Source organism: Sciurus carolinensis, chromosome 12 (genome assembly GCF_902686445.1).
Source record: "Sciurus carolinensis chromosome 12, mSciCar1.2, whole genome shotgun sequence".
Taxonomy (NCBI): Eukaryota; Metazoa; Chordata; class Mammalia; order Rodentia; family Sciuridae; genus Sciurus; species Sciurus carolinensis.
This window is the reverse complement of record NC_062224.1, coordinates 82,581,281-82,651,608: the sequence shown is the minus strand read 5'-3', so window position 1 is coordinate 82,651,608 and position 70,328 is coordinate 82,581,281. Positions and strand designations below refer to the sequence as shown.

Sequence of the window (70,328 nt, the reverse complement as noted above, 5' to 3'; positions counted from 1 at the left end):
CTTATTTAGAGACAGGGTCTCACTGAAGCTGCTTTTGAACTCATGATCCTCCTGCCTCAACCTCCTGAGCTGCTGGGATTACAGGCGTGTGTGCCACCACACCTGGCTCCAGTATTAATTTTTCCTTTAGAAGAAAATTCAAATAAGGCATAGTCATTATTTAAAATAAATAAATAAAAATAAATAAAGCAAACACTATAGGGACATTGAGAGTAAAAATGTTCAACACACCTTTCCAGAGGAAAGCAGGTCAGCAGCTTGGCACATATTTGTCCTGAATCTGAGCCTTGGGCACCCATCCCATGGGCCCTGAGGGGCCCCTTTAACCACAGAACTCCCATTTGCTGACATTTACCCACACCTGTTGCTCAAGACTTCCGGTCCCTCCCCTTGCACTCACCCAAAACTGTCAGCACAGCTGAGAATCCTGGGGTGGGTCCCTGGCCTCAGAGTGGCCCTCCCAGCACTTCCCCTTTGGATGGTCATTAGGGTTCCAGAAGCCCCTCTCCCTGGTCACCCAGCCCCACTCCCTGCTCCACGCAGCACCCCTTCAAGACCCAGGGAAAGGCGCTGTGGCCTTTTCCTCTCACCCACCTCTTCATTTCTCACAGCTATGTCTAGACAGTGGCCTCAGCAGAGTTGTCAAGAGCCGACCCAGGAACCACTAGCCAGTTACATCCTGGCTCCGAGCTCACTAGTCATCATGGGCTCCTACACAGTGCACTTAACCTCTCCAGGCCTCGGTTTTCTCATTTGAAAAATGGACCTAATGCCAACTACCTCAAGGTGTTGCTGTGAGATTTTCCGGGGAGGTGACACTTCACCTCCCTCCTCTTAGAGTCTTTGGCTGGGCCTGAGAATTAAATTGACACAGACAGAACAGCACGAGAAAAGCACACAGATTTTATTGTTGGTGTACATGGAAATATCCCCAAGAAAACAAGAACCCAAAGAATGGCAAGAGTGGAAAAGGCAGGCCGGGGTTGCGACTCCTGTAGAGCGCTGGCCTAGAGGCGGGGGTTCGATCCTCAGCACCACCTAAAATAAAATAAAGGTATTGTGTCCCCTGCAACTAAAACAAAATATTTAAAAACAAAAAGAGTGAGAAAGGAACTAAAATGCATAGAGGCTAAGGAAAGCCTACTTTAACAAGGTCTGTTTGCACAGATATTCCTCAGGCTCAACTCCCCATCTGTTATAAAACAATGTTTCTTTTTCTCCTGACACAGAGAAAACGCAGGGCAGAGTGTCCCTTTTATATTTGCTGGTTTTCAAATGCCTTTCTTCAAAACAATCCCATGCCATAGCGACCCGTTTGGAGGGTGTTATAGTCTGCCATCCTTCAGAGTTCAATGAGATAATGTGTGTAAAACAACCAGCACTGTGAGATGGTTATCATTTTTCATTTTTCAGATGTTAAAAAAACCAAAAAAAAAAAAAAACAGGCTCAGAGAGACCTTGGCACTTCTCAAGGTCCTGCTGGCAGGACAGGGAGAAACCAGGGCTCTACCCCAGGTCCTCCCGGCTCCAAGGCCCACGCTGCTGCCTTCAAGAGGCAAGTGCTTTTTAAGGTCAGCCCACAAGCTCCAAGCTCCTTCCTTCAGTCCAAAGAGAAACCAAGAGGCAAGGGAGGCAGCAGCAGGAAAACTGCTCGGTGGTGCCAACCCTGACTGTCCCCAACTTGTAGACCGGCCAGGGCCTGCGAGGACACTTCTCCCCTAACACGGAGTCCTTCCTCCCCACCTGCCCATTTCTGACCTCTGTGGACTCAGTTTCCCTACATGGAATGTCAATGTCAGTCTGTGCTTCTGTGATCTCCCATTCACCCCTGGACACATCAGGGACACGTCTCAGGCTTGACAGGGGGCAGGGTGAAGGATCCACCACTCCGACCAGGCCCTGGTAGAAGCTGGGTGGCACCCGCGCCCCAACCTGGATTTACCCCCCTCTCTCTCCAGGCTCCCCGGGGCCCCGACGGAGGGTGCGGTGTCAACAGTCCTGTTGGGCCAGAGCAGGTTTGGAAGGAGGGTTAGGAGGGGTGGGGCGTGGCGGGAGGGTGCGCCTCTCGGGCTTAGGTGTGATGACTGGGAAGGGGGCACCTTCTGCCAGCTTCCTCGCAGTGCCAGACGGGGCAGGGCAACTTCCCCCACAGGCCAGGCCTCGGGGCTGAGGTGACCACCACAAGGCGCGAGCAAGGCGTGAGCTCAGTGTTGACAGGCACCCTCCCCTCAGCATCCAGCCAGTGCCAGCTCCCCAGCCCCGCCCTGCTGGGCGGTAGACAAGCAGGGCAAGGGAGGCAAGCCCCAATTGTCCCCAGAGCTGTGAGCACAAGGGTGGGGAACCTGCCCTCACAGGCCCAGCTGGCCAAAGGCTTTGTGTCCCCCAGCCACCCTCCCCCAGAGAGAGCAGAGGCAGACAATGGCCATGGTGACTCATCAATGAGCCATCTTCCCATCCCCACCCTGCTGGCCTGGGCCGGCCCAGCAGAGCCCGGCCTGTCCTCCACAGGAGCTGAGGGCCTGTGTTCCCCTCTCCTCACCCACCCCTGCTGTGGCCTGCTTCTGTATGCCACATCAGGGGCCATGGAGCACTGCGGAGCAAGGAGAGAGGAGTCTGACTGCAACAGAACTTCATGCAGCAGGGACTCAAAGCCTGCCCTTTCTCTGCTGTCCCACAATGCCTTACCCACCCTCCCCAGGTCCAGGGAAGTGCTGCAACCATTGGTTTTTTTTTTTTTTTTTGGTACCACTCAGTCACGTCCCCGGTCCTTGTTTGTATTTTATTTAGAGACAGGGTCTTGCTGAGTTGCTTAGGGCCTTGCTAAGTTGCTGAGGCTGGCTTTGAACTTGTGATTCTCCCTGCCTGAGCCTCCTGAGCCGCTGGGATTACAGGCGTGCGCCACTGCGCCCAGCTTTTGTGGCCATTTCTTCATCCGCTTCTTGGATAGAGTTTGGTTCTTGCCTGCAATTATTCTCTCCTGCAACACTAATTATGTGGGCAGTGAGGAGTCCCTTTCCATTCCACCTAGGACAGGGCTCAGGGTTAGAAAGTTACTGTCCCAGCTGGGTGTAGTGGTGCACACCTGTAATCCCAGAGGCTTAGGAGGCTGAGGCAGCCTCAGCAACAGTGAGGCACTAAGCAACTCACCAAGACCCTGTCTCTAAATAAAATAGAAAATAGGGCTGGGGATGTGGCTCAGTGGTTGAGTACCCCTCAGTTCAATCTCTGGTACTGTTCCCCCTACCCGCCCCAAAAAAGAAAGTTACTGTCCCCCTGTAGAATCCACTAGGCAGCACTTCAAGAACTGAATATCCACTCCTGCTGGTGTGGTGGAGTAATCCCAGCAACTTGGGAGGCTGAGACAGGAGGATGGCAAGTTCAAGGCCAACCTCAGCAATTTAGTGAGGCCCTAAGCAACTTAATGAGACCCTGTCTCTAAATAACAAATATTTTAAAAGGGCTGGGGCTATATAGCTCAGTAAGTCCCTTTGGGTCTAATTTCCAGTACCAAAAAAAAAAAAAAAGAATTTAATGTTCACTCCCAATGCCCACATACCCTATATTCTTTGCTCCAAATCAAATCCCTTGAATTCTTTCAGTCATTCCTCCCAAGACACAGTTTCAAGACCTTTGACAGCTGGGATGTAGCTCAGCCATAGAGCACTTGCTTGCGTGGGCAGGCCCTGGGTTTCATCCCCAGCACACACACACACACACACACATGATCTTTCAATAGCTTGGCCTGTGTCCTCTGGACACTTTCACTTCTTGGGTCTTCTTACAACACAGTGACAAGCGTGGAGCCTAGTGCTCCGGTGGAGTCCAGGCCAGCAGAGAGGATGGCTTTGAAACCTCTCCTTCCGGCCCTGCCATTTGCACATCATGAGCTCTGTTATTCTGTGACCTCCACTGAACCCAGGTGGTGGAAACCTGTCCACATTGAATGGGTCTACTTAGGTCACCTGACCAACCTGAACAACTGTGGCCTAGAGGATTCGAGGCCCCTCTGCCTGCCTAGGAGGGGTTCCTGGCAGATGACCTCATGGAGGAAGCCCCAGGGCTCAGCAGCGGCTCAAAACAGGTGTTCAGACTTAGACTCCCTTGGGGCTCTGATGGAAACTCTACATTCATTATCTTCTCAGAAAAAAAGGCGTCCGCTCAAACATTGTGTGTGAAATTAGGGTCCCTGCAGAACATCGGTGGGCCACAGGAAAGGAATTTCTATCTGGAAGCAGCACTCTGAGTCTGCCTGCCTGTGTAAACCAGGTCTCAGGGCAAGTTCAAAGTAATCACCTCCTGTGCCAGGGCAGGGCTGTAATGAGACAAGGAAATAATAGGAACTGCTAGAGTTGTGTGTTATGTAGTAATAATAAGCTGCATTTGGTATTTGCCTGGACTTGTAAAATTAAAATTATAAAGGCGCCTGGTGACAAACTTGCTGTGTGGCAGGATGACACTCCTGAGCAATGTCGATATGAACCTTTATCTATGATTCGAGTGGGGGCTCCTAGTCTAATTGTGTTCTGGTCTTTATCAGTGAAGACCCGAGCATGACTGGGCTGAAAATCACTACTTAAACCCCTGGACTTTTGGAGTAAACGGTCAGCAACACCGTGACCAGAGGACTCCATGTCGCTCTGTCTCTTGACTGACCCGGGTTCCTGTCCACTCCATCACTGATTGCCAATCGACCGTTGTCACCGAGGTCAGACGACTGACCACCTCTCCCGCGGCAATGACTGCCACCCAACCTCAGGCTTATCAGACACCTGAGGACATCCAAGGACATCCGAGGAGCTGAGAGAGGCTACGGCTGAGAAGAATCCCCTCGGTCTTGCTGACTGACATCTTGGCTAAGAAATGTTGCATTGAGTAAGTCCATGGGGATTGGACTCTAGGGGAACAAAGGAGTGAATCTTCAATGTATTGGTGACTTGCTATTATTAGGGATGTTAAGTTGAGTGTGCATGGCATGAATAAAATCCACTTGTTGGAACCAAACTCGATTCCTCTCTTGCTCCCTGCTCGCGACAAGGGCTCAACATCTAGTTCATGTTCACAGGCATTACCACAGACAGACCTAGCTACAGAGTATAAGTGAATGAACAGGAGCCGAGGCCCAGAGAAATCCAGCAACCTGCCCAAAGTCATTCAGCCAGTCTGGGCGGCCACACAGGCTCTCCTCTCCCTGAGTGTCCTCCGAGTCTGTCCACCACAAGGGACAGAGTGAAGAATAGGCTGGCCTTGGCTGCAGGGGAGGTTGGTCCCATCTGCCCTGCAGGCTCCTGCAGCTGTCTGGTTTCAGCAGGGGCTGTGGTTTTAACAGTCTCCCCCGAGATCCCCTCAAGGGCCTAGAAGGGGCCAGGTGGCCAGCTGTGGCCTGTGAGGGAAGAGGGACAAGGGGAGGGGTGGCCTGGAGTTTGAACCCCAGGAATTCAAGGAACAGAGAAAGAGCCCTGTGGCCCTGACTTGTCCCAAGAGTGCAGACACAGAATTTGGTAGGAGCCTAAACCCAGGATGATCTGTGGCCTAGGGGAAAGGGGAGCCAGGGACAGAGCACGTCTGTGTGCGTGAAGTTTATAATGCAGGCGCCAAGCTTGACTCCTTGAGGTCAGCTTTTAAGTCTCTAAGGAATTCCTTCTCCCTAAACATCTCTCAACTTGACCCAGAGAACTCTTTAGCCTGCAGGGCCTGACTTCCTCCCTCCATGAAGGTTTTCGCCAGCCTGCAGCTGAGGACCTGCTCCCTCCTTCCAACCCTGTCCTCAGGCCCTTCTCAAGGCTGTCTTGTTCTCACTGGACTCTGAGGACTATGCCCCTGGCAGCCTGGAGCCCTGAACCCAGCTCTGTGTCACTTGACCCCTGGCGAGAGGGATCCAGGTGAGGTTTGTTCGATAAGCTCCACACTTCAGAAAACATGAGCTGTTGTTCGCCTCCACTTGGTCTGAGACTTCGTGCCAAGTCCAAAACCTCTGTGGCCAAAGGAAGGCCAACCCTCCCCTCTCCACCACCACGGCCACCGCTGCTCCCTGTTAGATGGAAGTCAATGCTGTCTCTTAGAAACCACTCAAGAAGTATCTAACCGCATTTCCCAGGCTGCAGTGGGCAAGGAGAAGGTTCAGGAATGAAAAGTGTTATTTTTATGTCTTTCCCCAAACCAGATCATTTCCCTTGACTCTAAACAGTTGGCAAGATGTCCAGGCGGGTGATTCCCCACCCTCCCCAGAGTGCATCCTGGGCACTCAGTGATTACCTCTGACCATGGTGAATTCATGAATTTTCATATTGGTTTTATGCATGTCTTTTCCAGTGAATTTCCAGTCTCAGGAGGGCAGGAAGCACAGTGTATTCAATTCTGAATCCCCAGGCCCTGGGTCCATACCCAGTGTGCAGTAAATGCTCAATAAATGTGTAAGAAAAAAGACGTGCACGAGAACAGTCCAGCAGCCTGATTTCTAGGGTGGCCGCCTGATTTCTAGAGAACTGGCTCTTACTGGAGAGAGGCACTCAGACTGACTATGCCCACCCGGAAGGGATCAGCATCAGCCCATCCTCCCCTCTGGACTGCTCCTGAGGCCACCTATTTGCCTCTCTGTTTACTTTCAGGCCCAAATATGCCTCCTAGGCCTTCCTGCCACCTGGTCTGCGGCCCCCACCACCTCAGCTGTAGCTGCACAGCCCCGCCCAGGCCTCTCAGGGTCACACCCCTGCTGTAACCACAGCTATTTTTAGCAGTGTGTGAGGGGAGCCGGATGACCTCATTGCCTCATAGTTTGACATCCTCCAGGGACCTCAGGCCTCCCAGACTGCCTCTACGGCCCTGCACCCACCCAGTGTCACTTCCTCTCTTTAATAACAATACTGATATATATATATATATATCTCCTTTTTTTTTTGTAACCACCTCCTGTGGTGTTTTTTTTGCTTATCTTCCAACTCCCTGAGTTTCTTGGAGTGTGGTGGGTAAGTCTTGAGTCCAGCTAGGGGAAGATCATTACTTTGGCTGCAAACTCTAGTCCTAAGGATTTAGAGGCCTCCATCCTTCCCTGGGTCAGAAACCCAATGTCTGACCCAAGTTCTTCCTATTGTCTAACCTAAACCTTTCCTGCTATTAGGGTCGCCAGACATAGCAAATAAAAATAGAGGATACTATTTAATTTTGAATTTCAAATAAATAATGAATGATTTTTTAGTTATGCATGTCCTATGCAATATTATCATACGAAGTTATTCATTGCTTTTCTGAAACTCAGATTTAACTGAGAATATTCCATTTTGTATGGCAACCCTACCTGACATACTTCTTCTCACAAGAGCAATATTTTCAGATATTTTCATCTTAAGATTCCTGTGCACTTTGAATAACTGAGGACACCCATGCTGGGTGCAATAGCACATCCCTGTAACCCCAGCAATGTGGAGTCTAAGGTAGGAGGATTGCACGTTTGAGGCCAGGCTAGGCAACCTAGGGAGGCCCCATCTCAAAAAAAAAAACAAAAACAAAAACAAAAAAAACAAAACCAGAAAGGGCTGGGGATTTGGTTCCGTGGTAAACCACCCCTGGTTCAATCTCCAAAACAGCAAACAAACCAACCTGTCTTAATATAAGATAAAATATAGGTCATGGTAAAGTGCTCACCTAGCACGCTCTAGGCCCTGGGTTTGATCCCCAAAGCACAAGAGAGAAAGAAAGAAGCTAAAACAAATTTTTAAAAATGTTCATTAATTTAAAAAAAAATAACAGTGATAATTCGGAGCATGTTTATATAAATAAAATATTTTAAAGAAAAATTTCAAAAAAGTTAGTGAAAAGAGTGGCATCGTCCTATCCGTGTGTGTGTGTGTGTGTGTGTGTGTGTGTGTTACTAGGGATGAAACCAGGGCCTCGTGCTAGTTGAGCACTCTACCACTGAGCTTCCTTCCAGCCCTTTTTACTTTTTATTTGGAGACAGGATCTTGCAAAATTGCATAAACTGACCTCGAACCCCTGATCCTCCTGCCTTGGCTTCCGAGTCTCTGGGATTACAGATGTGAGCCAACATGCCTGATTTCATTTTATCTTTTTTGCAATTTTTCTTTCTTTTTCCTTTTTTTTGGTTCAGGGACAAACTCAGGGCTTATACGTGCTAGGTATGCACTCTACCACTGAGTCTGCAAACTTTTTTAGATTTTAAACTTTTTAATTGTGATAAAAATACATTTACTATTATTGGCCTTTTAACATTTTTAAGTTAAGAGAGTTCAGTAGTGTAAAGTATATTCATGTTGTTGTGCAGAGTTGGATATTTATACCTCCTGCCTTCAACCTGTGGTAGTACCCACACACTGAAACTTCTAGAAAATTGCACAGTACATTAAGAAGAGAATGAGAGTGGAAAAGACAAATAGTATTTTCATACTATTAGTAAAACAGTTTTGAGCATGCGTATCTTCTAAATGGGTTTGTGGAAAACCCCCCAGAGGTTCCTGAAAGACATTTCAAGAATCAGTACTGAAAGGCAATGCTAGAGATTTCCACTGTCATCAGTACCCTTAGTCTCTCTCTCTCTCTCTCTCTCTCTCTCTCTCTCCACACACACACACACACACACACACACACACACACACACATTATATGTACATATAGACATGTGTATACATGTATCTATATACACATATGTGTGTCTATACATGTATAATATATTGGGGAGGTACTGGTGATTGAGCCCAGGGGTGCTCTACCACTGAGCTACACCCCAGTCCTTTTTATTTTGAGATAGGTTCTCCCTAAGTTGCTTAGGGCCTCACTAAATTGCTAAAGCTGGCCTCAAACTTTCGATCCTCCTGCCTCAGCCTCCTGAGTTGCTGGAATTACAGACATGTGCCTCTGTGTCCAGTCAAAATAATTTAATACAAATTCCAAGCTGGTTCCTATTTATGAGATAAGCAGTAGGGTCAGGGCTGAATCTTGTTTGGAGCCATTAGTGGAGATGGAGAAATGGATCTAGGAAGACTGTCCCAAAGGGACACGGGTTGTGAGGTGAACCAAGCTGACTCAGCCAAGCAAGAGACAGCAGCAGTTCTGTTTCTCCTGGAAGATTTAAGACACATAAAGAAAGCCAATTTCAGTGGGCGTGGTGGCACACGCCTTTATTCCCAGCTATTGCCAAGGCTGAAGCCGGCAGATTGTAAATTCCAGAGCGATTTAGTGAGATCCTGTCTCAAAATAAAAAATGTAAAGGGCTGTGGATGGAGCTCAGTGGTAGAGGGCCCCTGAGTTCAATCCCCAGTACCACAAAGAAAGCAAGCAGGCCAAGGCCTTCAGGCAGCAAGAGCAGAATGGAACACGAGAGCAGGAGGGGTGCCAATCCTTGGGATCCAGGGTCTTCCCACCCATGTGGCAAGTGAGGGAGTCCATCTGACCCTAACCCTAATGGCGTAGGCCTCCCTCTACTCATGCTGACCCTCGGAGGCGCATCCTGCAATGGCTGGGGGACAGCCAGGCTAATGAAGGATGCTGGAGTCCTCTCTAGTCTCACCTGAAGGTTCTGAAGTAAGATGCAGCCGCCGGCCTAGACACCCTGAGCCCCACAGTTAGGATAGCCCATTCCTTGACTGACCCATTCAGCAAGCAGCCAGTGGTCTAGCTCGCATCCACACAGTGACCCCATCCCTCCCATCCGGGTGGGCCTGAGCATCTCCCTGCAGACTCCGCCCAGACCCGCACCCTCAGCGCATTCTCTTCTGTGCTGTTAACCACCATTCCGTAGGTGTTAGTTTATAGCTCCCACTTTATTATACATAAATTCCTTGAGGGAGGGGACCCTGCCTTAATTGCTTTTGTATTTTCTATGGCACTTAGAACAATAGTAAGGTCTCAGTGAATGTGATACATTTATTAGGGGATGGGCTTTCACTGGCTTGGCTCTCAGATCCCCCTTTATAAGGGTCTGGGGCGAGGGAAGCAGGTGGAGGTTCTTTATTGAACGTTTATTGAGTCCCTGTTCTCACCCCCTAGGTGTTCTCCCTCCCTCCCGTATGTTTTGCTTACAGAGCATGTTCGTGGGTTGTCTCGTTCAATTCCTGCAGCCATAGGATGGGTGTGAGTGGACTGTGAAAGTGACGCTCTAAGTGCTCACCCAGGGAGGCTGTCACTGTGGCCGTCCAGGTGTGTGGGCCAGGAGTGGTGGCACACTCCTGTGATCCCAGGGACTTGGGGAAGCTGAGATAGGAGGATCACAAGTTCCAGGTCAGCCTCTGCAACTTAGTAAGAGCCTGCAACAAAATAAAAAAGGGCTGAGGATATGGCTTGGTCGTAGACTACCCCTGGGTTCCATCCTCAGTATTGGAGGAAAAATAAAAAGTGCCTGGGTGTTTTCAGAGCTGGACTGGGGAAAGGTGTTCTTCATGTGACCAGAGGCTGTACCACCCTGAAAGTCACTGGGGGTCTCTCCTCACCCAGCTTCCATGCTGTCCAGGTGACCTTCCCCCTGAACTGGGGCTCCCCTTTGTGAAATTGTTACTGGCGCTGAATGTGTCCATCAGCAATCCTGAGTTGCCGGGTACATCAGCAACCCTAAGTATCTGCTTGGTTTGGCAGCAGTTAGGTTTTTCATTATAAATCAGTGAACTGACATCTTGATAGAATCTATTCATCTCCTGGAGATTTGTAGTCTTCGAGTACTGCTTGTGAGCAAGGTTTCAGATCAGCAGTGTGAGGCTTACATTCTTTTGCTTTTTTCTTTTAGTTACCGGGGATTGAACCCAGTGATGCTTAACCACTGAGCCACATCCCCAACCCTTTTTTATATTTTATATAGAGGATCTCACAAAGTTGCGTAGGGCCTTGCTAAGTTGCTGAGGCTGGCTTTGAACTTGCGATCCTCCTGCTTCAGCCTCCAGAGCCTCTGCTATTACAGGCATGGGCCACCATAGCCAGCAAGGTTTACACTCTTCATGGAGAACAGGTATTGAGGTGAGCCCTGTAGAGGGTCAGCCAGCTCTCCCCAGCTGCCATCTTGCCTCTCCAATGGCTGTTCCATACATGTAGGACTGGGCCTGAGGCTGGGAGGAGAAGCAAGCCAGAAGTCCCTTAACCAAGAGGGGCTCCCTCGCCATGACTGGCCTGTTGCCCAGTATAATGCGGCTACCAAGCAGATACCTGGCTGATGGATACCACAAAGGTGGTGGTGATGGGTACTGCCAGGGATGCCAGACTGCCACTCTGCAGGCCAGGCCCAGAGGGAGCTTCAGGATCCAGCCAGGGAGCTTTGAGAGGTCGCTGCACCCTTTCCCTGGCTTTAGGGAGGTCACGCGGGCAGTTTTGTGCAATAGCGGAGCACCTGGCAGTCCAGAGCCAGGTCCGTGTGGCCCGGAGCTCTCGAATTCTGATCCTGGGGAAAGGGAGAGGAGGAAAAAGAGTGTGTTGGGGGGTGCTGGCTGGGTCCTGAACTCCAAGGCCTAGCGCAACACTTCCACCAGGAAGCGGGGGCTTAGCCTCTGGGGCTGGGAAAATCCTGGCCAGCAGAGTCTGTTTATCAGGGAAGCTGAGTCAGACAACGGGCCTCCTAAAAAGCTCAGCTATTTCTAGAATCCCATCCGGTCAAAGCCAATCCCAGACTCCTTCCTCTTCTCAGGGGAATTCCTTTGGGGGAGAAGGGCAAAGGGCAGAGATTGGCCCTTTCCTAAAGACCAAAACCGAACTCCGAGTTTTTGCCCATTTATGGACTTGAAGCCCCCTCCCCCAGCTAGGGTGACACATGCCCCCAGCTTCCTCTGAAAAATATCCCTGGAAAGGGGAAACGGAGAAACTGAAAAGGTGGGATTAGCTCCGTAAGGTGGCTAAAAGCTGGTGACAGAAAGGAAGAGACCATTGGAAAGGTTAGGGCATTATTTTGCCAGGAGATTGGTGAGGGGAGGGTTTCAGAGTGGAAAGGAGACAGACGGAGGACAGAAAGGTCTGTGTTCCAGAGAAAGGGTGCACACCCTTTGGTGGGTGTCCAATTCCTCCGGGAGGTAGCAGCTTCTTAAGGACCTTCACCTTCAGTGATTTCTCCACCTTTAGTGTGATCAGAAACACCTGCCACGCTTGTGAAAATGCAGATTCCCTGCCAGGCACTCGGAGCGCAGGCTCCCCAGGGATCTGAAGCAGGGATTCTGAAACACGAAGATGGCTGGGAATGCCTCCCCCAGCCTCGGGCCTCTGCCTTATAAGGCAACTCAAGACCCCTCTGCAGGGGGCCAATATCAGCGACAGAGCCCTGGATCAAGGGTGACATTTTTAACGTTCTTATGAAATCTGCAAATGCCTTTGAAGATACGCAACCATAGCATTTCAGAGCTGGAGGGTCACTGAGAAGTCTTAGTATAACCCCTCCTGGACAGATAGGGACATTGAGTGTCAGGAAAGTTAGACTGTATGAGGGATCATTTCCCCTCGACTTTCTCTTCCCATCCCTGAAAGAAAGCCCCTTGAACTTTAGCAGGAGGAGGAAGCAGGTCCCAACCCTGTGAAACATGCCTCCCCGGCTCGGGACTGCCCACCTCCTATCACACAAGCTTTCCTGAGCTTTGGAAAGAAATGCTTTCCTATTCAAAGCTATCCCGGGATTTTTTACGGCAGGAAGAGATATCAGCGATCAGCTAGTCTAATTTTCTGCCCAAACCAGAAACTCCTTCCAGCAATGACTCCCAGATCTCTATCTCTATCTCAAATGTTTTCTCAGACTCCAGACTCCTTATACCACTTATCTGTGCTGGGAGGTCTCCTTGTCCCCATGGACCAAAAGTTTACCCCACACCTCTACCTGCAAGCCTCCTCCTCCCCAGCAAATGCAAGCTCCATCCTCCAAATTCTTCAGACCAAAGGCCACGGGGCTGTTCTTACTTCCTCTCTTTCTTTCACAACCCACATCCAAGCCTGTTGGATGCCCATTTCAAGATTGGTTCCCCAATGTGACTACTAATTTCTTTACTGCTAGGACTCCGGTCCCAGCCCCACCACTTAGTCCAGAATTGACCTCCTACTAGGTCCCCTTGCTTCTAACTGTGAGCCTCCCACTCTATTCCCAATAAGTAGCTAGGGCAGATTGAAAAAAACATAAAAGCTAAGTTAGATCACATGCTTTGATCAAAATTTGCCAGTGGCTCCCTATTTCACTCAGAATAAAAGTCATGGTTCTATAAAGGCTCACAAAAACCCACACAATCTATTTTTCCCAACCCATTTACCTCTCCTGACTCCATCTTCTGCCACTCTCTCATTACTCTGCTCCGGCCTCACTGGTTGTTCTAGAACTTGCCTAACCTGCTCCTGCCTTTGCATCAGCTGTTCCTCTGCCTAGGACACTGTTCCCCCAGATAGCCACCTGGCTAGAAATTTTATTCCCTGTCCCCTTCATCTTTGTCCCCCACCCTATTCTTTAGTATTCTCCTAACATTTAGGCCTTTTAGTATACTATACAGTTTACTTCTTTTTTTTTAATTACAGTACTAGGGATTGAGCTCCGGGTCTCATGAATAATAGGAAAGCACTCTACCAGTAGGCTTTTTATTCTCATTTTTTATTTTGAGAAAGGGTCTCACCTAGGTTGCCCAGGCTGGACCCGAACTTGCCATCCTCCTGCCTCAGCCTCCTGGGTAGCTGGGATTACAGGCATGTGCTACGGCTTCATTTCTTTAGTATGTTTATTGTTTTGCTTATTTCCTTCCACTGGAATAGAAGCCCAGTGAAGGTAGAGATGTTTGTCAGTTTTGTTCAGAAACATCTCTGGACACTATGCTGTAAGCCCTCAGCAAATAAATAGTTAGGCAATGAACAAATGAATGAACACTTCATGTAGGTGATAGCTTATCAAGCGGAATCCTGAGGCCCAGTGGCCTCTGCATTGGGTTTGCTCCAAGCCAGGGTCTACATTTATTCTCTTTTCCAGAAAACCACCCCTGTCAGCTATTTTGTGCCTCCCAACTTCCACTCACTTCTGCTTTCAAAACACAACTGGTTGGATGGGCGGAGGAAAAGTCAAGGGGCCATCCTGAAAGTGAGGACATGCTAGCATGTCAACAGAGTCCACTCCTTCCACACTGAGAAGCCTAGACACTACCAAGTGAGGGGGTTTCCGCTCAAGGACAACCTGGTCTTGCCCCTGGAAAGGGCCAAGAACTGGAGAGCTTAGAGGGCCTTTCCTATCTCCCCAGGTTACCTCCCCCATGGTTGTCTGGGTTTTCACATTCCCAAAGCGCTGATGTGGCACTAAATATTCCCGCAGTCCGGGCCTTCTCCCCCAGGGCCCAGCGTCATTGTGAGCTGAGCCTGTTTTCTGGAATGTTTTTGGTATGAGGGATCCTGGCAGGTGAGGGAAAGAGTTGTGCAGTTGGGACTCAGGCCCCCAAGTCTAGGCCCCTTTGGAGTGGAGATCTGAGAGATACTCTTTTCCCACTCAGATTCTCCTTTTCCAGAAGGTTTCTCCCACATCCCCCACCCCCAATCCCACCTACCCTGCAGCCCTCACCCTGGCTTCCAGGAGGTTAAGCAAACAGATCAAGTTCTTGGGAGCAAACACTTGCCTTGCCTCTTCATCCCTGGTCGCCCATGTCCCCGAGGGCCTGCTGAGACAGCGCTGATGGAAAGGGCTTCAGGGCTGTGTCCTCTCCATCCCTCTCATCCCACCTCTTGGTTCCCCACCAAATATAGGCCCTCCCTGCTCTGTGACCTCCCCTTTTATTCCTCTCCCCCTCTTTAGTTCCTCCCTGCTTCCCCTCACTCTTTTCCTCCCTCCTTCTCTGGGCTTGTGGAGATCAGGGGAGGGCGTTTCTAGTAGAGGGAATGGCTACATTCTTCCTGGCAAAGAGCTTGGCATGTAATAGATGCTCAATAAATATTTGCAGTTCCATTCACTTCTATTCTTTTATTCGGCTCTCCAAATCCAATCCAGTTCAGGTGAGTCTCCCTACCCACCAAGACTTGGCATCCCACAGACCTGGGCGTGAGATCTGGTTTTCCCTTTTGCTAGTTAGGCAAGTTATTTGATGCTTTTAAGTCTCCATTTCTTCTGTAAAATGAGAATGATAAAAATTGTACCACACTGAAAAGCCTCTAACCACGCTTCGTGAATACGAAATGAGGTAACACAGATGATGTGCATTTAAAAAACGGTAGTCCCTATTATCTCCCAAGATGCAATTCTTCTTTTCCTCAACCAAACTCCACTTCAGCATAATCTGAGCAATTTCTCATTGAATTTAATTTATTTGTGCTGCCTTACCCTCCAGTCTTCAACCTCCTCTAGGGTGAGGTCTTATTTGTCACACCAGTGAGGCAGGAATTACCTGTCTTCCACAGAGCTTAGCGCACAGCGCAGCTTGAGACATGCGTGGAATAAATAAATTCACCCTGCTAACTCCACAGCGGAACGCTGCACTTCTTCAGGGTGAAGATCCATCCCTGTATTTTTCCAGTGTTTATCCAGAACCTCACCCAGCACTCCAGCACTCCGTAGGATGGACCTCTAGAGATTTCCCACCTAAATAGCCCAGCTGTCACCTAAGCATTTCTTGTTTGTGTCCTGACCTCACAGCTGCCTAGCCTGCCCTATCTCCTCCCCAGGCTCAGCGACTTTTCCAGCCCTCCAGGCATCGAGAACGGAGCTCTGAGATTCTCCACCAGACAGCAACTGCTGGCAGAGACAGGTGAGAGTGGCCAGGAGCTGGAGCCGGCCAGAACTGGGGATATTTGGGGGCTGTGAATACCCAAGCAGGTCAGGGCTGGGAAGGGGGCCTGCTTAAGCCAGAGCCAGCCAGCAGCCAGCCTGCCCTTTGTCCTCATCCTCCCTTTCATCCCCAGTTCTTGGAGCCTGGGAGTTTCTCAATGGAGCAGGCGCGCAGGGAATGCTCTGCAGGGGGTAGGGGGGCTGGCCTGTGGGGGGTGGACATTCCAGGCATTCTTTACTTCCTCCAGGAGTCTGGAGTGGGGGCGGAGGGAGGAGAAGCTGCCCAGCACTGGAGGAAAGGGGATTTCTTTGGAGGGAGAGAAAATAAAGAGTGGTGGTGTCTTCAAGCAGCAGGGGGGCAGGGTGTCAAGCAGATGGCAGAGGGCGGGGACGGGGGAGCGGAGGGTGGGGGTGGGGCTGGGTAATCTGCAGACCAGTTCTTCCTTTAGAAACACAGGTGGGAGGAGCAATCTGGGAGTTCCAGCCCTGGGCTTTCCCACTCCGTGTTAACAGGGTTGGTGCAGATGTAACGGAGATTCGGGAAGCTTAGAGCTTGGGGAGTTATTTTGTTTTTAATATTATTGCTTTGTGGTGTTTAGTGTGCATGCTAGGCAAGTTCCGGGTCACTGAGTCAAACTCCCAGCCCTTTGGTTCAGTTTGGATCAAGCAGTTTCTCTATGTTCTACCCCTAGCTGCCCCAGGAGAATTTGTATTAAGAAGGCTCGGAGACCTGTGCTCCACCCCCACGTCCCCAAAGAGAACAACAGGGGCTGTTTTCCAATCACCATCCTGGTTTTAATGGAGTGGTTTTTTCTGGCCACAGAGGAGGCGAGACAGCATGGGATATGGAGTGAAGGGACTCATATCCAGATAGCGCAACGCAACAGAACATGTGGCAACAGAACATATGGGTGTACAAAAAGTCCCCCTCCCCTGATCTGTGGGGTATCACTGCAAACACACCTCTCTGTACTGGAAATATAGATGGCATGGTGGGTTTCCCCAGAACATGGCATTCACATTATTGAAAACAGCAAAAGTCACTTTTTTCAAAACACAGAATTTAGAACAGAAAAATAAATAAGGACATTCTAGGGTCCCGAAAGTCCAGAGAAACAGACATATCCATAATCTGGACTTCTGGAGCAGCTCGGAGGCAGAAGTTCCAGTCTTTGAGGTCCCAGGTGGGGTCCAGAGGAGTCTGGGCCCTTGAGATGAAGTCAAGCAGCAGCCTGAGCCTATTCAAGTCTTTGAGATTCATAGCAGCGACTCTGGGGAGGCTCAGGCCAGGTTTGGAGGATGGAAAGGGGAAGAGAACCTTTGAGGAAACAGAGGCTGTGTTCTCTTACTCCTAGATAAATAAGGGAGGGTTCCTCCAGATCACTCCCAGGATGCCCAGGTACTTTAGGGGTGCCACACACTAGCCCCCAGTGGTCAGTGGGGGATACAAACTCGTGTGAGGATGGTCCATCCCCACCTTGGCAGATGAAAGTTGCCACACCTCAGACTTCTTCATGGCAACAAAGGGACAGACACTGTTGAAGGACTCTTTCCAGGTGTCTGCAGCCCCATTGTGGGTACAAGACACAGGCAACCTGAACTCCGACACGGGCCTCCCTAGGGCCCCCTACTTCTCTACTCTTCCCTCTCTATTATCTTCCAGGGTCAATGGGGCAGAAGACATTGAACTGATGTATTTCCTGTGCCCACTTCTCCCATCCAGCCCTCCCCAGGGCTGTCTGGCAAACCATTTCAGTCTTCTGAGCCGGTGTGCTGGCCCTGGGAGGCAGGGGAGAAGGCGCTCCCTACTCAAGGTGTAGCCAGCTGTATCTTAGAGCCTGCCCGGGGTTTGGGGCAATGCGCACTGACCCTCAGCTGAGCTTTGAGCAGACCCCCAGAGACTGTCGGTAGGTCTGTGTCACCTCCTGGCAATCTGACAGGGAAAAGCAACTATCACCCAGGGGGTCCTGCCGCCAGCGCCTCAGGCAGCTGCCAGGGCCCTCTGAGGGGGGCTCCTCCAGTCCCATGAGGTTGTCCACAGACACACAGCCCCGTAGTGGGGGCTCAGGGAGTCGCTCAGGCAGGTCCAGCTGGTCAAAAGACTCAGAGGACAGGATGCTGTCTTCACTCACAGCTCCCAAAGGGCGGCTGGCCCGGACTGGGGGTGGAGGGGAGGCCAGTTCATCCAGGGAGCCAAAGGCAGTGGGGGCCGTAAGCTCCAAGGCTGTGCGCGAGAACTTTCCATTGAGTTTGAGGATGCCCTTGCGACGGAGGAGCAGCCCTGAGGCTTCAGGGGACTTCTGCTCCACGGGGTCCCCACTCACAAACACATCACCCGCATCCAAGAGCTCTCCAGACTCACTGGGTTCTGGAGAGGAGTAGTAGCCAGACTCTCGCTGCCGAGGCTTCTTGAGGATGCCCCTCCTGGGGAGCAGAGGCGCCACGTGCCCTGGGCTGTCCACAACTGGGCTGAACTCCTGAGGGTCCTCCTTCGCCCCCTCTGAGGCTGACGCCTTCTTCTTGAGAATGCCCTTTGGAAGCTTGAGGTTGCTCTTGCCAGGGCGAGGGGAAGTGTCACCAGCAGGGTCACTCTGGAGAGACTGGGCCATGTCGTTCTCCTTGCGGGACTTCTTGAGTGAATGCTGGCGCTCCAGGCCCGGTGTGGCACTGCCACCAGGCGCGTGCTGCTTGAAGAAACTGCACACTTTAGCCCCATTCTCCAGGAAGGGGCGGGAGGATCGTCGGAGCCAGTCGGCCATGGAGGCCCGGGCAGAGTCACTGCTGGGGTGCCCACCCTCGCGCAGAGCCTCCTGCTCCCCGACACGGGTGGCATAGCCCCAGTTGACCCACCAGTGACTGGCCACATCCTCCAGGGTGGCCCGGCGGAGAGGGTTCACCATTAACAGCCACCGGATCAGGCCACAAGCATCTGGGGACAAAACACAGAAGACTTCATTTTGGCAGCTGTGATATAGACACCCCACAGCCCCCCTCTGCTTGCCTCCATTTGAGGTCAGACATGGCTCACTCCTGAGTCAGATATGCACATTCCCACCGAGGGCCCCACACACGCCATGGGCCATGATGGCTCCCTAGGCCAGCTTCCTGGATGGGCTCTGCCAGTTGCCTGTCCCCATGACCCCTAAATAGCCCTTGTTTGTATTAGTGTGCATTTTTCTTCTGCTCAAGGGTAAACTAGGGCTCTCAGACACTTATTGCCTTCTACACCCTATGCAAAGGGACAGATTTCTGAAGATGAGGACAAAGCAACAGGATAATGAGACAACTGTAGCAAAGAGGATCTAAGTTGGACCTTAGGAAGTACTTCCCAAGTATAATCAAGCAAGGAAGGAAAAACTATCCCTCCCTCAGAGGCCTCAGATACTGCAGAGAGACAGTACAGGTTACCTGAATCTGCCATGGGTCATGATGGATGCTGACCCTCTTTATATTAATGCTGCTGTTTAATCCCGGCAACAGGACGCACACCTGGGCCTGGATGAGAACACCTACAGCTCTCACTCACCGGAGGGCTGGGGCGGCTCCCGGTAGGCCCCGTTGCTGATCTGCTTCACCAGCGTCTTGTGATCCTGCCCATCGAAAGGCATGGTGCCATGTACCAGGATGTAGAGGAGGACACCCAGGGACCAGCTGTCCACCTGAGAGGGGAGAACCAGCAAGGATGCAGACATGCCACTGGCCAGAGGACCATGGGCCTCACTTCCAATACCAGAGAGGAAAAGGGCATATGGTAGAGAACGCGGAGGCCAGTGCATCCGAGGATGACCCCTCTGGGACCCAGGGGAATAGGGAGGACACTGCAGAGGTGCTGAGGTTCCTAGGGAGAGTGCTGTTAATCACCACTCCTGGCAGGGACAGACATAAGCTTAGGAGCAGTGGCCAGACTGTCCCTTCTGGGTCAGGGTGGAGCAGCCTTGATGGATACCAGGTCACTCCAGGGAGGATGGATTGGGTGCTGGAAGGTAACAAGGTAATGGGGAAGTAAAGAAGGTGAGGGGCCAGAGAGACTGGGAATTGGGAGACCTCTGTTTTAGTGGCAGTTCTGTCAGGTCTGGCTAGAGGCCTGTCAAGTCCTGCTTTTGGGGCCCTCAGTTTTGTGCTCTGAAAAAGGAAATAACTAGAACACCAGTCCATCTATCCCACGGGATCTAAAGGCAGTGTAAATGACAGGCAGGTGGGTGGAGGAGGAGTCGCTTACCTCTGGGCCCATGTAGGGCTTCCCGTTGACGATCTCAGGTGAGGCATAGAGGGGGCTCCCACAGAATGTCTGCAGGAACTTGCCTTGGTGGTAGAGGTTGGACAGGCCAAAGTCAGCGATCTGCAGGATTAGGTCAAACATTGGACATGGGTCACACCAAGGCCTAGGCTGCTCTTCAGCTTTCAGCTGTGCCTCTCCAGGCCCTGAGGAGACCCAGGCCCCAGGAAGGGAAAGAGTCCTTTGACTCTTACCTTACACTGGGCACAGCCAACGTAGCTCAGGCCTGAGGACCTGTGTCCATAAAGAGCACCTAGGCAGAGGTCTATGGGGGCTTCAGGACACTCAGTGCTCCTCAGGTGGCTTTCCTTATGCTGTATTCCATGCCAGGGACACCTTCTCCTGCCTGGGCATCCTCCTGATTGTGCAAGCACACCCCCCCTGGGAAGCCTTCCATGGCCTCAGGATCTTCTCCTATGAAGCCCTACAGCTTCTAATGGCTCCTTGCAACCCGTTCATCAGTTCTCCCACCAAGCCAGATGGAGGACCCCGCTTGCTGACTTCCTTGTCTCTACCCGCAGCTCCTAGCAAAAGTGAGACCCTCGTGATGCTCCATGAGTGCTTACTGACTATGAGGAGGGCCAGCCAGATGCAGAGGGAGGCCCGGCTTCTCGCACCGTTGCCCAGCCCTCCGAGGCAAGCAAGGCCCCTTACCAATTCATCACGCAAGACCCTCAATTGCCCTTCCCAGTCAATGGCTGGTCTCTCTGCCCACACCTGGGCAGAAACCTGGGGTCAGCTCAAGATAGCTAGAGCTCAACAGGGAGAGTGGAGCAAAGATCAGGGCTGTGGTATTATTTCAGGAGAAAGAATCTTCTTGTAAGGCTCGCTGAGCCATCCAACCCTGAGGCGGGAGAGGGCCCAACCCCATCCTCACGCTCTGCAGAGACCCTCTCCCAGAATACCTCAGCTAGAGGCAGAGGTCAGTGCCCTGCTGTTCCCTACCTTGTCACCCCCATCAGATGGTCATATGTGCCCAGGGTGGAGAGGGGCTGTTTATGAAACCAAGTCCTTTGTTTATGGTTTTATTGGCCTCTTATCAAACAGTTACCAGGTGAAGCCCATAATGAGGCATATGATCATGATCAGTGTAGATAGGAAAGTTCGTGCCTGTCCAGATTATGTGAATTTACTGCCTCTGGCTTCCCTCCCTCTGGTCAGCATCAAAGAAAGCCCCACCTTCTCCGGGAATTGGCTGGTAAGGGCAGGGACTCGGCACCAGGGCACTTCAGGGCACAGGTCAGGAATGGCTGGAGGAAACTAAGCCCTGGGCCAGGAGGTACTGAGGAGGGTCACTCTCCCTGGAGCCTATGGGGCTGGCCTCCCTGCCTCAGCCAGCATTTACCAGCTCCCCCTTCCAGTCCTGAGGTCTGAATTTATCCCATCAATGTGAACTTCTGCTGACTGACCTAAATTTAACTACTGCTGCATAGGAATCCAGCAGCTAATGGAAACAGGAAGTTGGCACTGAGGTGCTTGGTTGATGAGAAAAGGTGCCAAAGAGCTACTTATTTTGCAGCAGTTGAATTGTGCATGTGTGCGGGCATGCAGGTAGGAGGACTCGGCCCCAGCCCCGTCCCTGTTGGCCCCAGGGTTGAGAGAAAGCTGGTCCTAGATTTAGACTCCTGTCAGCTTTGTGACATCAAAAGAGCACTGGGTCTGGAAGTCACCCCTCATCTTGAAGCCTCAGTTTCCTATCCATAGATGGAGGTGTTAGAATAGACAATGGCCCAGGTCTCTGCATAGCAGCAGAGAAGTCTGAGCTTTGCTCTACTCCTTCAGTAACCCACTCAGAGCTTAGAGCTACTTGACTGGAGATAGGGCAGAAACATTAGGGTGGGGTTGGGTATGGAAGCTTCTGGAAACAAGAAGTGAAGCTCACCTTGATATTTCCATTGGCATCTAAAAGGATGTTCTCCAGCTTGAGATCCCGGTGGACAATCCCATTCTGAAAGAGGAGGGAACTGAGTCAGGGCAAGGTCACCAGGGAAGGGAAAGGGACAGGGGACCTAATCTGGAATATACAGGAAACACAAAGGAAGCCAAGCACAGGTAAACTGGGTGCTCATTTTTATGGTCATCTGGTGCAAGAAATCACAGACCCTTCCATCCATCCCTGACCAAGAGATTTAAAGCCAGACACAAACACTCCCTCATCTGAGACCGGAATCCATGCTGTTTAACCTGTGTGATCTTGGACATGCCATGGATCTCTCTGATCCATCAAGATCCAAAGCCCTGGGGACCACCCCGTTGGGGCACGACCAGGGCAGGGGGGTGCTCACCTGGTGGCAGTAGTGCACGGCAGACACAATCTGCCGGAAGAAATGCCGAGCGTCCCGCTCACTCAGCCGCTGCCGCTCGCTAATGTAGTCATACAGGTCGCCCCGGCTGGCGTATTCCATGACAATCACGATCTTGCTGCTGTTCTCAAACACTGGGCAGAGCAAGGTGGAGATGTCAGACCCTCCCAGGGTGTATTGCTTCCTACCAGGGGCCACAATCCCTCCCTGGCCCTGAACCAGAGGGGACCTTCTTCCAGGGTGTCTGCGGTGGGGGCCCAGGGCTGTGGGCAAGGGCAGGAGAAAGGCCTCTGAAGCTCTCAACAAGTGAAGAAGGGGAGAGGCTCACCCTAAGTTCAGGCTTTTGAGGATTCTGAAAACCCCCAGGAAGGGAGGGCCCTAACTGGATGAGAATGAAAAGCCAAGTTCACTGGCTCAGAATCTGACATTTTCTACCTTGTGACTTGTCAAAGCACTTCTGGATACTTCAGTACAAAATAGGAGGATAGGTGATCCTGCACAAGTTATCCAATCATTGTGCCTCAGTTTCCTCATATGAAAAGTGGGACAATAATGGCAACCTCACAGGACTGAGAAACATAAACATAACTGACTGCTCCAAGTCTGACTGAGCCAACTGGCAGAGGGTCTAACACACAAGCATGTATTATAGAAATGGTACCTATTCTTATATCCTTATGCATAATTTTTATTTGTAATAAATTAATTAATTAATTTTTTGGGGGGGCAGTGCTGGGGATTGAACCCAGGACCTTGTGCATGTGGGGCAAGTGCTCTACTCCTGAGCTACCTCACCAGCCTTTTATGCATAAATTTGAAAAATAATGACAATAATAATGCCTGCCTTGAGGATCAGAAGAGGGATGTAAGTATATGAAACTCTACAATATGGCGGAGAGTAAAGACCTTCGTCACTCCTACCACCTCTGACTTCTCATCCAGAGTATCAAGGCCAGCCTTTCATGCATAATACCTCATACAGAGAAGCCATCAATAAATCTGTGGTAATTAATTGGCTGGCTGGCTTCCTGGCAGTCAGCCTACTCCAGCTGGCCCATCTCCATGTATATATAGCAGGAATCATCTTGCCACCTCTTGGACCTTGTCCTGGCATCTATTTTTTGGATAGGTGACTGAACCTGAGGCTCTATCACTGAGTCATAGCCCCAGTCTTCTCATTTTTTGAGACAGGGTTTCACTAGGATGCTGAGGCTGGCCTCAAACTTGCAATCCTCCTGAGTAGCAGGATTACATACACACACACAGCTGACATTGCATCTTTGTGCCAGATGGGTCTGTTTTTAAAAAAATTTTTTCTTTTGTAGTTGTACATGGACAGCAGGCCTTTATTTTGTTTACTTATTTATTTATTTTTTAATGCGGTGCCTCACGCATGCTAGGCTAGTGTTCTGCCACTGACCTACAGTCCCAGCCTCAAATGGGTCTTATGAGTTTGGCTTGCTTGGCTAACCCCGCAGCTATTGTTGCTGTCTAGCGTCTGAGAAGGAGCTGAGGGATGAGCCTTCTCCTAAGAGGGGTCCCAACTCCCAGGCGATTGGATACAAAGTCAGGAGCACTACACTTTTTTTCAGGGGAACGTGGTAGCTCAGCCTCCTGGAAGGTACCTGGCTGAGACTGTACTCCTGTGGTTCTCCATATCTTTGCAGGGGTGCAACTGTTGTGCCATGAAATTGGAGATCAAGAGCCAGCTAAATGCTGGGAGTGACGGCATACATCTGTAATCCTAGCAGCTCAGGAGGCTGAGGCAGGAGGATTTTGAGTTCAAAGCCAGCCTTAGCAACTTAGCGGGCCCTAAGCAACTTAGCAAGACCCTATCTCAAAATATAAAATAAAAAGAGCTGGGGATGTGGCTCAGTGGTTAAGTGCCCCTTGGTTCAATACCTGGTACCAAAAAAAAAAAGCCAGCCAGAGCACTTTTTGGAGAGTAGAGAGTAGCTAGGTTAGAGGTCAGGTTCCCAGACTGGAGCTTTCCTTCCAACCCTGAAGCCTGTAGCTGGGTGGGGATGAATAGGAATCTGGAGGAGCCATTCTGACACACAGCAACTGTGATGCCCCTGTGTCTGCTGCATCTGCAGATGCAGGAGAGGCCATATCCTGAGCTTCAGAGCTCAGTTCCCAGAACCAGCTGGAGATGTGGATGGTGGGGAGAACACACTCGCACGCATGTGCGCGCACGTGCACGCACACGCACATACACAAACACACACAGTACCCAATCATCAAGCTCAGCCTAGCTTAACCAATGCTTTGTCGTCTGCCCACTCTTCCCTCAGGGAAGTACACAGAGATACAATTAGCCCTCTTAACCACTTGCCTGGACTCTTCATGGAAGAGGCTCAGGCCACAGGGTCATGTCTTCCTATGAACGTGAGAATGGAGACTTTTCTATTTTTTCCCACTGGGAATCTTCAGACAGAGGGCGGAACATGGGCTCCCTTTTCCTCCCACGTGCTGCTGCTGTGACCCCTGGTTTCCCATTTAACTGATATTACGTAAAGGCTCTAAGCAGACAGGCGTGTGTGGGAGGGTGCTCCCTTTCCCGCATCACCCTGTCTTGGTCACCTTGTTGTCTGGGTCGCAGGGAGGAGGGCAGCACTGATGTCAGAGGAGAGGAGGCTGAGAAAGATGAGGAGAGGTAGCAGCCAGCCCCGTGGCAGGAGTGATTCAGCACAGCTCAGACTCTAGGAGGCCTGGCTCTTGAGGCGCTTGAAGAACAGCACCCACACCCCTGGGACAGGTGCAGGTCGAGGTATGTTCCAGCCTCCCCCGGATTGCTAAGGATCTGGCTGGGCTGGGTAGGTAGTGTTCAAGCAGGGAGAACCTAACAGCAACAACAACCTGCAATTCTTTGAATCCCTCTCATGAGCAGGGCACTTGCTGACATTATCCAGTTAGACCTTTGCACCCTATAATGTAGATGGGAATACCCCACCTTATGGTGAGGAACTGAGGCCCTGAGACTGGACTAAATGAGTTGCTCTAAATCATGGAGCTGAGTTTCAAATCCAGCTTTTGCCCAGCCCTAAAACCCATGCCAGTTTTATTTCTTTGCATCATGAGTTTTGACTCCTCCCACACAGACAGAGACACAGACACGGACACGCACACCCCTGACTCCCAGCTCCAAGTGCTCCACACTGTACCTTCATGGATGGCGATGATGTGGGGGTGGTTGAGTGACGACATGATCTCAATCTCCCGTCGTATGTGCATCAAATCTTGCTCATCTTTGATTTTGTCTTTCCGGATTGACTTGATGGCCACCTGGGAACCATGAAGGCAGGAGATTGAGGAGAAAGGTCTGGCAGGTAGAGACATCCCTGAGGATGCTCCAGTGGCCCTGTGGGTCTGCCTGCAGCTGTTACACAGGCCCCAGGGTGTACCCAGGGAAACCATGCCACCCTGGAGCAGGGTAGGTGGCAGAGAGATTGGGGAGTACCTTTTCTAGAAAAGGTTCTCATCTGGGTCTGGTGCACGCAGATGCAGGTCCATGCAGCAAAGAAGGTCAAAAGCTGCATCCCTCAGCCTGGTGCTTTATGATTTACAGAGCAAATTCACCATATTGAACCAGAGGGGAATCTTTTGCTTACCATTGGATCCTTGATACCCAAAACTGTGCCTGGCACACAGAAAGCACTGAATTGGCCCTCACAACCATCCTGGAAAATAGGTCTAGAAAGCATTGTCATCCCCACTTACAGGGGAGGAAACTGGAACACAGAGAGGCTAAATGACTTGCTCAAAGTCAAACAGTTAAAAAGTAGCACAAAGTGGGGTTAGACTATTGGCCCTCTGATTCCAGGTTTAGTCCTTTTTCTGCCCCAGCACTCTAACTTGCTATGAACAACCAATCTACAGCCAAAGGTAGTAACAACCCAAACGTTCATCAACAGATGAATGGGTAAACAAAATGTGGTACCTATAACGAATATTATCCAGCTATAAAAAGGAATGCAATTATAACACGCTATAGCATGGCTGAACCTTGAAAATATTACACAAAGTAAAATAAGCCAGTCACAGAGACGTAGTGTATAATCCTACTTCTGCGAGGTGCTCAGAGTAGGAAAACATAAAGACAGAAAGTAGAGCAGAGGTTGCCAGGGACATGGGGGTGGAGGGTGGAATGGGGAATTAGTATTTAATGGGTACAGAGCTTTTGTTTGGGATGATGAAAAAGTTTTAGAGATGGATAATGATGATGATTTATAATATTGTGGATGTACTTAATATGCCATTGAATTGTACATTTTAAACGGAAAGCTGGCCTGTAATCCCAGAAGGCTGAGGAAGTGGGATTGCAAGTTTGAGGCCAGCCTCAGCAACTTGGGGAGATCCTAAGCAAATGAGCAAGACCCTGTCTCAAAATAAAAAATAAAAAGGGCTAGGGATGTGGCTCAGTTGTTAAGTGCCCCTGGGTTCAATCCCTAGTGCCAAAAAATAAAATAAATAAAATAAAATGGTAAAAAATAACAAATTTTATATCATGTATATTTTATCACAATAATAAAAAAGAAAAAACCTCCAAACACCAGTCTCTTTAGGTAAGGAATGTCCCCTCCCTAGTAACAAGTAAACAAACAACCAGACAGTCAGTCTTTCAGGACTTGTATCTTGGTCCATAAAGGTGAAAAATACCATATAGGGATCAAGCCCTGCAGCTTGGTTCTGGAAGGGTGGAGGGAAGTGAGAAGAAAAGGAGAAAGTGGCCAAGAGGCAGCTGAAGCACAGCTCTTAGAGACCAGGGAATCAATGTCTCCCTCTGTGCCATCCCAATCTGCACAGGCTCCTGGTCAATGTGCCCCTGGCCATGTGACTGACTGGAAAGCTGGTTGGAGCACATGGTGTGTGTGAGAGATGCTGCCTGGGGACCCAGGGTTCTCCCCTGTCCCTGTGGGAAGTTCCCACTCCCTTTCAGAGCCTTGGTTTTCTTTTCTGTGAGATAAACAGGTTGAACTTCACTGTCTGGGGGGCTTTCTTCCTGAGTCTATGAAATGAGCTGTCCAGATGCCACAGGGTCCTCTGAGGCTGCAAGGCTCCATCTGGGGCTGGGTGGGGGTGGGGCGGGGTGGGATGGGGTATCCCAGGGCTGTCAGTTCCTGGCAAGTCCTGTCCAAGGACACAAATAGTAAATAGAGACTTCCTCTATGGGCGATAGGAGGTTAGGAGAGATCTGAAGGTGCAGACTGAGGTAAACGGCTCCTCATTCAGGTTCCCAGGGGGGTTTGCCTCCCCTCAAGATTCAAAAGGAGACAGAAAAAAGGAAACCCTTGCTGGAGGGGAGGGGCCTCTAATCCACCCTTTCACAGGCTCTGGTGGCAGACAATGGCTTTCGCTTACAGGGACAGTGGGCCCTGTCGGCCTGTGTCCCCCCCATCAGACAAGAATGCGGAACGGCCCTAATCCAGTAAGAGGAGCTGCTCACAAAGCCCAGGGCCCGGTCACCCCAGCAACGGCCAGGGATGGCGTGCCCTTCACCCCACTCCTCCCTGAAGCTGCATCAGTGAAAGAGGAGAGGCCCAGCTTGAGGGCCCTCCCTGAGCAGGGCAAGGGAGGACAATGGCAGGCAGGATGGATGGTCACCATGGAGTCTCCTCCCCAAGATGCTAGAGAGGCCCACGATGCAGCTGCAGGGGTAGGGCAGCCCCCCTCTGCTCCAACCCCCCATCTCTCTCCAATGAACTCACAGAAAACTCCCTGGGCTTGGAAATTGGGCAGGGGGCTGGGGATAGGAGGCACCTCTCTTGAATTGGACTCAGAATATTATTCCCACACAGTCTCTTTCCACACCTCTTTTCTCTCCCTTCGGGAAAGATTTTATGGGCTAGTTTATTTCTAAGCCTTTGTCTCTAAAATCATTTATGGGTAAAGTGCAGTGAACTCTTCAGAAACAGAAGCCCACAAAAATATATAAATAGTAAAAACAATCACATGTAGACACAAATCACTATCTGGATGGAAATATTTGAGAGCTTAAGATGCAGACATAAGCAAAGACTATGCCTATCTGGGTTGTTTAACCGTGTACACACATAAGGTATGAAAGTAAGATAAACCGTCCTAGGCTTAGGGGCACAGCGCTAAAGATAACAAGGTTTAAAAGAAGTGAGGTTCTAAAAAAAGGGAATTTGGGGTACTAGAAGGAGTTTCTGTGTGACTACAGGTACAGAGTAGAACCCTGAGATCCATCTCTTTCAACTCTGGAAGCCTGGAATTCTGAATCAGAATTCTTTTTTTTTTTGTTAGTATCAGGGATTGAACCCAGGGGCAATTAATTCTGAGACACATCCCCAACTCTTTGCTTTTTGGAAAAAGTGAGTTTTTAAGAACTTTAATTTCTTAAATTAAAAATGGTAAATAAAATGCCTCTGTAAAATATAATCCTTCAAAAGTCCATATAACTATAACAGGCATATTAAAAGCCCATGGGTTTGGTTATTATTAATTATTATTTCTTTGTTTGATAAGGAGCATTTTACAAATTTTCATGTATTTTTGTTCTAATTAGTTATACATGACAGTAAAACACATTTTGACACATCATGCATAAATGGAGTATAACTTCTCATTCTTCTGTTGGTTCATGATGTAGAATCATACTGGTTGTGTAATCATATATATACATGGGTAATAATGTCCAATTCATTCTATCAACACAGCCCCCTTTTTTAAAAATATTTTTTTTAAATGTTGGTAGACCTTTATTTTATTCATTTATTTATATATGGTGCTGAGAATTGAACCCAATGCCTCTTACATGCTAGGCAAGCGTTCTACCACTGAGCCACAACCCCAGTCCCAACACAGTCCCTTTCTAATATTTTATTTTATTTTTTTAATTTTTAATTTTTATTTGTTATAATTAGTTATACATGACAGCAGAATGTGTTCTGATTCATTGTACACAAGTGGAGCACAACTTTTCATTTCTTTGGCTGTACATGAGGTAGAGTCACACCATTCATGCATTCATACATGTACCTAGGGTAATGATGTTCTCTTATTTTATTTTGAGACAGGGTCTCTCTGAGTTGTGTAGGACCTCCCTAAATTGCTGAAACTACCTTTGAACTTGTGATCCTCCTGCCTCAGCTCCTGAGCAGCTGGGATTACAGGGGTGCGCCACTGTGTCTAGCCAGAATTATTTTTTTTTTCTGGGGCTGGGAATTGAACACGTGAGGCAAGTGCCTATCACTGAGTCATTCCTCTAGCCCTTTAAATCAAAGTGTTAATCTTCAATGAACAGTTCCACCCTCCTCCACGCTCAGGCTCTGAGAGTAGGTTGAGGACCCTCCAGTTACCCACATTAGGTCCCAGAAGATCACAGCTTGGCAGGTACTTCGGAAGAAGGAAACAAGTATGTAATCGGGCCTCTGTCAGTCCCCAAGCAGGTAAGACAGACAAGAAGAGCTAGCTATATGTCACTGCCCTGGTGAGACTACCAGTTCCCCAGAGGACAGGCCTCTAGCTATGTGCTGGTCAGTCTGTCAGAATAAATTAGATAGCGCACCATCTCAAGCCTAGACAGAACTCAGCATACAGAGAGCATGCAACAATTATTTACTAGTGAACTTAAATCATAATAAATATTTATTGGTTAAGTCACCAGACTGATCTTTGACTGATGGGACCAGTGCCCAGATAAGATTTTCTCCCCTTCTTCTCAAGTCTGGGTGGAGTCAACCTCAGTTACGAGAACTAATTTTTAGGGACCTTTGTTCTCACCTGCAGAATAGTTGGTCAACTATGTTCGAGAATAAAAACAAGCTCATGAGAGGCAAGGATTAAGCTGTTAACTGGATCACCCAGAGGTAGGAAGGCTACATGCCCCAGGACAGTCCTGGTTTATCCTGATACAACTCTTAATATTGCCCCTTTTACACTCCAAAGCACTCAAGTTTAGATAATATATTATATGGCCACCATATTCAGAGGGGGAAGGAAAACCAGTCCCAATGATGACAACATGAACATGAACATCTCACCAGTGAGTGGGCTTCAAGAGCCTGGGTGTCTAATTCTTATTTGCCTGTATGGAGCTATTCAACTCAAGGCAAGTCACTGGATGATCTGGTTAACTGGTCTGGCTAGTTTTCATGTCCATGTCAAGTAAAAAATGAAAGACTAAATCTCTAATAGCTGCTGGATGCCTACTATGTGCCTGGTATATTGTGCTAGGTGTTGGGGATTCAGACAAAAATTAGTCTCCACTGCTCCAAAAAACATTAGACAGTCTCTATGTCAAGGTCCCCAGTCCTGTGGGAGGACTGGCAATTAAATCAACGTCAGCCTAGTGGGAAAAATGTGGCAGCTGAGTCCCTGCCTGTGGAGGGGCTCCAGGAGCACTACAGAGAGGTTTCTTTTGTCTGGAGGAGCAAGGAAAACCGCCCCTCGAGAAAACTCGAGGAACAGGTGAGGCTTGCTAAGCCAAGGGAGGTGGGCTAGAGAGGGACAGTAAGGACATTCCAGGTAGAAAGAAGGGGGATAGTCATGAATGTGCACATCTGGATGGATCTCTAAGCTCCCTTCCACTAGAGCACTCTCAAGTTGAGCTTTGGAAATGGGACATCTGTTACCAGGCCAGGGAGGAACTAACCAAGGACCGTGGCAAGGTCTCCAGAGTGCGGCCATGTTAACCTGCCTGAGCATCATTCCTGCTGATGTCATCCCAGAGCTCTTGACCGAGCAATCCTGCATGTTAGAAAGGCGGCGGGATGAACTTCTCATCCAGTTGTGCAAACAGAGAACAGTGAAGTCCAGAAGGATGCACTGCCTTTTCCAAAGTTCCTCAGTGCATCAAGACAAAATCAGGATCTAAGATGGAGGGTTACCTGGGGAAGCTAACATCTTAGAAGATACAAGTTCCTTGGAGGTGGCCAGCTCTGCCTCCCATTCTAAGGGAATGTCCCACATCTTGCCATGGGCCAGGCTGGACAGTCCCCCTATTCCACTTACAGATATAAAACATGCCTGCTCCTTCACCAATACACTGGGGACATGATGCTGGGGCTCCACTGGTAAACAGTGCCTCCCTCCCACGAACTCAGATCAGGAATAATCTGCATTCAGGAGAAGGTTGTAGAAAGTTCTTAGGGGGGAAAAAAAAGAGGAAGAAGAAGATTCAGAGATGCTGTTCCCGGTGCTGGAGAGAGGGTACAAGCTGGGCATTTCTGGTCACAGCTATCACCTGGGGTTGGAACCAAGATGCTTGATTCCTTGCTGGCCTTTCATGGAGCAGCTGCTGTCTGGGAGGCGGGCAAGGAACTGAAGGATGACCCATTTAGATAGCAGAGGAGAGGTTGGGCTAGGCCGGCCTAAGCTCAGGAGAGAGGGGATGGGGGTGGTTCACTAACCTACCAAAGAACCGGGCGGAACCTGGCCTAAGAATCAGGCAGGGAACAGGAATGGGATCTGAGGGGAGTCTGCACCATCTCCCCTAAGCCCCGTATTTCACTACCCCACTGCCTCCTTCTAGCCTACTCTGCCAGGTTCCTGGCGAGGAGCTTCCCTGCCCAGCCCTCTTGTGTGGTTTGGCTGGGGCCCAAGAACAAGAGTTGCCTGCAGCCTCCCTCCCTGCTGCTGAGCAGGCAGGTGCAGGAGGAGCCAGGAGGGCAGCGTCACGCCGAACAAACCTTTGGCAGCTGGCCAGGCAGAGTCCTTTTCTGAAGCTGGTGCTCAGGGAGACACTCCGCCTTCGAACAAAGCAGAGACCACAGTGGCTTATCTCAAGGAAGGCAGAGCATAGTACATACTCTTTCTTGGAGCAGGACTGTCCCAGAAGAGAGGGGTTTCCAGGAAAGAAAAGGCAGGGATCAGCCTTGCGGGAACAATCACTGTGTTAGACTGTGCTAAGCACTTTACATAGATGATCTCATTTCATCCTAGAATCCCGTGAGGTCGGATTATAATTCCACTTCACAGATGAGGAAACTGAGGTACAGAGAGGTCACACAGTTAATAAGCAATGTAGCCATAATATGAACTCTTGTAGCCTTGACTGAGTTGCAGCCTCCTGGATGAGGTTTAAAAACCAGGAAGGTAGCATAGTTCCCCACCCAGGATACCTCAACATAGTCAAGTAAGGGAAGGGGGGTTGGTTCCCAGTGACTTCCCACCCTAAGCACTGCTGGAGTGCTGGGAAAGGCATGAAAAGCTAGCTGTTGGAGTGACAAAGCACAGAGACAAGCCTGGGCTCATTTCAAGGCCAACTTCCAGACCAAGACTCAGCACTTGGTCATCTAGGGCCTGGGGTAGACCAGCCTGGAGCCTGTTGCAGGCCTTCCACTAAGCCAGTCAGAGAAGTCACTTCCCTCTCTGGGTCTTTCTTTCCCATCGTTCAATGAAGGAATCAGATTATCTACATTTTCAAACATTTTGAAGGTCTGCTTGGCAATTCAATATATAAGAGAGACAGAAGCACCCCCATCCCACAGCACTACCCATTTGGACACCCCTCATAGCAACTTTGGAGGTAAGACTTCCATACTGGCCATCTCAAAGGCTTTGGTGGCCTGCATTGTTCCAAAGACGCCCGCATATGTTCTCTTTTGGGGAAGGAATGGTCAGGGGACCTAGGAGACTTACAGGAGGAAATGTCATTCGGATACCAGGAATGTGTCCAAGATTCAGAGTAAATATTTGTTTTTCCTCTGATGCCCTCCTAGAGCCGCCATTAGTCCCACCCACCTGCCACTCCCTCTAGACAATCCCATCTGGCCCCCCACTAATTCCACCTAGGCAGGTTGGGAATGGAAAGTGTGCTAGAATGATGGAGAAAAATTAGGGATAGAAGCTGCCCACAGGCTTTTCTCTGAATCTAGGCCCTGTCAACAATCTCAGTTCATTTGGGGGAAGGTTTAGGGCAGCTCCATGCCCTTCTCCCCCACTACCGAATCCTGAGGCATCAGGTCTCTTTCCCTTCCGGGAGGAGAGTCAAAGTGCAAGGGATGGGTGGGTGGGGAAGAGGGCGATGCTCCAGAATTGAGAAATCACTGGCACAGGAGAAAGCTGCTCTCCAAGAAAGAGGGGGATCCTGAGCAAGCTCCCAGCAATAGTCCTGGGTGGTCTATGGATCAGGGAGGTTCAGAACAGGTCTCAGCTACCAATCTTGTCTCCCTATATACAGAAAGAGGCATGAGGCCGAGGAGTTTCTTCTGAATTCTCTGTGCTGATGTACTAAGAGCTGGAATCCTTGTCTGGAGCTTCTGAGGTTCGAAAACTGAAAACTCCTTTATCTCACTCTGAAATCAAATGAGATCTCTCTGTGTGAGTCTCTGTCTCTGTCTCTCTCTCACACACACACAACACGCATGCATGCACACACCCCACGGTGATTCCAGTCAAAAGCCTGGTGGGATCTCAAACTCGATCTCAGTTTCCCAATTTCTGGGCCTCCCCCCACCTGAGACCCAGTCTTCCTCCCAATAAGAGGCCTGGGGCACAAGCCACGAGCAACTATTTTTCAGCTAAGCCCCTGACAAAGCCTGGGCCCAGCAGTCTCAAGCCTGGAGCAGCACCAGGCCCTCATTCTTTATAGAAAGAGAAAGAAAAGGAAAGCCAGAAAGTACATGATTGCCCAATAGCTGTAACCTGGCAGCAGGCAACCAGGGACTGTGCCAGGCGTTAGCAGGAAAAACATACTCAGTCCTATTGATGGGGCCATAATCCACTCCTTTCCTCAACATCTACTCTCCTTCACCAATGAAATGACTTCTTGAATTTCAAACCAGCAACCGGTTGCAAAAGCAAACACAATCATAGCCAATAGGGCAAAACATGGCCACACTTAAACACACACACAACTCACAAGCAGCACCCAACTAAATTCAGCAAACCATAATCCCTAAACCATGTGCTCTGAATAGTTTATTAAAATACAAATTATAGACCGTCATGAAAAATTTTTCTGGATATGGAAGTAGAGAATAAGTATTTTAAACAAGCACCCCAACTGATTCCCATGCATGCTAAACTCAAGTTTGAGAACCACTGTTAGCTAACGTTCGGCAAATTTGCCATCCTGACAGGGTTGGCCTTTCTGGATACAACCATCAGTTCTCACTGTAAGTTCTATGCATTAGAAACAATTTAAGTTATCATTCCTTCTTATTCAATCTTCCTAGCAGTTTGTGAGGAAGCCTGTTCTCTCCATTTTTGAAGAAGGGGAAACTGAGAATACAGAAAGATGAAGGAAATTGCTCAAGGTCACAAATTACTATGACTACCAACCTACAGTCCAAATCAACAGTAGGAGTTCCTGAAAATGCCCCAAACCCAAAGCTATCTTCTTGGTGCACAATGAACTTGCACCAGAGTCTGGTGTTATATTTCCCAACATCAAAAACTCATCATAATTAAATTTTTACTGAATCGCAGAGCTTGAAAGGACCTAAGTATCAATCCCAATCTGTGCAGATCTCGAGACTGCCAAAGTGGATAATCTCCACACTTAAATGATCACCTCAACCACACACCTACTTATCAAACCCCTGCTAAGATCAGGTGCCTTCTACTTCCTCTTTCCATTCCACTCTGTTGAGTAGCCTGTTTCAAGAAAAATTGCACTTAAGTCCTATCTTCTCTAAGGACATGCCGGCTAGTGTGGCTGGGGTTCTCAGGTCCACAAACAGTCCCTACAGTCATGGACAGACATCTACAAACGTCGGCATATGAAGACTGCATGCTGGCAACGCCACCGATCAATACACTAGCCCCAGACTCCAATCCTCCACTCCCAGCCGGAGGCCCAGCCCCAAGCCCGTCCGCCTGCCTGCCCACACGGCCAGCGCAGCGAGAGACACTTACAAGGCGCCCTGAGCTCTCTCGCGCCTTTTTCACCTTCCCGTAGGTGCCTTTGCCTAGGGTCTCCAGGAACTCGTAGCGGTGCCGCAGGTTGTGCTTGTGGTGATGCCGCTTCACCGCCTGCTTCTTCATCAGGGGCTTGGGGGACTTGATGAGCCCGTCTGCCAGTGGCCGGGCGAGCTCCGCCGCCAGGGTGGCGGTGGCAAAGGAAACCGGGCCCGGGTGCCGAGGGAAGGCCAACGACTCCATGGCGGGCAAGAGGTGAGCGAGGGCGGAGAGTCAATCGTTTGGTTATGCGGGACAGCTAGGTTCTCGGGTACATGTCCCGCACTCGGAAAGCGAAGTCACAGCCGCAGCAGAGCGCGCTCTAAAGCGCCGCATTCCAAGTTATTATAAACGCTCAAAGCCAGAGGCTCTGGCCACGCCCCCCAGAGCCCATTGGTCTGCTTGCCGACGGCGCGTGACCAGAGCCTCCCCCATTGGCTCGCCCAGGCCCCCGATACCGCCTTCTCTTCTCTGCGTGGCCAGGAAAGGTGTCAGTAGAGCCCCGCCCACCTGGGCCCCGAGGGACAGGAGTGGGAACTGGGGAATGCCTATGGAGGCTGCCTGACAAGTTGGTACTACTGAAATCTGGAACTCTACTTTGAGGACCCTCGAAATGGCCCTTGCCTCTGAGTGGCGCTTGGTTTTGGTTAGAGCCACCTGTTCTATTGTGCTGTGTTCTCAGTTGGCAAGGGGGCAATCTGAGGGCGCTAGAGGTCACAAAAGTATTTCTCCAACCTGAGCAATTTGCTTCTCCCAAGCCAAAGTCACTTGACCACTTAAGTCCAAAAGGAGAAAGGGGGATGGGTTGGAAAGGTGGTGGACTTCAGCCAAGTGGTTGGACTGGTGGAGGGCTTCTCAGTTAGATCAGCCTTAATTAGATCTTGGAATCCAGCGCTCCTGGAAGGTTTTTACCCCTTCATCAAAGAGAACTTGTAGTATTGAGTGGATCCCTCAAGATGTGGTGAAATTTATGGAGTGTTAGTAGGAGGTGGAGAGAACCAAAAGGGAAAAACTCATTCATGAAAAATATATTACACTCTTATTTAACCTGTATCCCTCAGTCTATAAAGCTGACTCATTCAAGATTTTCTTTCTTTCTCTTTCGTTCTTTTGGTACAAGGGGCCATTAACCACTGAGCCACATCCCCAGCCCTTTTTATATTTTATTTTGAGACAGAGTCTTGCTGAGTTGCTCAGGACCTCACTAAGTTGTTGAGGCTGGATTTGAACTGTGATTCTCCTACTCAGCCTCCCAAGCCACACTGGGATTACAGGTGTGTACCACCAAGCCTGGCTCATTTCTTTTCCGTGATTTTAAAATCAGGAGGACTGGTCATGAGGTTTGCTTGGTTTTTTGAGACCTAGAGGGCTAGCTAAGTCCAGCATTCCCGTTTATCTCTCTCTTTTTTCTTTCTTTCTTTTTTTTTTCCCCCTGCCCATGCTGGGCATTGAACCCGGCCTTCATGCATGCCAGGCAATCACTCTACCACCAAGCTACAACCCCAGCCCCCACATCTGTATTTAAAGTGAAATGGGAACATCCACAGGCTTTCCTCCTCTCTGTAAGTAGGGAATAAGGGAACATTTCCCCTAAGCCTTCTTGATAACCCAGTTCTGTAAAGTGAGTATTATTATGTCAAAGGTGACACAATTGGTGAGAAAGCAGCGGAAATGGGATTCCAACCCTGGTCTGTGGGAGAAGAAAGGAGGCCTAGAGGCCTTGATCCCATTCCCTGCAAACAGACAGAACCTTGACTGGATTCCATGCTGGGCATCTTCTCCAGGAGGTCTTGTCTCCAGCTATGTATTCAGGGCATCCAAGGATCAAGAAGAACTAGATCCCAAGTTGCTAAAGTTTGTATTTACTGTCTACCCATTTTCTTGCTTTTACTGACCTTTTTTAGTGCAAGTTATGGTTGTCTCTGTTCCTTCCTCTGGAACATAGCCTCCCTCTGTGACTGGATAAATCCACCCTATGCGGGAAAACAATCTCCTTCCCCTAAGCCTAAAGTCACAGGAGGTGATAGCTGACTTGGCACCTTCCCTCTATTAGCACCTGGTTTGCTTTGGATTATCTGTGGAAATAGAATGAATCCTGGGAGTTTCTCTAGCCTGCTGTTTCCTTTCCCCACTGACATCAGTGTGCTTTCCTGGGGATCCATCTGGACATATTAAGACTCCGAAGAGCAAGCATGGGTAATGTAAGAGCAAGCATAGGGCTGAGGGCTGGGAGACTTGGGTCCTAGTTCTGACTGACACTAGCCAGTTCTATGACCTACCACTCACTTCACTCCTTCTGCAAACACTGGGCCCATGAGGTGCTGACCTGGGATATAATGGTGACAGGCAGGTACAGCTTCTTCCTTTGGAGGTAAGCACATCCTTTACAGAGGAAGATGTGTCCATGATGGGGGAAGAGCAGAATGACCTTGAGATGTATAACAGGAGGGAGTCCCTGGCCCAGACCAGGAAGAGGCTAAACAGGAGTTACTTCCTGAAAACAGGTCTTTTAAAGTAGAGATCTGAAGGACATGTGGCAGTTAGCCAACTGCACCAACATTTCCTCATTAAAAATTTTTTTCTTCCTCATAAGGAAAATAAAGAATTATGCAGATAATTCAAGATTGCCTTTCACACTTAATGTAGACTCCTATGAATGTTTCCAGGTATCCCAACATCTCATGCATGGCTGGGCATATAAAAGGCACTAAATAGATGCTTATGGACCAAAGGAATGGATGAGCAATGGACTCCAAAGATTAAAGTGAAAGTACCTACATATGGCTGATCTCCTTCTGTTACCAACTAAACTGGTGATAACAGAGGGGACACATCACTTGTTACCTCTCCAACCCTCCCCACCCCTCCCCACCCCTCCCTCAGTTTCCTTTATTACAATCTGAATCCCTATTTAGGGGGAAAACCACAGATGACCAAAGACCCCAGAGAAAAGAGATGGCCCTTGCTCAAGCCAGGTGCACTTGGTGGCCCACAGGAGGTGATAGACTGGGCTTTAATGATAAGTCTTGGCTGCAGACTGTTCACAGCAGGTAGCAAGAGGAACAAACAAATAGATGCAGATCCGATCCGGAACAGCATACAACTCGGAAATGATCCAAGCTGCTGGAATTCGGCTCTCACATTCCTTATGGGGAGACCTGCTTGGTGGCAGAGTGAGAGTGCCAGACAGGATGGCTATTGGCAATTCTTTCCGGAAATTCCTGCATCATGTGCTGGGATGTCTGGGCCGAGCTGAGCCCCTCTGAATCCTGTCTGTCTAATTGGGTCTACCACGTGCACACTGGGAAGATAATCAGGAACAAGCCTCTGTGTTGTCCTTACACTCTTTGCAATTTGTATGTGTGTGCTGTGTGTGTATATGTGTGTTGGGGGAGGGGGCCCAGGGTAGTAAAAGGGGACCTGAAAGCAGCTCGGAGTGAAAATTGCTATGGTGTGCCCTGCTGGGTGCAGAGTGTAGGCAGGAACACAAGGACGTGCCAGGGTGAGGCGAGGTGGGGGCGGGTGAGGCAAGTCTCAAACACACCTAAGATGAATCTTGAGGCATGATTAAGAATGTGCTTCCTGCTTCCAGTAAGTTTACAGTTTTTTAATAAGAGAAATAATAAGATAAATATACAATTTAACCATATAATCCCATGGAGAAAGTGGGAGGACCCTTAAAAGAGGTACAAATGACCAGGAGTTCAGAGGAGGCCCAATGGACCCTGAAGGGTAGGTGGGATTTGAATTAGCCTTCCAGGATGAAGTGGGAAGGTGGGGGTTGGGGGAGAAGGGGAGGGCTGACAAAGAGCATGCTCTGTATGCGATGGCTGTAGGGGGTCTCCAGGACCCTGGAATCCTCTCCTTTGGAATTATCTTAGTAAGATGTCCTCTCTTCTCTCCCCTTTTCTCTGGGAAAAGAATGGACTGGAGAGCTTGAGATCTTTCAGCCTGAGATCTCACCATCATCAAATTACCTTTCCCCAGCCCTCAGTCAACCATCACCACCTCTGTGGTAGACAACGTGGTCTGCAAGATGTTGATCATCCTCAAGGGCTCTTGGAACTTCCTGGATAGGAACCTACCTGTTAAAACTGGCCTTCCAAGACAAGGAGGTATAAATTCAAAGAGGTCTGTAATTCCAGGTAGCTTTTGGTAAATTGAGATGTCTGGTTCAAAGCTGCCCTCTTCTGACCAAACTAAGTCTAGCAAGTTTCATGGGATGCCCAAAGCTGTCACTAGACAGGTAGTTTGCTTAGGCAATTTGATGAGCTTGTTCATTCATTCAAATATGTACTAAGCAAATGCAATAATAGTATAATTATATATAATTATATCGTATATATGATTCTAAGCATCTTAGATATATTGTCACATCTACCAAGCTGGAAAGTAACAGAGCAAGGAGGTAAACCATGTCAGTGCAATATCACATCTCGTGTTCCTAACTATGTATTGTCTTATGGTGCCAACTTGGTTCTGGAAATACAAGATGGAACCAGTGAGTTGTGAACAATCTAACTTCTAGTGAGTTTTACTAGGAGTTTGGAGAATTTTGTGCAGTCAATACCAAAAATGGTCCTCGAAGTCTCAGTGACAATGGGGAATTGAATGCCATTCCCAGGTCAGGGCTGGGAGAGAATGGAATGGAAGAAGCCCATCAGAGAGCTATCCCTCTTTCTGTCCTGAAGAGGTGGGGATGGCACACACCCAGAGGGACAGGGACCAGGAGCACTAGGATCAAGCTCTGTTTCCGCCCCCATCCCATGAAGCGGCCACGGTCAAGGATTTTCTTTTGGCTGCGGTTGCTTATTGATAAAAAGGACTTTGGGTAAATGAATTATTTTTTTTTTTTTTTTGTGGTACTAGGGATCAAACTCAGGGCCTTGTGCTTATGAGGCAAGCATTCTACCAGCTGAGTTATCTCCCCAGCCCCATGGGTAAATGAACTCTGGGTTCCATTTTAATCTGCCATATCTAAACAGGGACAAGTCAGAAACCTCAGTCACTCTTCTTTTGCCCACATGGTACTTAGATATTTGGGAACTCCACTCCTCTTCCACCCAGGGGTTGACATAATTTTTTGACTCAGGAGTCTAGTAACCTGGGTTGCAAACTCTGCTCTGTCGCTGATCGGCTATGACTCCATCTCATCTCTCTGCAACTCTGAAAAAGAATGATACATTTTCATATAACTGGCATGGTGAGCCAGTCACTTTCCTTAGCTCACCTGTATTCATGAATTCAGTCCTCACCACGATGACTCTGTGAAGCAGGTACTAACACATGATTATCCCCATTGCACAGAGGAGGAAACTGAGTCACAGAGAAATCAACTACCTGCCCCTGCAGAGTCACAAAGCTGGCAAGTGATTCCAGAAATGGAGCTCTTCGCCACCATGCTCGGAGAGTATTCCTGGTTTGTCCAGAGTCTTCAACAGATTCAACTGCTCTGTGTTGTAGTTTACTCACCTGAAATGTCTAATAAGTCCCTTGTGGGGTTTACTGTGGGATAGAATGAGATGTCAAGTTGTCAGACAGATGGTTTCCTAGCAGTCTGCACGGGGCTTTGCTGGGCTCAGTTCTTCCCAAGTTCCCTCCCTGGATTCTACCAGAGACCTGTGTGTGTGTCCAACAGTAAGGGGTTTATCAGATGCCTGAGCTTCAGCTGATCTGACCCAGGAATGAGGACAGTCCTAAACCAGCAAGTAGTCACTGAAACTCTAACTCAGCTGGGTGCAGTGGTGCACGCTTGTAGTTCTAGCAGCTGGGGAGGCTGAGTCCGGAGGATTGCAAGTTCAAAGTCAGCCTCAGCAACTTAAAGAGACCCTAAACAACTTAGTAAGACCCTGTCTCAAAATAAAATATAAAAAGGCCCAGGGATGTGGCTCAGTGGTTAAGTGGGTACAAAAAAGCCCCACAAAACCCTTTTCCTGTGTCCTTCTGATCTCTGAGGTTGTGTGACTTCCATTGTTGAGGCACTGGGAAACGTGGGGTGGGGGTCTATGCTTATGATTGGGCTCAAAGGTTTCACAAGATTCCTCCCTTTACCCCACAGGTCTCCATGTATTTTCCACCAATTATCCTTGTGGTGTCATTGCCACAAACCTATTGAATTAACTCCCGTCTGTTTAGTTGCCAACACTCCCATTTCCATAATTTTGTTGATCCTTCATTGACCCTGTGAAGTTGGGGCTTGGATTAGGTCATAGTTCAAGGTTGTTGATGGAGAAAACGCAGGAGTACAATGACCCTAAGAACCAAAACCAGGCCTGGGGTTCGACACCTAGCTGTGCCACTTGCTGAACTGAGACAGGTGACTCAGTGTCCCTAGCCTCAGTTCCTCATTGATCAAAGGCATTTGTAGAGGGATTTATGGCAGAGGCTAGTATGGCTTAGAGCCTGGTTGCTTCTGGCTCTATGTAAATGTAAATGCTGCTCCTCATGAAGAGTGGGTGTCTTTTTCCTGCTGGCCTTGCCTCCCTTCAGGAAGGCCCAGGCAGGGCAGGACAGGGCAGGGGAGGTGTGCCCAGAAGGGAGGAGGGAAGAAGGCCTGACCAGTGCTGCCTCCTTGCCCCGTGCCTGGCTCTCGCTGGCAACTGGAGCCCTTGGCCTTCCAGGCTGATCCTGGAACGTAACCCAAGCAAAGAACATTTTTTTAGCCAGGTCACCAACTCCTGGTCCTTGGTAAGGGAAGGAGGGAGCCGGCATTTCTCTTGGCCCTGAATGACACCTGCATGATCTGCTGCTGAGGGCTGGGATTACAAGCCTGGCTTACTCAATTGGTTGTTATCCACGGCTCATAAAAAGCCCAATTCTGACCTGTCACTCTCCTTGGAGTCCATGGGAAAGGGAAGAGGAAATCCCATCCCCTAAATGGGGGCATTTGAAATACTGCTTATTTCCTGGATCCTGTTCCTTACATTAGCCACAAGCTGAAGAGGGACTTAGAGGCAAAGGGGGCATTGTAAAGATTCCTGTCACAGCTGGCACTGTCTCCAGGGTCTTTGATTTCTGACTTCCATTCAACTTAGGAGACTGCTGTGCACTCAGTGCTGCCCACCAGGCTCTGTGTTGCTCTGGGTCTCGAGGCTTGGTACTCCCGAGGAACAACTCAAAGGCTGTGTGTCTGGGGGGAGGTGGGCTGGGGAGACAGTGGCTCCTATTTGCCAGGTATACAATGGAGGGGGTATTTGTGGGCTTAGGGGACAGGCCACACAGGGAGCGTGTTGAGGAGGGGCCGGGTGCACTCAGGAAACACAACAGAGTGTGAAGGGGAGGCTGGGAAGGTGAAGAGCTTAGAGGCCAAGTCGAGGCTGTGAATCACCGGCAGGGTCAAGGGAAGCTGAGGAAGGGTGTCTCAGTTTTATAAGGATGTATCAGATCTATAGATGAGAAAGGGTTCTGAAAGGGCAGAGGGAATCCAGGGGGGCCACAATAAGGAGGCTGCTAAAGGTCACCTTGTGTGAGGCCAGGAGGATCAAGATGAAACTCGTGACTGTGTGAGTGAGAGAAGCAGAAGGTGAGGAGGCCACTTTCCATCCAGGAAGCAGAAGTCTGAGTGGAGAAGATCAAGAAGGAAGGGCAGCGCCCATTCAGTCCCATTCTACAAACGGGAACACTGGCTCCGGAGCAGAGGATCCTGGGAAGGGGATTTGTGCATCACTATTCATTTATAAATTTTGCTTTTGAGATTTGGATTGCTGCGATTAGGACCAGGGTCCATTTTCTGATGAGCGGCAGGCAGCATAACCCAAAGTCCTTGTCTCGGCCAGGTGGGAGGGCAGGACGAGCCACCAGCTGCCAAGTCAGAGTTCCTCTCCGCCAGCTCTCCATGGTGCAGGCAGGCTGGGGGGAGGACAGATTTCTCCCTGAACTGCCCAGGAAACCTGTCAACGCTGAAGTGTTGCCTCAGGCCCCAAGTATTCAGGCACTTCTTTGGCCTCCAGCCCTTCACCCCACAGAACCTCTGAGACTGTGAATGTGGGAGTACGAGAACAAAAACGTGTGCACGAACAGGTGCGTATGATGGGGTGTGAGTGTGTAAAAATGAGGCACGTGTGCAGAATGTGAAGTGTGAGCGTGAGCCATGAGTGTGAGGTGTGCAACTGTGCAGGTGAATGGAGGTGTGAGTGTGCAAAAATGAGGCACGTGTGCAGAATGTGAAGTGTGAGCGTGAGCCATGAGTGTGAGGTGTGCAACTGTGCAGGTGAATGGAGGTGTGAGTGTGCGTGTGGAGTGTGAAAAGGTGAGGGAGAAGTGGGTGTGTGAGTGTGACAGAGAAGGAAGAGTACGGAGTGTGAGTGTGTGGGTGCCAGGGCAGCTGGCGGAGATGTTGCTGCACCTCAGGCTGCAGATGGTGGGTTCCTGGCGCTCTGCCTCATGGAGCCAGGAGCAAGGGCTCTGGGGCTTCTTTGAACCAGGCACATGGCTGCCTGCAGAGCCCAGATGAATAAGAGTGCTTGTGAACATGGTTCCCAGTTTAAATCATTAAATAAAAGAGGGTCATACCCCATGTGAAGTTAACATGGACACTAAAGACATTTTGTCCCCACAGCCAGCTGGTTCTTCCCCTCTTCCCAGGGATGTTCTCTCCCTGTCACTGGTTGCACTGTGGATGGGGAGAGATGGGGATTGAGAGGCACCGCCAGAACAGCCTAATGACACCTAGGTAGGTCTGCCCCAGACCCTTCCTGTGAGGCTTCAGTTGTCATTCAAGACCAGCCCAGAGTCCAGCGAATCTTCTGACCTCTCTTCCTCCTTTATTGGGTTTCAACACCCTGTCTCCCTTCCCCCGAGGCCCGGTTGTAACCCTGAACCCTTCCTGAGAACTCAGTCATAACAGACTCTTTCTCTTCCCACTGGTGGTGTGGGTTGATTGTATCCCTCCAAAATGACATGTAAGGTCCTGATCTCTCGTCCCTATGACTGTGACTTTACTTGGAATCAGAGTTCCTGCAGACAAAACCATCCTAAAATGAGATCTTACTGGATTAGGGTGGGCCTCAATCCAAAGACTTGTCCTGGTCGGGCTTGGTGGTTCATGCCTGTAATTCCAGTGACTTGGGAGCCTGAGGCAGGAGGATCTCAAGTTCAAAGCCAACCATAGTGAGACCCTGTCCCAAAGTAAAAAATAAAAAGGGCTGGGGATGTGGCTCAGTGGTTAAGCGCCCCTGGGTTCAATCCCTGGTACCCAAAACAAAACAAAACACAAATGGTGTCCTTATAAGATGAAGAAAACCTGGACACAGACATACAGGGGAGAGGGCCAGGAACACCAAGAATTGCAAGCCACTGCCAGGAGCTAGGGAGAGGCAAGGAGAGCTCTGCCCGTCTCTAGCTCCACCCAATCCTCTCCTAAGGGGGGACATGGTCCTTCTGACACCTTGACTTCAGACCTCTAGATTCCAGAAATGTGACACAATAAGTTTCACTTTTTTTTTTCTTTCTTTTTTTTTTTTTTTTTTGCGGTGCTAGGGATTGAACCCAGGGCTTTGTGCTCACGAGGCAAACACTCTACCAACTGAGCTATCTCCCCAGCCCTAAGTTTCACTTTTTTAAGCCCCCTTGTGTGTGGTGTTTTTGTTAGGGTGCCAGGGTCCTTCTATGTGCTTGCCCCTTTGATTCTTGCCTGAGACTTGCCTCGTGCCACCAGTCACTTCTGCCCATGTAAACGTCTGGGCTCACTGAGGCCACAGCTCAAGTTCTCTGAGCCCTCGGCTCAGACTTTGGCCTGCCCTGCATTACTGTGGGTGTGGATGCACCCACTAACCTCCCTTGCTGTTCCCCAAACAGCAGAGCTCAGAGAAAGCAGTGTGCTGGTGGGGAGGTGGTGGTTGGGGCGTTGCTCCCTGAGCTGCATTGGATTTTCATTCCTAGGACTTATTAGCTGGGCCATCAAGCTTAAGTGTTCAGGGTTCCTGGTTCCATTTCTTCCGTAAAGTGGGAGTTGGGAAAGACCAGCCATACCCCACTTCCTGTGCAGGAGCTCTGGGGGCCATAGAATCCAATGCAAATGCAAAAGATTGTTAGAAAGAAATCTTGGAGGAAATGAAGGGCAGGAGGGCATGGGCTAGTCTACTCCCCCACAGTGATCGCTCAGTGGAAGGACCTTGCTCAGGAGGAGACCTGGAGAGTTGGCCTGCATGCTGTACCAGGACTACAACCACATGGGGTTCCTTAGTGATCTCACCCACTTCATTTTGCTCAGGAGAGGAATTTGGAACACCCCATGCAACCAAGGTACAAATCTGATTGCACTGCCCTCTCACTTAAAACTTTAATTTGCCCTTGACTTGCCCTGTGTGTAAAGTCCAGTCTCCTCAGCAAGGCCTGAAGCAAGGCCTTTCTTGATTTTCTTACCTTTGTTTGCAGCTGCATCTCCCCAAGGCCGCACTACATTATGCTGTGCCCCAAATAAGGCAAGAGTTTTCCCTTGTTGATCTTGATTTTCTTTTTTCCATTTTTTTTTTTTTTTTTAAATGGGGTCTTGCCCAGGTAAGCATTAAATTCCTGGGCTCAGTGGGCTGGGGTCATAGCTCAGTGGTGCAGCACTTGCCTAGCATGTAGGAATTAGACCTAGTTTGATTCTCAGCACTCATATAAATAAAATGAAGGTCCACTGATAACTAAAAAAAAAGATTAAACAAAAAAAATTCCTGGACTCAAGTGATCCTCCTGCCTCAGTCTCTGAAGTAGCTGGGACTATTAGTGCATGTCGCCACACCCGGCCTTGGTGGCTTTGAGAACACCTCTACCTCTCCTTCAACAATAAAATAACAATGCAATGCTCACCTAACAGAGCAAATCATCTTATACATAGGAGTTAGCTCTTAGTCTCATAATAAGTCAGGCCTTATTTCGCCCATTTTACAAATAAGGAAACAGACTCAGAGAAGTTAAACAAGGGACCCAAGGCCAATTTGTGTATGATAATCACCCTGTGAACCTTGCTACAAAGCCTGTGATCCTCCTCTTCCACCTGGCTGGTCTCTCTCTTCTTTCAAAGGTTATTGTCCAATAACCTGCCCTGGTTCTCTGCAGCTGCGCTGGGCAGGGTGCCTCTTGTTACAAAGGCAGACACCGGCAAATAGTCTCTGCAGGCTTGTTTCCCTGTCTCCCTCCCAAGACTGCTGGAGGGCAAGTATCCCAACCCTAGTGCCATGCCAAGCTGGAAACAGGTGTTAATGTTAAACGATGGTTTGGAATAGCCAATGGAACAAAAAAGTTAGAAGGGAACTTTCTCAGGGCTATAAATGTAGGAACATTCTATTCTCTTTTCACATCACTGAACCCTTCCCAAACTTTCCTTGCTAATCTTCACCCTCATTCCTTGTCGAATAGTCTCCAACCTTCCAGGTTGCCCGGAGCTCCTTACCAGCGCCTGAGGATCCAGGCAGGTGCCTTACCACGTTGTGAGACAGTGTCACCATTGCTCTTGTTTTATAGACTGGCAGACAAAGACAAGAAGGCGGAGTGACCTCCCCACAATGTGGAGGTGCTGGGATAGACTGCAGGGGTCAGGCAAATGAGACCTGGAGCAAAGACATCTGCCCCAGATCCATGCTGTCTCTGGTGCCATCAGGTACAGACCCACATGGTCTAACACATGGTCGCTCTTCAGTGAGGCACCCCTACAGTCTCCCCACATTGGACTTCTGAGAGGTGAGTCCTTAGCAGGTAGCTCTACCTTGAGCTGCCCTTCAAGTTGCAGTGGCTAATTCAATCTTTTGGAGCTGGCTGTAACCCTAAGGTTCTAACTATTCTAAGACACTTCTGCCCCATTCATGGACATGGGGCCATCTTGAGCACTTGGAAAGAGCCTCTCATATAAGGCTTGGCCTCCTCATGGAAAGGGTGGAGGTACCTGCTCATGAACACCTTTCCTGGGCAGGGGATTGGGGAAAGCGGGAGGTGCAGGGCACAAATGGAAGGGGAATGGAGAGGCTGTATCAGGGCTGGCCTTTGGGGCAGCTTCCCCAAGGTACTGTTCCTTCCTTTGTAGTGTCTGCAGCTCCTCCAGGACCTTTTGCTAATGGTTAATTCAGGGGAAATATGGGAGACAGAAGCTCCCAGAGAAGGCCTTTCTGCAGTCTGCTCACTAGGGGGCACCTGCAGACACAGGATGCCACCTAGCCTGGGTGGGAAGGAAATGCTGGGCCAGCAGGTGGCAGTGCCCTTAAATCACATACCCAAGTCAGGGAGATAGAAAGTGTCCCTATCCCTCAAAGACCCAGGTTCACTAGTCCTAACCAGCTGAAGTTGTCACCCAGACTCCAAGAGGTTGCCTCTGACCCCTCAGATCCAGATAGGTGAAGCTCCTCTGTTCTTGCCTCCAAGAGATAATTATACCATCAGGGAGGAGTGTTAGTGATTTGTATTCATCTTATGCATCCCCGGTACTAGCACGGCTCCTCTCCCCTGCTTCCCATCCCACCCCGGAAGGAACCCAGGACATTGCACATGCTAGGCAAGCTCGTTACCACTGAGCTACATCTCAGACCAGCACAGCTTTTGAAGAATAACTGGGAATCACAAAGAAGTGCTATGCAAGCTAAAAGGATGCACACTCTTCAAGTTTGTTTCCTTTTCCCTTTCTTTCTTTCTTTCTTTCTTTCTTTCTTTCTTTCTTTCTTTCTTTCTTTCTTTTTCTTTCTTTTCTTTTCTTTTCTTTCTTCAATTAGTGAGCACTTCCTGCTCTACTTTGAATAAGACAAAAAATGAGCTTCAGCTAAATAAAGTGAAGCTAGACCCAAGAAGGAGAAACCTGATGAACAGAACCTTTGTTCGACACACGCATGGCGTGTCAGTACAAGAAGAGAACAACCTGCTGTTTTCCTGGGAGTGGGGCAGCTGGTGTCGGTTGTGGGAAGGTGGAACTCTTCAGAGGGAACAGTCAAGAATAGGTGGCCACTTGGGACACTATTCAACCGGAGGACACCAGCGGGATGGTCTCCGGAGATCTTCTCCACCCATCAGATTCCCTTTCACCCAACCCTGTAGCAGGGTACCAGAGAAGATAGGAATATAGATTTTAATTATTGTGCTGCTGCGATTAATCAGAGTGCAGTTCATCCATCTCTTGTGGATTTTGATGCCACAGTGTAAATGAGAAAGTTTCACACAGAAACACTCTGGGGGCATCAGGGAGAAAAGAGCCAGACCTCTGGTGGGGAGGGGGTGGCAGAAGGAACAATGCAGAGGGGAGCTGAGGGCTCAGCGTTTTCTCCTTCCCCATCACCACTCACCCAGCAAGGATCCTAAGAGGAAGGTCCTTCCTGCGGAGGCTGTTGGCCTGGGCTGGGAATGTGAGGCCCCACCCGCCATCCTTTCCCCACCTTCAGGTCCAATTCTTGCTGATCAGATGAAATCCAGGGAAGGTCCCCATTTGACCAACAAATGAGGAAAGGATGTAAACCAAAGGCCAGGCGTGGTGGCCCATGCCTGTAATCCCAGTGGCCTGGGAGGTAAAGGCAAGAGGACTGCAAGTTCAAAGCCAGCCTCAGCAACTTAATGACATCCTAAGCAACTTAGGGAGACCCTGTCTTAAATTAAACATAAAAAGGACTGGGGATCTGACTTAGTGGGTAAGTGCCCCTCGGTTCAATCCCAGGTACCAAAAAAAGAAAAGAGAAAAAAAAAAAAAAACAAAAAAAACAAAACAGGTTTGAGACTCCCTATCCTAGTCCATTTTTTTTTTTTTTTTTTTTTTTTTTTTTTTTGGTACTGGGGATTTGAACCCAGGGCCTTTGTGCTTGCAAGGCAAGCACTCTACCAACCAAGCTATATCCCCAGCCCTTCTAGTCCATCTTTTATCTCAAGAGACCCTCAAAACTAGTCCAGAGCTGGGGAAAGGACAATAGCAGCTCCTCTTTTGGAAGCGGGCATTCTGGAAAGTAGCCCAAATTGTTTTGACAAGACCATTCCTCATGTTGAGAATGTAGTGATACAGTCTGGGGCAAAGGTGTTGGGCCCAGGACAGCTAGGAGTCAGAGACACACAGGGCTTCCACTGCGTCACTCAGACCCTGGTTGACACCCCCCACGGCCAGGAGGCAATTCTTGATGACGATGCTGGAGCAGGCACAGCGGGGCGTGGGCATGGGAGGGAGCACCTCCCATTTGTTCTTCCCTGGGTGGAACGCTTCTGCCGTCTCCAGGACAGTGGGTTGGTTTCCTGAAAGCACCAAGGGAATCAGACCTTATGAAAGAGTCCAGGCGCCAGGAGTCCTTGCCCCATGGTTACCTGCCTCTTCTTCCCTCCCTTGGGAACCCACGAGCAAACGCAAAGCAACTTCAACTTTGCCCTTCCTACCCTCTTTCTATCCTTTCACCTCTTTAAGGGTAAGTTTTCTTTCCTACTCCTACTTTTTATCAGAAGTTTCTAGAGCACGACTGACTCCTTCCTGCTTTTCACTAAAAAAGCTACCTCCATGGCTTAGCTTATACCATCTTTCATGAATGAGTGAAGTGCCAGTGTGTCCACACCAAGTATCTTAGGGTGCCTGGAACCCCGCTCCCTGTATCTCTCTGCCCTGATGACACTGGACCTTCCCCTCTTAGAGTCCCTCCTTCAAAATATCAGTAATCTCTGGGAGGGGTAACACACCAAATCCAGAATTCATTAGAAGAATTTATTTGCTCTGATTCTTTCCTGATAGAGCTCTATCTCTTCTTTTGAGATAAGTTGGCTATTCAAGGAAAAGAGATGAGTCAGAGGAGGATGAACACTGATTTCCTCTGTACTTTGTCTCTTGTCATTCCCAGATAGGACCCTAAGAATTTGTGCTTCAACAAGCCTGGTTACATGGTTATCAGAATGTCCCTTATTCTCTTGGGGCCTATTTCCCTGGTGGAAGTCAGAAAGACCACATTGATCAGTGATGTCTGGTCTAGGAGACAGGGAGTTTGGAATTATTTAGAATAAAGTGGTGGGCAGGTGGGGTGCGAGGGCCATACCCTTTGCATTTATGCAAAGGGCCAAGGATCCAGGAGCACCAGAACCACCATGCATTCCAGTCTGGAAGCTCCATCCTTACCAAGTCCCCCGGCCACTATGACCCGTCCGCTCAGAGAACCAGCCACAAAGTCTGCCCGTCGTTTCTTAAGAAAGAATGACCGTTCCATTTTCAGCCATCCCCCTACAGGCGAAATAGAGAGAGGGAATTAGATGCTGACCAAATATAGTGAAATCCCAATGACTCTCCCCCTGGGCAGTGAGTCCCTTCCATTACCCTTATTCTCAGGTGCTCACAGCACCCCCTGGTGTTTGAAATGACATCCTCTGAGGTCTCTGCCCTCTCCCAATCTCGCTGCAATCTAAGGGGCCACGATCCTCACCATTTCCTCACCTCCCTGTTTCTCTATCAGTTAAAAGTAGGTGACATCCTTCCCTGACCTGTTCCTGCATGGATAATGTTAAGAAAAGAAATAATAGGTAGAACAGGCTTTGATGAAAACGACCAACCAGGCAAAAGGAAGTCCTGAACAGATCAAAGAATTTGACCCCAAGAGTAGCCATGAGCAGAGTAGGGTGCTCAGATTTCCCAGAGGTTTGCCCAGCTGGGTAAGTGACCCTGGGAAGAGGGATGGGATGGGAGATGGTGGGGGTCAGGGAGGAAAGCAGCCAGAGTCTCCTTGCAAGAGCAAGGGGGAGGCTGGCGCCCTGCTCACCCTGTTCCATGTCAAACACGTCCATTGTCCGCAGGAACTTGGGCTGCCGATAGAGCCGACCCTGCCGCAGGCCTCCCAGGCTGTACAAGTGACTGTCCAGGGTCACAAAGCTGGAGAAGGCCCGCTTACAGGGAATGTTGGGGAACTTGGTCCAGGAGCGAGTCTCAATGTCAAAGACCTCGAAGGCATTGACCGCGTACTTGGACTGTCGTCCCCCTGGAGGTCAGAATAGGGTAGTGGGTGGAGGTGGGTAGAAGCTTATTGAGGACAGGGGCTGGGGTCCTCTTCTCACTGTCACCCACTCATCCGAGAGGTTAGCTAAGGGTTGGGGCAACATGATTACCCTCCAGTGCCAAGGAGCTGCACAGCCCACAGGCACTGCTTCCCAGGAGAACTGACCAAGGGAGGTAACCCATACTTACCCAGCACATAGATCTTGGAGCCTCGGAGGAAGGAGGTGGCAGCATATCTCGGGGTGGGCATGGGTGCTAGTGACACCCACATGTCCTTGAGCATGTCATAGTGCTGGAGGTGGTTGTGTGGACGGAGGTCCAGGCCCATCCCACCTGCTGCGTACACTCGGTAATCTAAGAAGAAAGGCCACGCACACTTCTGGCTCAGCTCACAGGCATCAGGAGACAGAGCCAGAATGTTTCCAACACTGATCTGCCAGAGTGAACCATATATGTCATTGTGGTTGATGGCACCATTCAAAGTCCCTGTCATAGCTGAGCCTGGGTCTTCCTGAAGCCAAGGTGGGGCGGGGGCAGCATGCCATAGGCTTGCTTGGTGCCCAGCCCTTGGCTAAGACCCAAAAACTAAGTCTTCCACAGAGGTAGAGGTGGTGAGGTCTACAACACTTGCAGGTCTTGGCCCCTCTGCTACTTTCCTTCCTGGGCAATCAGAGGGAAAGTCAAAGGGAAGAGGAATTGTTCTTTTTTGAGGGGAGGGGGGCGGGGTACCAAGAATTGAACTCAGGGCACTTGACCAATGAGCCACATCCACAGCCCTATTTTGTATTTTATTTAGAGACAGGTTCTCACTGAGTTGCTTAGGGCCTTGCTAAGTTGCTGAGGCTGGCTTTGAACTCACAATCTTCCTGCCTCAGCCTCCCGAGCCCCTGGGATTACAGGCATGTGCCACTGTGCTTGACAGAATTATTCTTATGCCTTCCAGTCACAGTTTGTGCCCTAGGCATCCCTACCTGGAATTCTCTGACAGAGCAGGGCCTTTAGAACAAGGATAGGCCCACTGTCACTGACCTTTGGGACCCTGAACTGTCTCTGGTTCTTGCTTTGTCTGCCACCCCTATGGGAAAGTGCCATCCTCTTTCCCAAATTAGGATGCCACAGGATCCAGGAGGCACCCTGCATTATATGGGACAGGACCCAGAACTGAATGAAGGTGAGCCTGAGTAAAGAGACTGGGCCTCTTTAAAAAAAACCCTGCCTGGCAAGGATCTGGGCACTCTGAGAAGGGAGTCCCCTCCCTCTCTCCCCTGCTTTTGGCTGTAGGTGACCTTTCAGGGACCTCAGGTGGATAAGGCATTTGTGTTTTCTTGGGTTTCACCCAGCACCTCCCGAGTCTGTCAGGGAAACCGTCCACATGCCAAGGCCTTCTCTTTCACAGGGATCCACTTCTGTTGGGGGTTCTGTCTCCCAGAGACCAGTCTTCACAGCTTCTGGGTCTAAGATGTGCTCCTTCACACCCATATTGAGAATTGAACCCAGGGACACTCAACTACGGAGCTACATGTCTATTCCTTTATTTTATTTTGAGACAGGTTCTCACCAAGTTGCTCAAGTGGCCTGGAACCTGTTATCCTCCTGCTTCAGTCTTCCAAGCAGCTGTGATTATAGCCTTGGGTCACTATCTAGGCTAAGAAGACTTTGTTATTTAAGGATACTGTAGGATTGAGTACTCTTCCCTTCTACTTTCCGGTCTTACTGGAAAAAGATCCCCCCACAAAAAAAAAAAAATATGTGGGGTGTGTGTGTGTGTGTGTGTGTGTGTGTGTGTACGTATATATCCCAGTCCTAGCCTAAGGCTAGGAAATGGGGCCTGATAAGAATTGCTCACCTATCACATGCTCCACCCCCACTTCCTTACCTGAAACTCCTCCTCCTGGAAATCCTCCCCTCCACTGCACACTTCCACCATACTTCTAGGTTCAATTCTGACTCCTTTCAGGTTCACCTGGGTGTCCTGGACTGCAAGGCTGGGCTGAGAGCATCACTCACTGCCTCCCCGGTGATGGCATCTCCATCACCCTGTTTGCCACATATTATTGAAATCACCTTTGGATCTTTATTCTTGCAATTGATTCTTGAGAATCCGTTAGTCTGTATTTCCAGAATCTGGTACAGTGTCTGACACCCATGCATGTAAATGTTTCTTTAAAAAAACTTTTTTTTGGTAGTTGTAGACAGACAGCATGCCTTTATTTTCTGTCATGCTAAAGATTGAACCCAGTGCCTCACAGGTGCCAAGCAAGCGCTCTGCCACTGAGCTCCAGCTCCAGTCCATGTAAATGTTTCTTAACTGCTGAATCCATTCCATGCCACAGACATGATGTCACTTACTAGCTGTGTAAACTTGGGCCAGTTACTTAACCTTTCTGGATCTTACACTGCTCCTCTCTAAAATGAGGATGAAGGACTGGGAATGTAACTCAGTGGTAGAGTGCTTACCTAGCATGCATAAGGTCCTGGGTTTGATCCCTAGCACAGCAAAAATAAATAAGCAACTCAGGATAAAAATAGCACTTACCTCCTTGGACAAGTTGTGAGGATCAAAGTGGATAAAACATCAATGGCAAGGAGTCAACAAATGTTATTTCTTAACCCTTCAGCCTGGGAATGGAGGGTACTCTTTCCCTCTTTCTGTGTTCCCCATGGGCCTCTGTGTCTTCCATCCTTTTTACTGGGGCGTCATAGAAATCCCACTAGCTATCCTATCCTAGGGGACTCTGGGCTAGAGCTACTGCCTGGTAACCTTCAGTGAGTCAGACTTTGGCTTCTTAAGGCAGGGAGCAGATCTTCTGCCTCTTCCCTCCTACCCTGGGGCCAAGGACTGCACCAGGGACTGAGCAGGTTTTAAGGAAACAGTGGTTTCTGACCTATGGTGGGCCTAATAGGCAGCTGGGATGGTTCAAGCAAGGTAGGTGGGGGAATGTCACACCCCTCTGTACACCTGTGCTGCCCAGGAAAGTGTGCATGAACTTGGAGTCTCCTGACTCCTACTGGATCATTTCCTATAAAGCTCTGTGTTTTAGCAAAAGAGCTTTTGGACTCTGCTCCCAGCCCATGCTCTGAGCAGCACTAGGCCCAAAAAGGAACAAAATAAGGGACTTTGAGGAAGTGAAATGAGAATCTTAGAACCACACAGTTAGCATGTGCATGCCTGAAAACTTGGTGAACTTGAGAACTTGGTAGGAACACAACCCTCAGGGACATTCTGGTCTCCACCTAGTGTCTCTGAGACTGGAGACAGAAGAGGAGGGGAGAAAAGAATCCTTGAGTCAGGTCCCAACTGCCCCTGGTGGGGCCTGGTGATGGTGCAAGGATGGAGTGAACATCCTCAGCACCCCAATCAGGTATTTGGAGGTAGTGACAGGTAGGGCAAGTTTCAGGGCAAGGGGTGTGGCCAGTGGGAGGCTAGAATTTAGCTGAATACTGGGGTCTGCAGAGACATTGCACCTAACCCACAGCCTACCCTTTGACTCTCCCCTCCGGCATGGGCCTGCCCCGCTTGTTGGGAGGAACCTGCCAAAGTGGACACTGTCATCAGTTGGAATTCCTAGACACCTTACTTGCTGAGCCTCATTTTTCCCGTTTGTAAATAAGGGCAGCGCATCTCCAATTTTAGGGTCTATTGTAAGGATCTATAATGCAATGGTGGAATCGGGAACGTGATCGTTAGTTTCTACCCATTTTCCCAGACCCTCTACTCTCTTCAATCCACCCACCCTCAGCCCCGGCCCCACTTGCCTTTTGCTGTGACAGAAATGCCCATGGCAGCCTCCCGCAGCATGCTCCTCTTCTTCCACTTGCCCTCATCGATATTGTACATCTCCACGACCTTCAGGGGCAGCTGATTTGTGCCCACACCCCCGATCACCATGATCCGCTTCCCCAGAGCAGTGACCGCCACCCCAGCCCGGGATGTGGGTAGAGGGGGCAGGGCGGTCCACTGGTCGGCCTCGGGGGAGTAGACCTCGAAGCAGTCCATGGGGACACCATTGTCATCACATCCCCCGATGGCATAGACCTGTCCCCCCGTCTCCAGCAGGGAGCAGTAGACCCGGCGGCTAGGAAGTGGCGCCAGGCGCTTCCACTGAAAGTCCTTGACATTAGGCACCTCCATGGCAGCCCCGGGGACCTGCCCGCCCTGTCCCAGCGCAGCGCCAGAGGAAGTTCGAGCCCCGGGGTTTGCGGACTACTCCGTGTCTGATCCCGTGTCCCCTCTTGCCGCCTCCATCTCGCTCGCGTGCTCCAGCCCGACGCCGGCCAGCGCCTCACCGTCCCTCAAGTCTCAGCGGTCCGGTGGCGTCCAAGCCTGGTCCTGCAGGAGGAACCGGGCGAATCAAGGGCAGCTGGGGCCACACGCCCTTGCGGCTGGCGGGCGCACGGGCGGCCTCCACAGCTCCTCGCCAACTTTAAAGGGAGACACGGTGGCACCCCGCCCCACCCTGCTTTGTCCCCTCGCCCCCATCCCCGCGCGGCTGGGAATCCGCCCGAGCGCGCGCGGGGTCCGAGACTCTCCAGGGTTTCCGGCGCTGGACCACCCCCGTAAAGGAAGGAGTGACATCCTTCAGCGTCGACGCCTCCCTGCCCGCAATCTCGGCGCCCACACCCCCGCGCCACTTACACTGCCAGGCCGGAGCAGCGGGGCGGCGAGGAGTAGACAGTGCATCACCCGGAGCCCGGAGCCCCGGCCCGGCGGCGCCGGGAGCAGGGGAGAGGGCGCTCTGTCCTTCCCCAGTCCGCACGCCGCTGTCACACATGCAGATGAGAACAAATGAGCAGCAGGAAGGAGCGGCGGAGCTGCGGGCTGGGAGGAGGCCGGCGAGCCGGCTCCACGCACAGCTTCACCCGCAGCCGCCACACCTGTGCAGGAATCCGCGCGTCCCGCGGCGGAGCGAGCCACGGCCTCTTTACATAAGCCCAGCTAGCGCCGGGCGGCGGGGGAGGGAAGGGCCCTGGCGCCCGAGACGCTCACCTTGTCTACAGGGCCAAGGGAAGCGGGGCCCTAGAGCCAAGTACCCAGATGACAGGACCAGACTCCCTCCAGCGTGGGGGCGGGCATTTGCGAGTGTTTGTTTTGGATGAGGAGGCGGAGAGTCCAATTACCCAGTTTGTCTACAGTACACAGACCCAGTTCGTGACAGGCTGGCTTTGCTTTGGGGGAGGTATTAGCATATGGTTTAACCTCATGGAAACAAATTACGTGGGAGTGACAGGGGGACCTAACACAGGTACATGTGAACACAACCTGCACGCATAGGCATAACTTAGGCATTGCCTTCCCCTTCTCCCCTTGAAATGAACACATGCAAGATCCACAGAGCAACTGATAAATGCACAGATATGGGAGCACACATCCAGAGGTACCAACATACACTGGAGGTTCCACTCTCTCACACATAGGCACATAGGACACACCCCACCCCTAGAAGGCAAAACCTTCATATCTTGGTCCTTGGAACAAACCCACAAGGCTGGACAGATCATCCTTTCAAACCACTCAAATAATCTCAGGACTGTAGTCTCCAGCTACAAAGGTGCCCATTACACAGTGGCCCACCAGGTCTGGTGTACTGTAAGGCCTGTAGGTCCTTCTCCTACCTGGTTCCCTCCAGTACAGCTGTCTCTCTAAAACACCTAGGCTCAGCAGCCTGATGAACCTGGATTTGAACCCTGGCTCTGAAAGTTATTTAACTACTCTGAGCCTTGGTTCCCTTACACATATTCTCAGTTGAACTTTTTATTTTGAAATAATTGTAGATTCACATTTGGTGGTAAGAAAAAAGACTCTTTACACAGTTTCTCTCAATTGAAAGTTGGAAAACTATAGTACAACATACCACAACCAGGCGATTGAAATCGACCAGTGAAGGTACAAGAACACTTCCATCACCACAAGGATCCCTCATGTCAACCTTTTATACCAGACCTACTTGCCTCCCACTTCCCCAGTCCCTGGCAACTAGAAAGAAATCTGCTCTCCATTTCCATAAGCTTGTCATTTCAAGAAAATTATACAAATAGAATGGGACTATGTACCATTACATATGTAACTTCCTGGAGATCCATGCCAGTTGCATGTATCAATATAGTTCATTCTCTTCTGTTCCTTTATAGTATTTCATTGTATGGTTGTATCCTTGCAGGTTTTTGTGAAGATTAAATGAGATAATAGTTACCAAGTGTGTTCATTCTACCTTCAGACACATTAAAGGGCCTAGTAAATTCCTATTAATATCATTACTGCTTCTGTGACTTCTTGAGAGAAATGAAAATCTCAGTTCAACACATCTATCTTAGTATCTTGAGCTCTTGGTTTAACAATTCCACTTTTTTTTTTTTTTAATTTGAATTCTCATACTTAACAAAATGAACACCCTTAGACCTTCTCCGGAAGAAGGTTGTGTTGTTTTCTCTGTTCAATAAGAATTTGTACCTTCCAAAAGATTGTGGTCTGAATTAATGAAGTTTTCCAGGGATCAACAAACATTCCCTTCCTCCCTTGCCCAGTTTGCCCAAAGGAATAGGGAACAAACCCCTTACCTCAATCTGACCATTCTTTACAAAATCAGCCTGGGGGGACCAGGAAGGCTGAAAGCCATAGGTCCTTCTCAAAGGGGCTTGGTTGGGGTCTGTGTTCAGCGTTGCTTGCCTGCTGAGCCTTCCACACAAGCAGCAAGGCCAGGCTTCTTGCACCTCCACCCAGCTGGAACAGCTTACCAAGTAAACATACAGACTTCCATACTTTATGTTTGTGTCACTCAAAGAGATAAGCTAAGCCGTCGCCCATCCACTTTCTCACAATCTTGAAACAACCCTGGGAGACGTTGCTAGAGCAGGTTCCAGCGTCCACATTTTACAGATGAGGACTGTGAGACTTAGTGAAGTGGCTTACTTATGACAATGCGAGGCATCCAGGGTGCGTCAGGTTGTAAATTCCAAATCCAGTGCCTGTCCACTTTATCACAATTAAACCATAAATGAAAAAAAATTGTGCATTATGAAGGAAAAGAGCTTTTCCACTCTCATCTGGCTTCTGGCCTTTTGTCGAACTGCAGAGAAGGAAAGAACTCAGGCCACTAGAGGGATTCTAGCTGCTGCCTGTACTATACTGGGCGGTACAGCTAGGGAAGCACCGAGATTCAGTCCCTGAAGAGATCCCCGTTCTAGACCAATGTTCGTATCCTGCAGGCACGGCCCTTTACACAGACCATGGGGTCTAGAGACTTGGGCCCTTGGAAAAGTACTAAGAACAGGGTGACTTCTAGGCCATGGCCTAATTGCTTATTCTAGAAGTCCTGGCTTATTTCCTCCTCCCCCAACTCTTCCCCATGGCTCTTCCTCCCAGCCAGGTGACATCCTTTAGTACTTACATTGAGTGCACATTAAAGAAGCTTGTAACCTAGCAACCACCACTTAAGATTCCCTGAGTCACCTGCAGTTTCCATGCCTGGGCTGAGTGAACCAAGCTGTGGCCTTCAGAGTGCTAAGCAGAAGGGGAGGCCAGTGGTTCCTTTGATCTCTCACCACCCCATTCCAGTGTATCACCACTTTCCCCAGTGGGAAGTTCTTCCTTCTGCAAATTTACATCCTTCTTGCTTTAAGATCTGCATAGTACGGGGTCTGGGTTTCTCTTGTTTCTTAAAAGTGTTTGATGGGGCTGGGTTTGATGATGCACACCTGTATTCCCAGAGAGTCAGGAGTCTGAGGCAGGAGGATTGCAAGTTCAAAGCCAGCTTCAGCAACTTAGTGAGGGCTTGAGAAACTTAGCAAGACCCTGTCTCAAAATAAAAATATAAAAAAGAAAGGGGGACTGGGAATGTGGCTTAGTGGTTAAGCACCCCTGGGTTCAAGGCCCAGCCCTCCCCCGGCAAAAAACAAAAAAGTGTTGGATGTGGCTGGAAGTGTAGCTCAGTGGTGGAACGTGCGCTTAGCATGCATGAGGCCCTGGGTTTCATCTCTGACACCAAAACAAACAAAAAATGTGTTGGACTTTTTACTGTGATGGGAAGGGAAGGGGGGGAGGAAGGAAAAGGGGTAGATAGGAAAGGAGAGAACCAGAAAGTCCCCAAAGATTAGGCCTTTGGAACTGGGTATGATGGCACACTCTTATAATCCCAGCTGCTCCAGGAGGCTGAGGCAGGATGATCTCAAGTTCAAAGCCAACCTCAGCAGCTTAATGAGATCCTGTCTCAAAATAAAAAAGTAGCTTAAAGAGGGTCTGGGGATAGGGGATGTAGCTCAGTTGGTAGAGTGTTTGCTTCAAAAAGTGTCTGGGGATATAGCTCAATGGTAGAGCGTTCCTGGGTTCAATCAAATATGTACATACACACACACATATAATATTACTTTTGGTAATGTGGAATTGTTTTTACTGTGGTTTATTGGTTTGTTTATTTATTTTTGGTAGCACAGATTGAAACCGGGGCACTTAACCCCTGAGTCATATCCCCAGCCCTTTTTTCCATTTTTTACTTTGAGACAGTGTCTCACTGAGTTGCAAAGTGCCTCACTAAGTTGCTGAGGCTGGCTTTGAACTCATGATCCTCCTGTCTCAGCCTCCTGAGTCACTGGGATTACAGAGGTGTGCTACCATGCCCCGCTTATTACTCTGATATTGATGCATCAATCAAATTTGGAGATGCTCAGTCCCAGAAAAAGTAATTTTTTTTTTAAAGTCATGTCTTGAATTTGTTGAGATCTAACCTACATACAATAAAATGAATCTTTACTCAGCATCTATGGAGCAGCTGTTAGGTATTCAGCAGAATCCTGTCTTCATGAAGCCTGAGGTAGGTTATGGAGAAGCTAGGGTGTGGGGAGAGGACAGTTTAGAACACAAGGCACCTTCTCCATACTGGTGTAGGCTTTTGATGGAGCATCTGTGGGTGGGTTTGGAGGGTCTGGTGGATTCCAAGAGGAGGACACAGTTTGAGAGGACAGGGGAAAGAGGAGCTAAGTATTAGTCACAGAATCTCCTTCTCCTTCCCTAGAAATAGGCCTGAACCTTGTCAGTAAGTACTTCCCCAGAGCCCCTGCAAGGTACCATGCTGGACAGAGGGACACATGGCTAACTTCCAAGCTGAAACCACTTTCTTTATGTAGTTGTCTTTCTGTAGTGCCCCACATATTATAAGGTAGTGGGAAATTGCATGGACTTTGGAATCAGACAGACTCAGTTTAAATCCTGGCTTTGCCCTTTCCTAGCTCTGTGACCATGAACAAGTCACTTACTTCTGTCCCTGAATCAGTTTCCTGGTCTGCAAGAAGGGGATGAAAATCCCTACTTTCTGCAGCAATACCCTACAGAGCTCCTGGGCACACTGTAGGTACTCCAAAAAGGCTAGTTTTCTTTCTTCCCTTTGAGATGCAAGTTCTGTACCTCAACTTGCTGTATATTTGAGCCAGTGTGCTCTAAGGAGTAGGTGTCAATTTTATAAATTAGGCAGCCTTCGCAGGATATCTTCCCTCCCAGCAAACTGAGATCTCTTCCGCTGCAGCCTAACCTGTAGCCTGATGAGCAGAACATCTGGACAATCACCTCATTCCTAACCAGAAGCCTGAATGTATGCAGGGATGGGAATAAAGATGACTCCTCCAATTAGGACCCAGGGAGGCTTGGAGCAGACCAAGGGAAGGGGTGGTTTCTCCTCTAGCCTGGTCGAGCCTCCTTATGGCCTTCTCTCGCCCAGACCAAACATCAGCCCAGAAAAAGGATTTAGGGCTCAAGTGCACTCGATGGGAGATGGTGTGGCGCAGCTGCAGGCAATCAGAGCCATAATCTCCATCTGCATAAGCTGTTCTGGTGGGACAGCTGCCCCAGGGGTGGAAGTCTGGAGTCCAGAAGATTGACTGTGCTGTTAGGGCTCTCCCTCCTGACCAGCAGCCTTGATTAGAGTTGAATTGGCACATTCCCTCAGGAACCCTCTCTGCTCCTTCCCTGCCAGTGCACAGGTATTGTAACATGGACTTAGTGGGTTTTGATTAAGGACTATGTTCACCTATGAGCACCTGCCCACTGATGTAGGTAAAACGGGATTGAGGTAAGGGGTGATGAGGTGGGGGAAGGGCCTCGGCTACTTCCCTGTGCTGCTTGAGGAAATAACAGAAAAAGTGGGGCTCCTACAAAGCCTGGGGACCAGGTTACAAATGAGGAAGCATTTCCTGACCAACTGTGCCAGAAACTTAAATGAAGTGAGTTGAGAGGCCGTGGCGTCTCTTCCTTTACTGCCATCTCAGCCAGACACTAGAACTAGGTTGGACACAGGGCCGAAAGTCAGGAGACTCTGCTCCAGGCCACATTTATCATAACCCAGCTATGCCATCCTGGGCAAGTCCTATCCATTCAAAATCTGTAGTGTCAGAAGGAGGGTGAAGAAGAGAGCAGCTGGGGGTGTCTCCTAGTATTAGTTTTCTTTACTCCTAGAGAAAGAATTATCTGGCCACAGTGACAAAGCAGAAGATTCTAGAATGGACATCTTCACATTCTTCCAGGAACTACGAATGCACACTGGCCTGACCCCACAAGTTCTAACGGGCATTGACAGCTACCCAGGATGCAGTCACCAGAAAGGACATTGCTGGGGGCTTTCCCCTGGTCCTGGCACTGCCATTACCCACATTTCCCTCCAGTTGGCCCAGGACTAGGGGGGTCTTGTGATAGTTGCACCATGGCTAACGGGATGTCTCCTTTAGACCTTAGGTAGCCACCTGGAAGTCTAATCATGTTCTCATTGGGTTTTGATTTTTCTGGGGTGCCTCTTGTCTCCTAAGTTTGTCAGCACAGTAGGCAGAGGACTCCAAATCGCATGGCAATCTAACCTTTGCTCTGAGAAGGAAAATGTGCCGGTTTGTCCCAGTTCATCAGGAGAGGGCCTGACTGGGCCCTGGGGCCACTAGGGGGCTTTATCCTTCTCCCTTCTAGTGCAGAGGGCAGCAGAGGCTTCGTGGGGATCCAGGCAGTTCTGCAGAGCAGCAGAGGCTACAGGCAGGACGGCTAGGGGTGGGACGGCCCAGTCAAATACAGTTCTTTAAATGCTGTTAATATTGCCATTTCCAGAGCCAGCAATGTCCTTCATTCTTCTTAATTAAAAAGAGCTCCATGTCTGGCAGAGCCGAAAGAGGGCTCTGAATGATTTACACGCCAGCCTCACTGCTTCCTGCTAGGAAATCAGCAAGGAAGATTGATTGGCAGATGGGCTAGTCTGTCTGTCATGGATGGTGTGCGCGCGCGCGCGCGCGTGTGTGTGTGTGTGTGTGTGTGTGTGTGTGTGTTGTGTATACTGGGCACAGAAGGAGGGAGCAGATTCAGAGTGTGCAGGACCACAAACCCACAGCCCAGTTCCACAGAGCTCAACTGTGTGAGCCCAGATCAGGCCTGGGATGGAATCGAGGACTAACCAAAAGCCTGTCCTGCTCCCCTCTCACTGGGTTTCCTCTTCTGAGCAGAACTACCTTATCCGGAGGACAAAAACTCAGGTTACCAAACTGTTGTGTCTACTCAGAAGGACAGGGGCTGCTTCCTGGAGATGACTCTTATTTCCAGGTGGGCATTGCTCACCTGGGGTGCTCCATATATTGGGCTTCAGTTGTTCACTGCTGGTCACTTTAAGAGGAGGATTTTTCAGGACTTGACTCTCCTTCCTCAGCTCCCTTCCAGCACTAATTTTTATCTAACTGATGCCTAGTCCAACTCTCTGGAACCTTATGAGACTGGGAAGGAAATAATGGGGGCCCACAGGTTGGACTGATATGAAATGACACTCAGTCTGGGGCCTCTAGGGAGCCAGGAAGTGAGAGCAGTTACCCTCAGAGGTTCCAACCCTCTTCTGCCTTTTCCAACCTCAGCCTTGGGGCAGTCTGGTTCCCCACCCCAAGCCTCTGCTACCCTCCAACAGCCCATCATCCTACTTGGGCACCAGAGAGGCAGGTATGGCTCACCCCTTAGCTGGAAATAGGTGTCTGTCCACCTGGAGGGGCCTGTATGCTCTCTTCTCACTTTCCTTTCCCTTGTGGTGCTTCATATCTCACACACACACACACACACACACACACACACACACACCCTCCTCCCCAGGACTCCAGAGAAAGACCAGGCAGAATCACGTGGAAGGGAGTGAGTGGGGTTGGAGAGTTGCAGCATCCAGCACCCTGCTTTGAAGCCCACTTCCATGGGAGACAGGCAATCTGCTGGGGCAGCCAGGTTGCCATCTGATGTGCTGACCTGTGTCACCTCTGTACAAGGGATGCGGGGAGGAGGGGACGCATGATGAGCTGACTGCAAGAGGGTTGTATATGGCTAAGAACTGATGAGAGCTCAGAAAAGTGAGAACCAGGCCAAGCTGTGGGGGCGTCCCCAGGTCTTCTTATCATCAGCATCCACTCCCAGACCTGGCAGGTGTGTAGTCGAGGTTTGAGGACCCCAGGGGAACCTGCATTGCTGTCCTGGTTGAGAAAAGAGAAGCAGGACCTGAGCCCTTTGGAACCCTTCTGTAGCCTGTTGTCAGCAGAATGTGGCCTCCTGAGTGTGCCTGGCAATCATCAGTTCTTCCCCGGGCATCACTTGGTAAGTAGCAAAGTGACCCCTATTCACACCCTGACCTAATGGCTGGCATCCCAGGAGGATCCACCACCAGTGATCCTGTGTGTTCTTTGTTCCTCCCAAGTTCTAATCCATAAAGGGCTATTTTTTTTGGTGGGGGGGGGAGTGAGATGCCATCCTTCCCCTGCGGCTCCCCACCACCCCAGATTCTGCAAGGTCCCTCAGAATAGGTTCTCCCAAATCACAGGTACAGTACTACCTTCCCACAGGGCTTGATTGATAATGGCAATGATAATCTGGCCCACTGCCTGATTTAATGTGACCTGTGAGATCTTAGAATGGCCCTTACATTTTTAAATGGCTGGGGGAAAATATTTCAGGATAATTGACTATGATGTGAAACTCACACTCCAGCGTCTATAAATAAAGTTCTATAGGCGCACAGCCTCCCCTGCTCACGTGCTGTCTGTGTGGCTCTCCCACTGGCGTAGAGTAGTTGCAGCTTGGCGTGTGGCCCACACGGCATGGAATATGTACTATCTGGCCCCTCGTAGACCATGTTTATGCCTTCCTCCCACCGTTGGCTATTTTAAGGGGACAAGAGGATGGTACCTTTTTCTTGACCACTTGCTCCACCCTTACTGTGTCATGTTGACACAACAGGATCTAGGGTTGATGGAGGGGAACTAACAATTGTGGGGTGCTTACTGTGTGCCAGGCACCTTTTCTCTGTTCTCCCCAACAAGCTCAAGGGAAACAAGCACCAGTAGTTCCATTTTCATTATGAAGGCATGGGAGGGACTACAGATGTCAAAAGAGGATCCTGGGGCTGGAGCTATAGCTCAGTAGTGGATTGAGTGTTTAGTCCTGAGTTGAACCCCTGTACCCCCTGCAAAAGAAGAGGATCTTAGATTCAAACCCAGTTCTGCCTGACTTCAATTCCCATATGTTTTCCAGGCTAACATGATTTTTTTTTTTTTTTTTTTTTGGTATTGTTGAGAACCCAGGGATGCTGTACCACTGAGTTATATCCCCTGCCCCTTTTTATTCCTTTTTATTTTTTTATTTTCAGACAGGGTCTTGCCAAATTGCTAGGCTAACCTTGAACTTGTGATCCTCCTGCCTCAGCCTTCCAAGTTGCTGAGATTATGGGCATGCACCACCACACCCATCAGGATGCCCTGATTCTAAAATGACCTCCTGCAGCTCATATGGCTGCTAGTTTGGGCATTGCCATCAACAGATAGGGGACTTGGGGCTTAGATTTTTGGGACCCAGTCCCCACCTCAGGCTTTCTTAGCCTCAGAGACTGGTCCTCAGGTGAGGGGAATGTGGGTCACAGACAGCAAGTCAACAACGGTGAGAAAAGTGACAACTGCACATCAGTGCCACCTCCCTCCTCCTTCCTGCTTCCTCATCCTTTGCTATCTATTTTCATCACTTACCAGCTTTCCTTTGGGAAGATTCAATTTGCATTTAAATAGAAAACCTCCGGAATGGCTCTGATATAACGTTAAGGTGCTAATTATGAATTCATTCCTCTTTAAATATTAAGGCACTTCAGTTCATCTCCGGGGTGGTGGAAGGCAGCGGAAAGCTTGGTATTTATGAGTAATGAATTTTGAGCTGTTTACTGCAAAGTGCTTACAGCTCCTCATCACCAGAGGGCAGAGAGGAGGTGTTTGCAAGATCTATGCGGGGACGGGGAATGTCTTGGGAGTCCAACATCAACTAAAATCAATGTCCAACAGCAATAATCCTTGAGGAAAACAGGAGAGTGGTCAGCGGGGTAGAAGCAGCTAGGGCAGGGCTCCGGAAGTTTTCCTCCGGTTGCCAGTTTCCCAGATTGCTGATAAGTGTTTCAGGGCGGAGTTCCTGCCTGTCTCATTCACCACTCTTTCTCATCACCGAGTCTAATGCCTGGCATTCAGTGGAGACTCCAGGAACACTCGGTGTATGAATGCATGCATGAATAAAAGGAGTCAATTAATCAATTATGGGGGAGATCATTCATTCAGCTACTGCTATGAGTCAGGCATTGCTCTAAATGATTTATAGGAGTCTCCCTGTTAAATGGTTTATTCCTTTGCATTTCCCCCAATGCTGTGTAGACAACACACTAATTCTCCTTGATCTTGAAGAATAGTACTTGGCATTTTACAAAACAATTTATAATTTCACATTCACATGCAGTCCCTCCTGCCCCAGGATTGGGGATGAACCTAGGGGTGCTTGACCACTGAGCTACATCCCAAATTCTTCACTTTTTAAATTTTGAGATAGGGTCTCGTTAAATTGCCCAGGCTGACTTTGAATTTGGAGTTCTCCTGTCTCAGTCTCCCCAGTTGCTGGGATTTGCAGGCATGTGCCACTGCCCCCGGCTCAGATGTAGTATTTAATAATTGTGGTTAAAGCTGCGAGATAAGTCAGGATGTATTGTTTCCACTTCATAAAGGAGGACACATAAAGGAGGGACAATTTCTGGGAAGAAATAGTCCCAGAGCACCCAGTGCAACCTACAACTTGGCAGGACCAGGCAGGACCCAGTTTGGTTCTCTTGATTGCCACCTTCCTCTTGTTCTGTGCTGGGCTGTTTATGCTGGTATTCACAGTGTTCTGCCCTAAAAGTGGCCCTTTCTTCAAAATGCTGGGCTCCCAAAGTCCAGTCCCTCACTCCCTACCCCCAGCCTCTGGGTCTGGGTTCCAGGTGACCATCAGGCTTTCCACCCCTGGCTTTGTGCTCACTGTCACCTGTACTCATCCTTGCTTGTCAAAAATGCTCTGCTTCCTCCAGTGCTCAGCCTGAGTGCTACCCTCTCCAGGCTCACACGAACCCCCCAGACAAGAGCAACCATCCCATGTTCTATAGAACTGCATCTGTAACTGTGCGCGTGGGATAATAACCCCAGTGGCTTTGTGTGATAATAACCACCACTGATAGAGCACCATGCCAAATTCTTTTACATCTTTTATATAATTTGAACCTCCTAAGAACCCAAGAATAATAATGATGGTAGTTCAGAAGTATGTGATGCTGCTTTTGTGTCATGAGCTGACCTAAGTTCGGGGTGTGTGTATAATTGAGCCTATAAGGTAGACACCATTATTACTGCCATTTTACAGATACAGGAACTGAGACTTAGAGAGGATAAAATGACTTGCCCAAGGTCACATAGCTGGGATGGGGTTGTGAAACCCAGCTTGCCTGGCCTCAGGGTCTGCTACCCAGCTATGTAGGTATTCTGTTTTTCTTACCAGATGGTAAGCATTTGAAGGTATGGGAACCACGTGATGAGTCATGTCGCCGGGCACAACCCATTCAGAACAAGCACAGCCGCCACTACCTAGTACATACTCCATAAGTTGAGCTGAATGGGACCAGAAGCCAGAAGTTCTGGATATTGGCTGTCTGATGGTCAGTCTGTGCCCTGAGCTGTGATCTTTGAACTTAATTAGCTGGTTTACAACCAGATGGGAAGGAACCTTTAACTTCAAAGCCCACACAGACCCAGTGAACTGGAGAGGCCCCGAGGAGACCCTGTTCCTGCCTGCCCTGGGACCAGCCTGTCTGGCTTGGGCAGCCCTCCTCTCACTAAAACCACTGTTGCTTTCCTCCAGCAGGCCCTTGGGGTGCCAAGACGTCCCTCTGCATAGATGGATTGAAATCAAGCTTACCTGACCAGGGAGCAAAGGACATCAGGTGATCATCTGCAAAAGACAAAGGAGGGGCAGGGACTGGAGAGGGTCTGGCAGGTGTTGGCTCAGAGTCTGTCTCCTGGGGGCAGTGTCGGTAACGTCCCTGTGGTCCCAGGGGCTTCCTCCAGGACTGATGAGCCCACTGCGGCTGCCTGTGCTGAGGAACTGGGAAGCAGCCAGGTCCCTAGGTGGGGGGCATGCAGCCAGCCTACCCCAAATGCTCCGAAGCCTGGAGCGGGTCCCTGAGCACCCGGAGCGGTGTCCCCCACCAAGAGGACCTCAGCTGGCTAGCAGAGCCCAGCAGCTCGGCTTGTCTGGGGCGGGCGCTTCTCCCTCTGAGTCTCAGCTGCGAGGGCCTGCTCTGTGAGGAGAGGGTGAGGGGGTGGATGCGCTCACACACAGACAATAACTGCCATGGAAACTAACCAACAAAAAGAAGATTTAGGGAGCTGGACTCCTCTGGCAGATGAGAGAATGGAGGGAAGAGAAAAGGGGCTGTCCTTTGCAAGGCTGCCGGTTGTGGCAGGGGCAGATGTCCACCTCAAGCCTCATTCAGCGGTGGCAATCTCCCTCCCTCCAGGGTGGGGCTGTGGGTAAGAGCCAGAAAAGTGGGTTAAGCTTTCTTGTATTAGGGTTCCACAGCGACATCCATATCTTTGCTTTTCTGTGCATAGTGGGTCATCAGCGATTCAGAGAGGGTGAGCAGTTCCCAGATAAAAAGCTCAACACTGCCCACAAAACTGCTCTCGTTCTATGAAGTGGCATATTTCACCAGGTGGAGCTGGACCTGTCAGAGCCACTTCACTGAAGGCAGGAGTTTCTTAGACCAGGAGACCAGTGTTTTAGCCAGTAATGCAACAGGCCCAACCTTTTCTAGACAAGAATTTAGGGCAGCTTGCCCTGGGGTTTGAGAGTTTGGTCGAGGATTAGCTTAGATGTGGGATGTGTGGTTTCTTCCCACTGTACCCCTAACCCCATGCTGGGGATTGAATCCAGGGGTGCTCTTCCGCTGAACTCCCTACAACTCCCATGCTTTTAATTTTTTATTTTAAGACAGAGTCTCGCTTAGTTGCCCAGGTCAACCTTGTGATCCTCCTGCCTCCTGCCTGAGTCTCTGGGATCCTAGGCATGAGCCCCTGGGGCTTCTTTTTTTGGGCTTTACGTTCTGTTCAGGAGGATTTTCTTTCTGGAGCAAAAGAAAATCTAACCAGGGAAAATCTTTTTCTTCTCCAAGGAGAAGTTACTAGTGGGGAAAGAATGTAAACTGAATGCCAGAAATTCTGCTCCTACTACTCAACTGTATGACCTTGGGTAAGTTTCTTCATCTGTAAAATGGGACTAAAGAGGTGGTGGGAAGAAGAAATAAGGGAATAGGTCAAAGTACTTAGAGCAGGGCTGGGCTCCGAGTGTTGGCCATTTTTAGTACTGTGGTTAATCCTTCTGATCCTCCATTTCCTCAGCTATAAAATTAAGCCAGTTATGCCAGTGTCTCATGGAGATTAAATGTGAGGATTAATTATGCAATTATACTTGACAGAGTGGCGGTTACAAGGGCATACACATTTGTCAAAACCCATCAAACAATGCATCTTATTATATGTAAATCCTCCCCCCAACTTTTTTTTTTTTTTTTGCAATGCTGAGATTGGAACCCAGGGCTAGGCAAGTGGTCTACCACTGAGCTTCACTTGCCTGCCCCCATGTCCCAATTTAAAAGAATGTGAGTTTATATAAGCAGGTAAATCAGCTGTGAGTATCTACGACATTGGAAATAGTCATTGCCTTCAAATTCCCTGGCCCTCTGCCTAGGAAGAGAGGAAGAGGAAGCGGAGGAGGATGACTAGGGAGGAGGTGTGTGTGCGCAGAGCATATTGATTTTGTAGGTAATGGGCCGCCTATGGAGACTCAGGCATTCTGGATGTTTCCTGAGGCTTGAACATCAATCTCTCAGCTGCAGAGGCAACACCTGGGAAACTGAGTTGCCTGTAATAACCCAGCTCCTAATTTCATAACCTGATATAAGAAAGTGAACTGCGCTTGGGTGTGCTTCCTCCATCTGCTCCGGTAGCCATTTTATCACTATTATGTCTCTACTACAGCCACCCCTTTGTCTCCTAGACTTCTTGCTAAGCTGCACTTTGGTCCCTGAACAAGGTAGCATGGTGACCATTGGTTGCAGGCTGTCACTTCTAATGAAGCGTTGGCCCAGGGAGACAACTGTCCATCTGAGAATGCCCAAGGATGAACTGTGTATCACATTAGAAATGCCTGAAAGAGATTGCTACAATCCAATTAAGGAAGTGTGTGAATGGGGGGAGGCTGGAGTAGAATATAATTAAGAATCAAGTAAAAGTGATCCCTGGAGATGGGGATAAACCACAGCTAACAGCCAGCCTGAACGACAGCTGTCTGGAGGAGGCTAGAGATTGGAGCTTTGCTGCCAAGTGGCCCAAACAAAGGGGAAGCTTTCTGTTTGTTTGTTTGTTCTAGGGAGTGATGTCAATCAATCAATCAATAAATTTCATAATCTGTACCCAAGAATAATTTCAAACTCACTTTGGACTGTTCATTCTAAGAAAACATTTGGGGGTACTGGCTCTTCCTTCCAGTTTCATTTGAGGTTCCAAGATTGGGTAAGAGGTTGGGCACGGTGGTACATGCCTGTAATCCCAGGGACTCGGGAGGCTGAGGCAGGAGGACTGAAAGTTTGAGGTCAGCCTCAGCAACTTAGTGAGACCTTGAACAACTTAGCGAGAACTTGTCTCAAACAACAACAAACAACAAAAAGGGGCTAAGGACATGACTCAGTGGTTAAGCACCTCTGGGTGCAATCATCCCCAATATAAAAAAATAAAAACAAAAAAACAAAAAACAAAAAAAACAGAAGCATATGCCAAGATAATGATGAAATCCTTTCTTCCTCTTTCCCAAAGACATTCATATCTAGTGATAGAGAAGAGAAGATACATTGAGATTGTGACGACTAAGCCATTAAGATAATTGCAGGCCTAGATCATGCAAAATCCTGGGGGTGAGGCCACCTA

At 49.5% G+C, this 70,328-nt stretch overlaps 2 protein-coding genes across 3 annotated transcripts; both read right to left on the bottom strand.

Moving 5' to 3' along the window:
• Positions 1-16,447: 16,447 nt before the first annotated feature.
• Nuak2 (NUAK family kinase 2) lies at positions 16,448-35,464 on the bottom strand. The gene is made up of 7 exons (XM_047520715.1): positions 35,090-35,464; positions 25,429-25,549; positions 22,247-22,398; positions 21,844-21,909; positions 19,905-20,024; positions 19,212-19,344; positions 16,448-18,614 (listed from the first exon to the last, which is right to left on the bottom strand). The coding sequence occupies exons 1-7, from the start codon at positions 35,333-35,335 to the stop codon at positions 17,557-17,559; spliced, it is 1,896 nt and encodes a 631-aa protein (XP_047376671.1). The 5' UTR covers positions 35,336-35,464; the 3' UTR covers positions 16,448-17,556.
• A 13,396-nt stretch (positions 35,465-48,860) lies between these two features.
• Positions 48,861-56,133, bottom strand: Klhdc8a (kelch domain containing 8A). Of its 2 annotated transcripts, none has more exons than XM_047521317.1 (6): positions 56,023-56,133; positions 54,792-55,365; positions 51,225-51,389; positions 50,803-51,018; positions 50,169-50,270; positions 48,861-49,306 (listed from the first exon to the last, which is right to left on the bottom strand). In XM_047521317.1, exons 2-6 carry the CDS (start codon positions 55,165-55,167, stop codon positions 49,113-49,115), a joined length of 1,053 nt encoding a protein of 350 aa, XP_047377273.1. In that variant the 5' UTR covers positions 55,168-55,365; positions 56,023-56,133; the 3' UTR covers positions 48,861-49,112. The 2 variants fall into 2 exon arrangements, with proteins under 2 accessions (XP_047377273.1, XP_047377271.1); XM_047521315.1 differs by lacking the exon at positions 56,023-56,133 and adding an exon at positions 55,672-55,922.
• Positions 56,134-70,328: the final 14,195 nt, after the last annotated feature.

Coding starts and splice junctions, on each gene's coding strand:
- Nuak2 (XM_047520715.1), bottom strand. CDS start 35,335: ATGGAGTCGTTGGCCTTCCCTCGGCACCCGGGCCCGGTTTCCTTTGCC. Junction 22,399..25,428: donor CATCATCGCCATCCATGAAG/GTACAGTGTGGA, acceptor TGCTCTGCCCAG/TGTTTGAGAACAGCAGCAAG. Junction 20,025..21,843: donor ATGCCAATGGAAATATCAAG/GTGAGCTTCACT, acceptor CTAATCCTGCAG/ATCGCTGACTTTGGCCTGTC.
- Klhdc8a (XM_047521317.1), bottom strand. CDS start 55,167: ATGGAGGTGCCTAATGTCAAGGACTTTCAGTGGAAGCGCCTGGCGCCA. Junction 51,390..54,791: donor CATTTCTGTCACAGCAAAAG/GCAAGTGGGGCC, acceptor CTTTCTTCTTAG/ATTACCGAGTGTACGCAGCA. Junction 50,271..50,802: donor CGTGTTTGACATGGAACAGG/GTGAGCAGGGCG, acceptor TTTCGCCTGTAG/GGGGATGGCTGAAAATGGAA.